A 71,735-nucleotide genomic window follows, 5' to 3' on the forward strand; every position below is an offset into this window, starting at 1 on the left:
CCTTGGATGTCTGCATCATATAAATCTAATAAGACAGAGTGAAAAATATTGGATTTATTTTTACAAGTTAACGATGACCTTCTGACCTTCTGAATGGATTCACTTCGCACGGTTCCCCTTAAGGCCTTTAGGGGGCTGACTAACTCATAAAAATAAATCCAATATTTTCCCCTCAGCCATGTCATAGCCAATGTAGGAATTCAGATGATGGGGCAAGGGAGGTGGGTTTTCATTTCGTCTGACCTCTCGTTATAAGAGGCGCCGAGCCCACGGCCCTGGCGAGGCCTCCAGCTTCCAGCCCCCCTGTAACCTGTGTACAAAGGAATGGAAAACAAGGCCCCCACACCCGGGCCAAGCCCAGGGCAGGGCACTGCAGGGACGTGGTGGCCAGGTGAGGGGTCCTGGTGCATCTGGGGAGACACACCTGCTTCCTGGACTGAGGGAAAGGGCGGTACCCTCCCGCTGTTTTGGGGGGGGGCTGGGGAGCGGGTTCATAATGAGAAGAAAACCCCCACCTTTGAAGATGGGTCTTCACGGTGAGAGGGAACCCGACCTTGGGAAGAGTCTGGGTTGGGCCTTCCTTTGGCCGGAAATGCCACCTGGATTGGAGCCTCCACCCTTGTCACCAGCAGGGACCTTGTCCCTTAATCAAATATGTCCTGATGACCACCGCACGCCAGGGGCTTCATGGATGTGGGGTGAACAGAACCAGAGTGCGGGCTAACACAGATTTAGGCAATCACCAAATAAACATAGTAATCCACGCGTTAGCACCCACTGAGATAAGCCCCATGGAGAAGACGTCCGAGTCTGTGGCAGCCAATAACGGCAAGACCCTGACTATGGTGGGAAGTCCCAGGGGACTTCCCTGAGGAAGTGGCATTGAGCTACGAGGGCAGGGAGTGAAGGGTAGAGGGAGAGGCACCAGCATTCACGGGGCAGGTCGGGTCTCCGAAGCAGCGCTGAGGCGGCCTGTACTTAGGGTTCCCACCTACAGCCGGGGAGGGCAGGGCAGCGGGCAGCCCGGGGCGGAGGGAGAAGCTGGGCTGTGGCCCAGTGTCCATCCAGGCCTTGGCCCAAACCCCAAAAGCCGCGAGGCTGGGACGGCCCCTCGGACCAGTCTTGAATGGGGATGAGGGTGCCAGGTCTTTGTACCCCCTTGGCTCCTCGTCACTGAGGGTAGGCCACTCTGGGGCCTTGGCCATGCCTGAAGAGGGCTGACAGCTGAGGGCTCTCTGCCCCCCGCAGTGCCGGTGGCTGGGGACTCGGTCCTGCAGTTACGAGGAGGGATCTGGGGGGCACATCACAGCGTCCACCACAGTGTACGAAGCTCATGCAGCGGAAGATTCCGGGCTTTCTGGCAAGTGACAAGAGGCCACTGGGACGGAGACTGAGAAGGGCCTGGAGGAAGTGGGACTGGAACACGCAGGTCTGAAGGTCCCCCCGCTACGCCAGCTTCGGGAGACTGGCCAGGGGCCCCACGGCGCCTGGCGCTGTGCCCGCTGCAGAGCCCGTGCTGTTGACCAGTACCGTGTGCCGAGGGGGATGCAGAAGAAGAAGCAAGAGAAAGATCCCAGCCCTGGAGCAGCTTCCGGTCTCACGGAGCTGACAAACGCGCCCTCGGGCACCGAGGACCGGGTGGCCGTCTGCGCTCGCCGTCTCCCCTCTCGCTCTTACACCTGTTCCAGTTGGACCAGTTCACCCTCACCAAGGGCCCAATGAGGTGCACGTAGCTCGTCATAAGTCTCGGTCTTCGACTCCCTTGACCTACCACGCGTCACCGCTTCCTCCACGGCACACCTGCCTCGTGGGCATCCAGGACCCGCCACGCCCGGGCCTCGTCCTGTCTCCTGCGTCGCCCCTTCTCAGCATCCTTGGCTGGCTCTTCCCCTTCTCCCTAACCTCTTCATCCCAGACGACCCCCAGGCTCAATCCCTGGGCCTCTTCTCTTCTCTACCCGCATCCACTCCCTGGGTGACCGAACCCCTGACTTTACATACCATCTACGTGCTGATGACTCGCCCATTTGTAATTTCTGCCCAAATCACTCTCCTAGACTCCAGACCCATCTATCCGAGAACCTTACCATCCAGATGTCTAAGAAGCCCTAACAGGTCCCATACTCAACCCCCAAGCAACGTGCTTCCCCAAACCCGCTCCACCCCCTGCTTCCCCGTCTCCATGGCCGGCCGCTTCATCCTTCCAGTTGCTCAGGCCATGAGCGCGTAGAGTCAGCCTCCATCTCCTGGTCTCGTTCCCCACTTCCGACTCATCAGCAAATCATGTTGGCTCTCTCCTCCAAATATATTCGCCAACGATCTTACCGTCTCCCCTGCGGCCGTCCTCGTCTGAGCCCTGGTCCCCTCTCGCCCTGATAACCACGTGACAACAGTAGCCTTCTGATGGCCCTCTCCGCTCTGCCTTTGCCTCCTCCCCGCAAACGGTCTGTTCTCATCCATCGAGTCACGGTTCTCTGTGTAGACAGTTGCTCTGGTTTTGCTCAGAGTAAAAGCTGAAGTTACAGGCGGCCTGCGAGGCCCAGCGTAACGGTCCCCATTTCCTCTCTGACCTCTTCTCGCCACGTGGCCTTCCTCGTGGTTCCTCAGAATACCAGGCTCACTCCTACCACAGGGCCTTTGCACCTCCGTGCAAGCTGCCTGGCACTCTCTGCACCCGTGGTGCCTCTTGGATTATGCACCTGCCTTCCTCAAGGGGTCCTTCCAATCTCACGGTCCCTGTGAGGCTGACCCCGACCACCACGCGTACGTAACACTGCAACGTGCCCCTCCCCCAGCTCTCCCGGTCTCTCGGACCCTGCTCACTTTCGTTTGATCGCTTTTGTACATACGTTATTAAGTTCTCATTTTCTGTCTTCGCTGTCTGCGCCAGGGGATGATTGAGCCTTGAGATGGGGCCACAGCCCTGGCTGACACCTAAGTACAGTCTTGTGAGAGATGCTGAGCTAGAAGACCTAGCGAGTCATCCAGGATTCCCTGTCTTGACATGATCAGTGCTTGTTTTAACTCACTAGGTTTGGGGTAGCTTGTTACACGGCAATAGATAGCTACTACATCCTGGTTCTTTGACTATACTTAAACTAGAGGATCGTACATGCTCAGGCTCCATCCTGCTTAATGCCACATGCCCTCCAAGGACCCTGGTGCTTTGTCACAGGAGGCACCAGCTCCTGAGCCTAGCCTCACAGACTAGGCAGAGCCCAGCATCGCTGATGCCGTGTGTGTCTCTGTCACTTGGAGTCACCTCCACGTCCTCCTTGTACCTGTTTGTTTTTTTCTGCCAACTCCACTCCGGACTGGGGGAGCATTGGGTGTTTATTTGATCCCCTGCAAAGGAATGTTTATTTCTCCTTCGGACTAATTTTCCCCATTCGCCTCATCTCCCCCGAGGTAACTGACGGCCTGGTGTGCTCTTCTCCCGGGGGAGACCCGTTGCTGTCCCCTCTGTGTGCTCTTTTTTGGGTGCAGCAGTGGCTGTTTCTCTCCAAGAAGGCACAGGAAAGCCATCTGGGGGTGGGAGGTGGGGAGGCGGTATAAAGTGTCAGCACTTTATACCAGCCTTAGGAATTGTCAGCTGTACATAGGGGGCTGCCGAGATGGGGTGCCTATGAAAGCATCCCTCACACCACTTTGGGTCACTCCCAAAGTCTGGGCCCCAGCCATCAGTAGAGGCCCCACCTGCCTGCCCAAGAAGTAAGCAAGACACTCCATCCTTTACTCCCCAAGGGCCCCTCTGGACTTTCCTTCAAAACTGGGGCTCCATTTACAATCTACCCCTTTTCACAGTAGCAGAGACCCGTGATGATTTGGGGGAGGACGTGGCTAAACTCCCCAGCGCTATCTTATATGGATAATGCTCGATCCGAGCCTCAGGGGGACCCCCCGAGGTCCCGATGAGCGAGGTCACTCGGTATTCACCCAGCCACCGATTTGGATGTTTTACCCTTTGATCCCATCTGCTCTCAGACATTTTTCCGGACTGACGACGTTTACATTAGGGTCTGTCACCCTCCAGAAGCCCCTTGACTTCTGGGCCTTTCCTGCATCTTCACCTTTTTTGGAAGCTTAAGTTTTCTTTTAAATGTCTATCCTTTTTTCTAATTATAAAAAGAAAACACTTTTCATTTTTGGTTTTGGGAAATCTTTAAATAATTCAAGTGTGTCTAAGCAATAGAAATGAAACTCGGTGTCTCTCCTAGGGTAGATCACTAGAATGGCACTGGCACCCATCGGGGGCGGAGACGAATGAGGGTTTCTGGGAGGGCAGCGTGGTGGGGCGGGCGGCTCCCGGCTGCCGCTCTTTGCCAGCTGTGTGACCTCGGGTAGGTTACGGGTCCTCTCTGAGCTCCACCCAGAAGGTTTGGGGAGATTTAAATAAAATAACGGAGATAAGCCCTGGGAAACAGTACTTGGAAGAGAGTGAGCACCCTGAAAATATTAATGGGCAACAAACTGAGCCCATACGCAGCCCACAAATAGTTGTCTTCAGTGTATCCAGCTCAACGAAGGGTCCCCTCGCCACCCCAAAACCCAGGCATCGTCCTCGATGCGTCTTTGTCCCTTACTCCCCAAAGTCAGTGAGCGGCAGGTCATACCTATTCCACTGCTTCCCCGTCTGTCTCACGTTTGTCCCTCGGAGCCCCCTCCATCCAGCTGTACCCCACAGCATTATGGAGCCCTGGTACGTTGCGGCTGGGGATGTCAAATGTCACAGCCCCCTTGGGAACTGTTGACAGTTCCTCGGCAAGTTAAACATACAGTTCCCATAAGACCCAGCAATTCCGCTTGTAGGCATACAAAAGTATTGAGCGTAGGCGTTCATCCCAACCTCGACACAAATAGCTACTCTATTCACAACAGCCAAAAGGTGGAAACAACTCGAGTGTCCGTCAGAGGGTGAATGGATAAATATAATGTGGCACATCCATGCAGTGGAATATTACTCAGCCGTGACAAGGAGCGGGGGCTTGATACGGGCCACAACATGGACGAAGCTTCCCAATATGTTAGGTAGAAGAAGCCAGACTCAAAAGGCCACATATGATATGATCCCGTTTATACGAAAAGTCCAAAATTGGTAAATCCGTAGAGACCGAAGCTGATTAGTGGTTGCCGGGGCTGAGGGGGAGGGTAACGGGGAGCGACTGCTTAAGGGGTTACTGTTTGGGGTGATGAAAAAGCTCTGGAATTAGCTGGTGGTGATGGTCACACAACCATGCGAGGGTACCTCATGTCACTAAATCGTGTGCTTAAAAATCATTAAGAGGGTAAGTTTTATATTATGGATATTTTACCACAGTAAAAAAATTATGTGCTCTCTGAGAAACTGCTTTTCATTCCACCTGCCCATCCTTGCCCAGTAATCACCATTCTACTCTCTGCTTCCGTGAGTTTGACTATTCTAATTTCCGCACATGAATGAGTTCATACGGTATTTATCTTTCTGTGTCTGGCTTATTCCACTTAGCACAACGCCCTCTAGGTTCATTCATGTTGTGGCAAAGGGCAGTCTTGCCTTCCTTTTTAAGGCTGAATAATATCCCACTGTATGTATATATGAAAAAAAATTTTTTTTTTTGGCTCAAGGGTAAAAGTTTCAGTTTTGCAAGATAAATGATCTGGAGGTCTAATACACAGCCTGGTAATGATAGTTAATGCTGTATTATCCACCTGAAATTTGCTCAATGGATAGATCTTAATTAAATCTTCTCAACATACACAAATGGTAACTAAGTAGAGGTGATAGATATGTTATTTAGCTTAATTGTGATCTTTTCATAATGTACATACATATCGTAATAACAAGTGGTACACCTTAAACATATACAATTTTTATATATCAAAGATATATCAGTAAAATCTCAAAAATGATGCATTATTTCTTGAAATTCAAATTTAACTAGGCATCCTGTGTTCTACTGGGCCACCCTGTCCCCGGCACGCTGTGGCTCTTTGTGGGAGCTCTGGTGTCTTCTTGCAGGAGGTCCCCTCCTTGCCAGGACAGGCTGTCTTCTCCTGCGTCCCGCCTCCCTTCACCTGCAGCCTGTGTGGGACGGGGTGTCTGCCTGGGACTCGGCCCAGACGATTCCCTTCTGCTGTTGCCTCTCAGTCAGCAGTGACCTTGTCACCCGGTGCCCTGGGCTTTGCCTGCAGGGAAAACCCCAGCATGGCCCAGAACCACATGCAGTGTTTTTTTGGACCAGTTAAGTGGCTCATCTTGATCTGGGGAAGTTGGGGGAATTTTGAACTTCCCGAAGCCACTGGTTTCCCCTCCATCCTGATCTTTAACGTCAGCAAGCCTCCTAGCCGAGGCTCCTCCGACCGCGTTTGCCTTCCAGAGCACAAATTAAAGCGATGCCACCAAGGGCATTAATGTTCTTAGCAGAATCAACAGGGAGAGCTGCAGGCGTTCCCTGTTTAATATGACAAGTGACTAAGCAAAGGCACTGCCCCACCAGCCAGGCCTGGTCTGAATACCAAAGAGCCAGCCCAGAGGGGGTGGGAGGAAGAAGGGGGTGGAGCCTCAAGCTGTCAGTTACCTGTATCGCCAGGCTCCTGAGCTGGCCCTGTGGGGCTGTGGGACAGAAGGTAAAGGTCAGGAATTCTTGGCAAATATTTGGAGGGCTATTCTCACGTCCGATGGGTTTGGACACCCGGCAATCAATCCTCTACTGGAAGCCGCCCAGTAATCCCTGAGCAAATGCCTGGCCTAACTGGTAACTCCACTGCTGAGCCAGCCCATCTCCCCCGAGACGGTCAGGAGGGAGAGGTGAGGCCAGCACCCCAGCTCGCGGCTTGAATGGGAGCGCAACGCCAGTGAATGCTTTAGCGTGAGACCCGCGGAATCGGGGTGCACCATCTTTTGTGAGCTATAAAAACATCTATGGAGCACGTGCTGTATACCAGGCTCTGAGCCACATGGGCTTCAGAGATGAAAGGCCGGGGCCCTGTCAGGAGCCCAGAGTCCAATGCAGGAGGGGTCTGTAGGCTCTCTGAGGACGGGCAGCAACTTGGGCTTTGCTCACTGTTGATGCCCAGCGGTTAACATGGTGAATGAATGAACGAAAGAATGAATGAATGTCTCGTAATGCAATACAATCCTCCACCTTATCACATGAGACCCAAGGATGGCTTCGTAAAGATAAACTTAGAGAGGAGCCAGAGGGTCTCGTGAGGCATCCGAGGTCTGATAACTCCAAGGTTTCAAGATGGTCAGTTTCTAAACGTGTGGGTGGCGATTAAATACTTGAAATGGATAAAATCATCTGGAACAGTGGTTTCTAACCAGGAGTGATTTTGCCCCCGGGAGACATCTGGCAATGGCTGGATATATTCTTGGTTGTTACCATCGGCAAGTAGCGGGAAACTGCTACTGGCCTCTAGTGGGTAGAGGCCAGAGATGCTGGTCAACACCCTCCAATGCGCAGGACGATCCCCACGGCAAAGATTTATCAAGGCCAAAATATCAGTCATACCAGATATCTAAACCCTGGTCTAGAGCAACGATGGAGAGGAAGAAGAGAGTCTCATGAGGGTGCCGAGAAGCTCCGACATTTCAGGTAGAGCAGGTAGATGATGGGGGAGGGATCGGTGGAGAAGGAAGAGATGCTCAGGAGAGCAGGGGAGACAAGATGAGCGGAAAGCGGCGGCCCCCCCGTTAGGACGCAGCGGCTGGGGACGAGGACATCGTTTTTGCGCCTTTTCAGTTGAGATCTTTTCCATTTTCATTCTCTTCCCCAAGTGGGACCTGTGGGCACCCCAGATTTCAAGCGCCTGGACTGCAGACTTGCCCCCGAGGCAGGCGGTGAGGCAGAGGGTGAAGGGCACAGGCTCCGCCCCTTGCCAGCCATTCTCACCTGAACACGGGGCTCCGTCCTCCTAAGGCCCCGTTTCTTCATCCGGACGGTGGGTTTGTGACGGTGATCGGGTGAGAAGATGAATCTCACACAAAGTGTCATTTGTCACCTTGTGGCAGGTTTGCTTATAAGCCGGTCTTAGATTTTTATTCAGTCTCCTCTCGTCTTTGTCAAAATCCTACTGACAACAGGAGTGGTTTTGGGGTGAGGTCTCTGGCTCCTTCCTTACCTTGCAGATGAAGTTTGGCTAGTTGTCTTCTGCGCCACTGTTATGCCCTATTTGTGAAACCTGCCCTCCCCTCCCCCACTTCCCTCCTTACCATCCCTCACCCCTAGCTTTCTCCTCCCCCTCATTCTTTGCTACTTTGCCTTAGAGATGGCCCCGTTGGTAAGACATGATCCCCTGTGACACAGTTGAGCTCTTTTTTTTTTCCTTTTTTTATCCTAGGAAGCAGGATAAAAGGCACCAGATTTGAAAACCTTTGAGGACCAAGGCATACCAAACCTTTTCAAACTTTCTCATTGACATTACCCAGCAAAGTAGAATAAGCTCAAACCATCCTTCACCCAGAACTCCCAGGGGGCAAGGCTTAGGCGATATACTCCAGGAAAACATTTTCTTTCAAATTCTCTGTTTCATCTGAAAAATTTAATAAATTTAAATTCTAGTTCATAATATATCACTGTTGATTTTAATATACTAGTAAAATTTTATATTCTTTTCTAGCTGAGTGACGGGATATGCCCCTGCCCCCTAACCCATTAGTTTCCTAAGGCACTGAGATGCACCATCGTACAACCCCAAGAGGGCCGCAGTATCTCAGCTTGAGGTCAAGTTCAGCTTGACCTCCATAAACACCCACATGCTCTCCTTGGGTACCTTTTGGACATTTGGAAGATTCCTAACGAGGAAGGGGATGACGAGCGAATAAGGGCATAAAGCCACGGAGAGCATAATTCTGGAAGAAAGAGTTGTCCTGGGCAATGAGAAGATTCCAGAATTCTCTACAGCTCCAAAGCTCCAAATTCGATTTTGTTTTTCCGGCCTGCAGAATTTTTCTAACTAGAGTTTGGGTAGTTAGCAGACAGGGTCTCCAACTGATTTGAGATGCCTGTTGAAAGCACTTGATATCATTTCTGTTTGGTAACGGTTTGGGCCTCACAGGTATTGAAGCTGGAGGGGTACGTCCGCCTACTGCAAAGCCATCCCTTACAGACTATGTCAGCAGACACCGCCAAGCAAACTGGCCGTCAGGGCCTCCCAAGAATGATGCTGGGAGAAACAGCATGTCAATGACAGTGTGGTCTTCTTTGTCTCCTGAGAAAGAAGTCATCCCCCGGTTGCTCAGGCATGGATGGACTTGATTCTTCTCTGACGCATCGCACGCATTGCAGTTAAGTTTGCAGAGATTCCATAGACTGCAGCTTCCTCCAAGAAAGACACCATCTGCTTATTTTTTGCTTAGACGAACAAAATGGCTCAGCGTTTCCATACATAATTAAAATTCTGGTGTCTTTCAGATCCTAACAGTGGGTAATTAACATTGTTCCTTGTCAGCTGGGACATTCCTCGGGAGGACGCTCTCTCAGCCCAGCCGTTTTTATTTTGGGCCACGTCTCTTGGACAATCAGGGCTAATGGAATCACCCCCATCTCATCGAAAATGAATGAAAGAACACGGAACGTCGCTAGCCCGGTTTGCAATCGACTCAGAAAGGCTGCTGCTCAAACAAGGCTGCGTGAGATCAGAACCTCACCCTGCGTGGAGGATGGCAGTCTGACAGTCCAATTTAGAAGCGTCGCTTAAAATCTTAATCAGCGCATTGAAATTAACGGAGGCGAGTTTCGACACCATGTTTGTTGTGTATGGTTATCATTTTTAATAAACGTTAAAATGCTTTTACAGGTGTGGGAAAAGGCACATCTCTGCGACGCTGCCCTCCCAGGTTTGTACTCTGGATCAAGAAAAACAAAATGTCATCGTCGAGAATGAAGACGTAACGTATTCATCAGAGCTTGCCTTCCTTTTATTTTGTGGTTCTCTGAAAGCTACCTGCAATCCTAAGCCGGAGCCCATCTTCCCTGCGCAAGTGATGTCTTGATTGACACATCTCCAAATAAGCTTGCCAATAGCTTTATGTATTAGCCTCAGAATAATTCAGATGTCAAATTACGGCTCGCAGACTCCCTGACTCCTCTCGAGCTCCAGAATGGATTTTTTTAAAATATTTGGGAGAAAATATTAAGTTTTGTTCGGGTTGGGTCAAAGTGCATATCATTGAGTAATAAAGAGCCACCGAGGGTGTTTGCTCAGTGTGGGTTGCGTTTGATTTTATTTGTGCGACAGCTGCAGGTCAGGCCGAGCCCTGGCGAGCGGTGTGGAGCTTGCGAAGCCTGCAGCTTTCGGCATCGTGGCAGTTGGCCGTGGGTTTCCTTTGGACAGAACAGGAAACGAGAAAGGAAAGAAAGAGAGAAACGCAAGGCATTTCCTCTCTGTGCAGGACTCCTGGCTGCTGACATCTCTAAGTCAGCAGCTTTAATTGCGCCTCATTGAAGCAGGGAGGGAAGAGATCTCAGTTACCTGTTTTCATCAGCGCCGACTCAGCCCGGATTCCCGTCCTGCAAACCACGCAGAAGCATGTCTCGCAAACGACAAGGCAAAGCGGTGCTCGCGGGCGGATAATGACCACTTTTCATAATATTTGTTGGATGCTCTGGAACGTGTGGCTGCGAACACTCTCATTATTACCGGCTGTTTTTGCAGCTGTAAATATTTAACCAAGAGTGCTACCGGCTTTGTGGAAAGACTCGCTAATTACACCTGCTTCTCTCTGTAATTACAGATGGTCGTAAAATTCCACGATAATGACACAACTGTGTCTTCCTCATGTGAGGGGTAAAATTTATACCAAGAAGGCACCTGAATTTCCATAAGCGATTAGTCTACACGTTTACATCGCTGTGTTTTCCTGTGATTTTATTGAAATGAAAGATAATGAATTAAATCCAATTACGGCGAGCAGACAGCGAGCAACTTGATGTTCATTTTGAACCGCAGTCCCATTTCAGAAGCGAAGTAAGGGAGGGAACTCTGCGGCTGCTTACTGCACTTGAAGCTTCCTGATAAATTAGAAATATCTGCCTGACAGCACCGACCCTCACGAACAGCCCTTATTGGAGATGGGGGTTCTCTTGACAAAATGCTTCTCGAAAAGGTGCATATTTCTAGTCTGATGAATGTAAAGTGCTGCTCTTGGCTTGTAGCCTGATTATTGGTGGAACGGCTCTATAAAAAATAATCCTCCCCGAGACAATAATCCATAGTTCACGGGGTTCGTTGAGGAGAGGGAGGAACAGAGCCTCGGAATTCAGGAAATAACAGACAAATAATATCCTAATCTTTGCTTGAAAACGTGGGCATATTCCTACTCCTTTGGAAACCTCGGCTTTCCAGGAGACATAAGAGACGTATCCCTTATCTAGGCTATAAAAAAAGATTCACCTGCTGTCACCAGGAAAGCGTTCAAATACGCAAAGCCAGTTCCTGACAGAACAGCGCGGTGCGTTCCCGACACGCCCCAAGTGCACGTGCCTCCACGTCTTCATCGCTTTCCTTCCCTTCTCGCTCCCTCACGGTCTTTTCTTTCCACCCCTCTTCTCCCTCTGTATAAACGCGAACATCTCAAAATGTCAGAAGCGGAAACGTGACCCATCCTCGAACGGCACAGGAGACGATTATGCTCCCATTTCCGCGTCATTTCGGTGGCAGACGCGATGGCCAGGGTCGCAGGCTCCCCAGAGCAGATCTAACCCTGATGATGAATTTACTTATTTGTTTAGTGGTCATGACTATTCCTAGTAGCACTTTAGTAAATATGAGGGTGATGGTGTCATTATACCAGGCTGGGAGAGGATAATCAGTGACAGCCCTGTCACCGGGCGCCGGGACCGGCAGCTGCTGACAGGTCGTGCTGCCCAGCCCAGCCCAGCCCAGCCCAGCCGGGAAACTGTTCTGTTCGATTTCCTCTCAGTGGCCGGGCTGGAGTGTGGCTGCCTAATGGTCTGCTGTCGATACAGTAAAAATGCTAACCGCCTTTACATCTAATCCATTCCGAGAGGGCTCTTTACATAAATGGCCTATTCCATTCCTTCATTTTCAGAAAAGCCAATCAAATAAGATTGAACCACACCGGCTCCCGGTACAGTGTTTCTAAGTGTGTTTTTTAAAAAAGCACAATGATTAATTTTGAGACACAGCATTTTGTGTTGTCTCTCCCTGTTTTTTTCCTTGCCCTTTTTTTTTGAGGGCTCTGAAAATCGATGCCATGCTTCACTACCATCCATCTTTATATAGTAATAAATTAAGTGGGAGGTATTGATATTTTTGACTGAGCTTTTAAAATTTACATACTAATGACCATTATACCCTTGTGACTGTGGACTTGCGCTGCTGTTTACTGCTCGTGACTCGAGAAAGAGCCGTTTGAGTTTCGCCTGCTTGTGCCGAAGTTGCTGAGCGTCCCTGCCACCTCCAGCCCTGTCTCAGGTGAGGTCCCTCGAAAGCCCCGTCCGAGCTGGGGGAGAGCTCGGCGAAGCCGTGTCCCTGCTCTTCTCGCTCTCCTGAAGAAGTGTGTAAGGACCGCACCAAGGACAAGCCCGATAACCTCAGGCTTGGCGATGAGTGTGGTAGAGCTGAACTAGGGTGACGTGGAAACATTTCGCGATGGTGAGCAATGGGCCCCGCCAATCTTCGCTCCGCGAGGATGTCCTGGAGGTCCTTTGGCTTTGCCAGATGTTAACCCTGTCGGTGCCGAATTAAGGGAAGAGAGGAGGTTTGGGGGAAAGGCCAGGGCCCTGGGCAGCAGAGGATGGCGGAAATGGCTGTTTACCAACTGGTACCAAATAGCCCAATACGTAATACTGGGGCGGACTGGGTGAATTTCAGCTCTGGATACGAGCACCCCACCTCCACATTTAGGAATCTCGGGGAGATCGCGCAGGTATTATGTGCCCTTCTTGTTCCTTAAGAAAAAATATCTAGAATTTTGAAACCGCGACATCGAGTGCCTTGCTTACCCCGTGCTTCCCATCTGTTTCGGATACACTCTGAGTTTGGGCGGAATGTAGACAACGCCACCTTCTTTTCTCTCCCTGGCCTTCTCCGTCCCTCAGCGCAGGTCAGGGCATCGTCTCGGGACTGGCCGAGAGTGTTTGTTCTGGAGCAGGGACAAAGCCCTCGCAGACAGGTAGTTAGAGGCAAGGTTGGTGCCGCCATGTCATTTTATTTCATGAAACCGAATCTCTCTGGATAATCTGAGTGCCACCCATGGAGGGCTGGTCAGGAAAAACACCAACGAACTAGCACGAAGGCCTCGACTTCATTCGGCACTATTTTGGGGTGGAGGGGTGGGATTGGCCTTGAAGCTAACAACAGTTTATTCGCAGAGATTAATTTGTCAGTGATATTGATTGTCGCAGGCCTGTTCCATTCTATTTAAGATTGCACAAGGCCCAGAAGGCAGCGCTCGTGCGTGGTTTTTCCCTCTAGAATGTCCAGGATTTTGAGGGGGGCACGTCCGGGGGGAACCCAGCCTCAAGTTCTGTCACACTAGATTCCGCTGGGCCCATCCCTGGGGCAAAGGGAGTGGATTTTGTTTACGTTTCTGCAAGGCAACTCCAAATTATTTGTTTATATACTGGGGTCTTTTTTCTCCCTCCTACAGTGGGTCACCCAGCCACCCAGCGGTCCAGGCGCCTAGCATGTAGGGGAGCTGGTGGTGCTTTCCAGGCTCAACCCTGAACTCATTCTGCAGGATTATCCAAATATTAAGGCTGCTGACAGTTGGCCTTCACCGGTTTCCTGCAGCACGGAGATGGCCAGTTACATCCAACTGTCCAGGAAGTGCCTTTGCAAGAAAGGACAGGACAGCCGAGACGTGCGGAAGAACATTCGCTTTCGGCAGAGAATCGGCTTTCCGGGCGGTTCGGGAGCCCAGAGCATCCCTGCGCCGCACCCCGCACCCGGACGCGCCTTGTCGGGCTCTGTCTTCCCCCTCGCCCTTCTTTACTTCGACCGTTTTCAAAATAAAAGAGTTTCCTCCCACCATGCTTGGGAGGCAAATTCTTGAACGGTGTAATAGAAAATGTTAGACAATATTCCTTACCGGAGCTATTGACATTTTGGATAGTTGTGGCCCTTTGATTTTTCTCAACACACGCGGATCGAGCTGGGCCGCCTTATCGGACAGGAAGTCCTGATGAAAGGCTTCCCTTTATCTTTCTTTGTGTTTTCTCCCCTCTGTTTGTTCGTGGCTTTCTCTCTGAATATAACCCTGCTTTTCTTAAGCTGTCCGGGGAGTCGTGATTGCCTTACTAAATATTTCATGCTGCAGAGCACCCCATACCTGCCAACCGTCTCCTATTGGTTGTCAAGAAATAAAGGGTTCGTTCTTCGGAGGCGGGGCGGGGCGGGAGGGAAGGATCGCGGGTTTTTCTATTGTTTTTATTTTCGAGTTTCTCCCAGGCACCAAACGCACGGACCGGGAACCGCGGCCGGTCCAGGAGGGGCGTCGGGCCTTTTATTCGCCCGAGATCGCGGCTGGCCGTTTATTTATTTATCTATCGGCGGCTCATTTATTTATTTGCCGCGCGCTCTCCTCTATGATTTCCACCACTTGTTTCCTTGCAGTTCTCTCTTCCTATTTTGTTCAAAAGGGAAAAGTTCAAAGCGGCTCTGGCAGCCGAGGGAGAAGCCTGCTGAATACTCACCCTCCAGCGCCCGCCTGCGCTGACCTTGACAGAGGAACCATAAACGGTTCCGTTGCGAACCCGCATGTGTGTTTTGTTAGACCAGGTCGGGAGGGGTCAGGGCTCACCTGAGGCCAGCAGGGCCCTGGCCGACCTGCCCGAGCTGCGGGGTAATGCATTTTTAAAAGGGACGTTCTCGCCTCTGAAGGGGCCTAATATGGTCTCTGTTTAAAAAGCTGTCAGAATCCCAAGCACACACTCCATAAAATATAAATAAGTACTTACTGTTTGCAGATGTTGCTTGTTTTTCATAATGTTTGTATTTGAAGTCTCAAATCCTCACTTCCTGTCAGGCTCCCTCATGCCTCTCTCCTCCCGTTGCCAAAGGAACAAGGGGAGACTTCAGATCGCGATTTCTCAATGAAGACACTTTCTGTCAAATCTGTCAGCATCCCTGGCACAATTAGCATCCTCTCTCTCTCTCTCTCTCTCTCTCTCTCTCTCTCTCTCTCTCTCTCTCTCTCTCTCTCTTTCTCTCTCTCCCCCCACTGAGGTTTATTTCTCCCCACAGCTTTACCTGGGCCTATTGAGCCACCTCTTTTGTTAGCAGCATTTGGAAGAGGCTTAAATCTCAGGAAACCTCAGCGTGATTTTTGAGGCCCTGCAAAGCGATGCTGTAACTCAAGAGCCCTGTAATCTGCATATTTCGGTTAATTGGAAGGAACCAAGAAAGGGGCGATGGGGAAGCACGGTCATCACTGTTCCTGGGGAAATTTGCAGATGGGGCCTCGTATGTCTTTGCCATGTCCATCTCGAGAGTCCTGCGGGTAAATTCACGGGCAGGTGTCTGATTAATTTTCACGTGCGTTTGGTGGCATCTGGGTTGTTTGGCCCCTGAATCTGACCCCACGATCCCTCAGTGATTCCCCTCACTTCCCCACTGTGCTGCGAGAGTCCCCCCCAGTTCCAGACCCGGTGAGGACCTGGGGGGCAGCGCAGGCTCCTTCTCTGTGTCGGGTGTAAGGACTTCTGCCCTCTGTCTCCCTTCTTAGTTCCTGCCTACTGCCCCAGCGCCGATGGTGGGTGACAGGGGGCACTGGGCACATCTTTTTGTGGACTGGGCATGAAGAGGACTGTGGAAGTCGGTATTTGTTCCTCAGCCCTCCCACGATTTGCCTGGACATTTTGATAAACCATTCTCTGCACACACACCCCGCCCCCGCCACCACCACGTCGACTTAGAAAGCAACGCTCGAGCGCTTCCTGAGAAGCCTGTGGACTGGCTGAAATCGGCAGTGTAGGCTTGTGTTGTTTTATTTACTTAATTCTTTACTCTTTAAGCAGTCCTCTGGTGAAAGAGCCATCACAGTCCTTGTTTTTCAACCCCTTCCTGTCTTAGAAAGCAGTGGTTCGAGAGGCCCCCGCTCGGGGTCCCTACTATGCCTACTACGCTTAGGACCCAGTCTGAAGCCAGCTATCATCAACGTCCTCAAGAACCGAAAGCCGACTGCCTGTAGCCCTGAGTGACAGCTGAGAATCAAAGACTTCCTTCACCCACTTTAGCCAGAGTCAGGACAATGCTATTCACTTGCAATTCCCTGTAATATTTATTATTTTAAGGAAGGAAGGAAGGAAAAGGAAGGGGAAGGAAGAAGGAAGGAAGGAAGGAAGGAAGAAGGTAAGGAAGGAAAGAAGGAAGAGACACACACCGAGCCTTTCCCAGTCTCTACTCAGTTTCGGGAGGATGGGATTATGGACACACGCCCAGGACGGCTTGACTCCTCTCTCGAATCAGGTCAGTGGAGTTTGCTTCGTCTTTAAAGTACACCAACCATAAATCAAGATGAAAATCCTTCAGCCCCAAAGCCTCACCAATTGATACAATTTGAAAATGGGCAGCTGGAGAGGCTGGGGAGAAAGCTGACATGATGACTTTTATAATAGCAGAACGTTTAAGGTTATAGAAATAAAAGGAGGAGGAGGGGATCGGACGGGCTGATCTCTGCCCGCGGGCTCTCTCAGCTCACTGGAAGCTCCGGCAATTATTTCTGCTCTGGCTTTCCCCTCCCTTTTTTCCAGCAGTCTGTTTGAAATGAAGCAGAACCGGGCATGGCAGGCTTATCAGTGTCGTTAGCTGACAGGGCGATTGGGACACCTGCTTTTACTTGCTGCCATTGCAGGCCCTAATGCCACGGAGAATGTTGCTCGGGCCCTTATAATGTGTAAAGATTCATTTATTTCACCTTTTGAACCTGCCTGACCCCCCGGGCTTGTGTTGGGGAGGGGGTGGAGGGCTGGAGAGGGTTTTTCTTTTCCTGGTACTTAGAAGTAGCTGGCAATTAGGGGTCTGGCCCTGGGGCTGTTGCTATGATAGAAGCTTTAAAGAGAGGTGGGGGCTCAGCCAGGGAGGCGCTGGGAGCCAGGCAGGGCTCAGCCCGCCGACGGGGACTGGGGGATGGTGCTGAGCAGAAGTCCCCTTGCGCGTCCCCCGTGAGGAGCTGTTTTGATACCTAGGCACCCTGACCTTTAGTGACCCCACCCCACGTCACACCACGCCTATCGACGGCACCCACCTCTCACTTTCCCTGTGATTGTGGAAAACACTTTAAAAAATCATTTTGCCTTTGAAATGATTTGGCTCCAGGTACTTCGTTTCATTTGCGATGGCTGAGATTTCTTGACACTCATCACGTGTGCCGAGGAATTCCTGCAAAGGGGGAACATAGCTACCTTTCAAGCTGTTTTCCAATATAATGGAATGTTTGTGGATACTAAATTTAGCCATTAATGAAGTTGATAAACTATTAAGTTTTGCAGACGTTTTTAATTAAACACCTATTCGCTTCAATACATATATGTGTGTGTGTGTGTGTGTGTGTGTGTGTAGATATATATATCTATATATATATATATAGATATATATATATATATAGATATACATCCTAAATATTTTAATAGCCTCTGAAAAGGAAAGGCTGGTAGCCTCAAATCTGGTGATCCAGGTGACTACTGATACTTTTTTCCCCTTCCTTTTTCTTTCTTTCTTTCTTTTTTTTTTCTTATTTTCCTTTGGTATGGGTTTGACGTATACATTTTTCTTTTCCGGAAGTCTTCGTTTAGGATCTTCATTTCCTAGGATTAAAAATGCAGCTTTTGTCGGTGGACATTACTCTCTTTTAGGACTTTGATTCTGGTACTTTCTATTTTGTATCCTACAACTAGTACTAGAGAGAATGTGGCATATTCTCCATCCTTTCCCTGGAAATCCGGGGTATTTGCTTCCTTCGTTTCTTGATTTTTCCTTCTTGCTGAGAGGCTGGCTGTGTGCCTGTATCATTCATGTCTCATCGGCACAGGGTGAGTCGTTTCCTGGGAAGCCGTAGCTCAGCTCTGCAGAACTCAGGCTGAGTTTTCTAACCCAGGGCATCACATCACTGCTCTAGGGGTTGGGGGGCTCTTGAAACTTGAAAGAGTCTTCCAGAAAACATCTGTCCCTCAAACAAAAAATGGACTCCTTTGCTATCGCCCAAAACATAATTTCAGAGGTTCAGCGTCTTTTTGTGAGCGCATGGATTTCCAATGGTTCTGTTTTCTACACTTGGTAGCCGAGCATTTCTGGCTTTGTGATAAGATTTGTTTAATTTTTAAAAGCACAAATTCCAACTGGAGTTATCCATCCGCGGACTTCAGTCTGAAACCCTTTCCTGGTGGAATTTTATTCTTGCAGACACTGCACAGTTCAAAGTTCACAGAGTTGAAATCTGAAGATTCTTCTTCAGTGCCGGGAAGTGAGTATAGCATCATATAGTCTGGGCATGTATGTGGCTGCGTGGTGAATTAATACTTGTCAGACCTTGTTATTGTGAAATAGGCTGTGGCAAGGTAATGACCATCATTCATTTTATTTTATTACTTTTTTTATTTGATTTCATTAAGGCTTTGGCAAAGGTTAAGGGACTAACTCGTATTTCCTGTTTACGTTTGATATCCAAAAGCCCCTTGGGGAAAAGCGATGCTAGCTGAAATTATGTAAATTAAAAAGGAAATTTGCTAAGACACTTTGACAAACTCAGAAGTGAGAACGTCTATTTTCTCACCGATTCTTGGTTCTCGCACTCGGGATTGGCGAAGGAGGTCTGGGGAGGGTGCGGGACAGGTGTGGTGCTCTCCGCAACGGGCTTTCTGATTGCAAGTGAAATGGTGGTTAGATTTTAGCGTCCATAAGCAAAAAAGCTAAGTCTGGCTTAGCAGATGATTTAGAATAGGAAGCCGACTGAATGATGAAACTTCAGGTTTTCTCAGCTTAAGAATCTCCCCTGGAGCTGTTAAAGTTCTTAACATTATGAGCCGGGGCACCCAGTGAGGCTTGTAGCGGGGGACATCCTCTAGGAGATCATTTTAAGTGAGGAGAGGGGCAGACAGTTGGTGCTGGAACAGAAGGCAGCATGGTGTATTGAGAAGTAACATAAGTTCAAATCCCACTTCCGCCACTTGCTAGGTATGTGACTGATTTTAAAATAAACGGTTTTATCTCTAATTACAAAAGCAATAGTAGAAGCCCAAAGTAGAAAACAAAAAAACGCCCTCGACTTCACGCAATCAGAAAAAAAAAATCCACTCTTAAATTTTTTTATGGCTGTCTTTCTAAATCCTCTTTCATGTACAAGCATACCTCGGAGAATCTACGAGTTTGGTACCAGACTACTGAAATAAATGAGTATCAGAATAAAGCAAGCCCGTAATCGTTTTGCTGGTGGAGGGCCTTGCCTTCAATCTGTAAAAAAACAAGACATCCGTGAAGAGCAATAAAATGAGGTATGCCTGTGTAAACATATGTATCTACCTATGGAAATAAGGTTTCACATGACATTTTGCTAACCTCTCTTTTCTCCTAATGTTCAAAATTTGGAAAAGAACGAAATTTCCAAATTTTCGTTAAACATATTTAAGACAATGATTTTAAAGTCTTTGCCTAGTAAGTTCGATGCCTGTGTTTCTTCGGGGACAGTGTCTGGAGATGTATTTTGTTCCCTTGCGTGGGCCACGTTGTCACGTTTCTTTGTATGCATTGTGATCTTTTGTTTAAAATTATATGTTTAAACAATCAGCCGCCTCTCTCAGCCTTTGTGCGCTCGTGGGTAAGACCTTTGCCACTCAGCAGGGCAAGTTCTGAACCTTGAAATCAGCCTCGCATGAAGGCTTAAGGTCTCCTCAGGGCTGTTCTGAACATATGTCTCCCCGGGACCTATGTATGTGCTTTTGTCCAATTTCTCCATACCCATGGTTGCTTTTAAGTGTCTTAATTTTCTTAGGACTCTCACGCCTGCTTATTCTTGGGCCTTAGCTGCTTTACTATATTCCTCAGTCGCTCATCTCGTGCCTCAGGAGTCTTCAGGTCTGTAGTCCCCTGGCAATTTTTATGAGTCATGCCTGCTACTTCCTGCGGCTTCCTCTCTAGCCTGAGATCCAGGTTGTGCTACATTTGTCTGTCTGAGCTCCAAGTCAGGTGATCAATCCCTCAGGTTAGCATGTTGCAAATGAGGTCCGCTCTGCTCTCTTTTATTTGGGGAAGGGAAGTGGCAGTTGGCTTGCCACTTCCTTCCTTCAAACTGTGCCATGCTATGCCAGGGACAGAGCAGGGCAAGTGAGAAGACCACGAAATTGCCGACCATTTAAATGTGGCTTCTTCTTGACTGGCCGTTTGCTGGGTTGCTTAGATCTTTGATTTCCAGAGCTCTTATAAAGTTATTTTAACCAGACTCTAGTTGTTTATTTAATGTTTCCACGAGGGGGTGGGGGGTGGGCGTGTGCCTGGAGCTTCCTACTCAGCCATCTTGCTAGCGTCACACCTGGGTAGGTATACTTTGGAGGTTCTAGATGAAATGATAGGCTTTGAGGACTGTAAGGATTCTCTATTCTTTGCATCAGCACTTACCCAAGTTTGGGACTAATTTCTCGAGATTCTATGATAAAAAGGAGGACTGAGAGAGGGTTTCTTGGTCAAACAAACTTTGGATGCACAGCAGGCCCTTCTCTTTTGTGATATTGCCTATGGACAGATACATATTAAAAGCTCCGGAAAGTCCTACAATAAAGAGAGCCATTCGATTCCATGAAAGCCAGCGTTTCCCAGACTCAACTGACCATAGAATACTTTATTTTTTCTCTGAAGGATCAATATCCTTGAGAACTTACGTTTCTGAATGAAGTGTGGAAAATGTTGATTTAAGCCTTCTGAGGGCTTGGCTTGGGCTCCTAGTTTACATGTAGCCAAACTAAAACCCAAATGTCTTGTGATGTATTCTAAATGGTTGTGGGGTCACAGCAAAGCTACAGTGGAACCCAGAACTAAAATCCTCTGAGTGCCTGTGGCAGTTCTGCCTCATTTATTTCACCTGCTTCTAGAAGCTCCAACTCCCCAGTCTTCAGAAAGGAAGAAAGTTAAGGCCAAGCAGGGCAAGACAGCAGCTCCTTTATCCATTGGCCTCTTCTGGAATATTGAAACAGATTGTCTAAGCCTGGCATCCGCGTTCTTGGTCTTATTGGAAAACGTTGCGCGATTTTCTCATTGACTTTTGCGTTTTGACACCAGAAGAAGTCTTCTCAGGCAAGCTTTTTGTTTGTTTGTTTGTTTGTTCGTACATTGGATTACCCCACGGTCTGCAAGAATCAGATTGCCTGGGTCGGTTTACGTCCTCTGCAAAGGCTCACCATCGGCTGCCAAGGTCTGTTGTTTTTTTCCACTATGGATTGTCACAGGACTGGCATATTGTATGAACCTCACTCTCCTGAACTTTGATGAGAGCTAATGACATTTTCTCTACTTGTTTGATGTATCCGTGGCTTGTCTCCTCCACTAAGGGAACAGACTTCTCAAAGATGGATCACACTGTTGGAAAAACAAAAGCCGCTCTCTGTGCTGGAAGTAGAGGGGTTCATGCTCACACAACCACGGGAAGATCTGGAGAGTGCAGGCGAGAGAAGCCCCCTACAGTCCTCAATCTGAAGCACTGGTGTGATTATTCAAGAGCTTCCTGGGAAGGCCCTGCAATTTTCAAGAACATCTGGGAAGCTCCTCCCAACCCCTTCGGTCTGTAGCACTGAAGGGAGTTATTCTTGAAGTCCTCCGGAAAATCTGCATTAAAATCACATCATCTCAGGCACTTGGCTACAACTGCCTCTAGAGAAAAATGACTTCTTCTCTTCCGCCTTGCCTGTCTTGCCTCCGTTGCTTCTCATAGATTCTGACTTGAACTTAGAACCACTCTAGGCAGCCGACTACACTTACAAACAATGTCTTCACTTCTACGTGCTCGTTTCCACCGGGTAATCGGTTACTGCCAGTTCTGTGCAAAGGGTAGTTTCCAGCTATGCTGTTGCCGTCTGCAGTCACCTCGGTGTCACCACAATCTCCTCCCAAGGATCCCTCTGCAGCACAAAGCTAAGAACTACGTTTCCCAGAACCACTCTCTCCAAATGGCACTGTCTTGACGGCCATCCTGACCGTAATATAGTACCATATCTGGGTATTATATTATTATTCACTTAATACTTTTCATCTAAGCGATCATTCTTTCATGTAAAGAAATTACTTCAGAGGAAAGTATGTCGTCGCCCTCAGCCCATCCCCCCCTTTCTCACGGCAATGCCCCCAACGCCCATTTCAACTGGAGCAGGTTGGCGTTGGCCTAAGTTACATCCTGGGGGTTCCTCCTCAGCTAAAAATGTTGATCCCGCTGTTGATCAGTAACTAGAAAGATCTGAGTACCAATCACAGTGATACATTTGGAGGTGCTTTAATGAGATTACACCAGGGGAGCTCGCTCCCAGCTTACTGTGACTAGAAGACAGATTTCAAGTGAACCAATTGAGAAATGGGGTGCCACACGGTCCGTAAAGAGGAGGAATCTGCCTTGTGTGGTATCTTCTGTAAGCAGCTCTTAGAATCTTTCGGGGGAGAGATTTTTATGAAGAAAATTCCAATCCAGCCATGAGGATTTCCCTTTCCAATGAAGCCACAGCTGTCCCAGCCTTTCTGGGTGGTAGCCGTGGCCGCTACCCTCCTCATTGGCTGAACTTGGGGAGAAGCCCTTGCAACAGGAAACCAGGAGTTATAAAGGGAGGGCGGGCAGGTGGGCAGCTTAGCGGATGGGCATCCTGAGCCTGCTGCTGTGGCCTTGGAGGGCACAGGAAGAGATCCTGGACCGCTTCTCTGTTGGGTGGAGCTTCGAGAACCCATTTGCCGTCAGGAGTGAATCGTGCGAGCGAATTCGGGCCCCAGTGAATTCGGGCCTCAGCATACTACGTTTCAGACTCCAAGGTCAAGTTGTCCAATGATTTGGGGATGTTTTTCCTCTCATCTGCTCCCTCCCCTCATCTACCTCTGAATGTGCCTTTAACCCCAGCAGTCGGGCTTCCCCCTTATTCTGGGTGCTCGTGGGCGCATTGCTGTAGGAAGAGGGACCAGACTCTGGCAGCCTCTGACGCACACAGCATGGCACCCAGACACGTCCAGATGCCACACGGTGCATCGGGGCATTGCCACCCCTCCCCCAGTAGCCATTAAGCCATGGCCGTGACAGTCATATGGGTCACATGGCATCTGGAGGGACTTTTCCTGGGTAGTTAGTGCGTCTGGGGTGTGAAGGAATCTGGGATAAGGTTTTGGGGGTGCAGCCGTGGGACAGGACTGGACACACAGACTGGCCATTTCTCTGAGGCCACCTACTCGAAACCCCAGCTTCCATCCTGGGTGGCTCGCCCTGCCCCTTGCCCAGCCCTGTGTCTGCTCCCCGTGGGGCCAGCTCTCTCCGGCAGGCCTGCAGGCGGGCCCAGCCCTCGACCACAGACAGGGACAGCGAGTTCTCCGTGGCCCCGGGAGGAGCTGCGGACGGTCAGTCAGGGCCACCGCGTGCCTCTGCACAGCCGGGGACACCATTGGAGGCCTTTCGTTCAGCTCCCATGGGAAGGGCGTCCTGGAGGTGCCGTGAGTGTGTTTTCAGAACCGAGTGACATGGAGCAGGAGGAGGGAGGTGAAGAGTGACAGGAGGAGGGATGGCCAATGAAAGGCAAGGACGGCAGCTCGGGCGACGGGGGCTTCGCCGGAGACAGTGCAGCTCCCCGTGAGATGGAAAAAAATCACACGTGTAAGCTCTTCTCTTCAGGAGGTGCCTGCGTTTGGGCCCCAGAAGCTGCTCCTCCCACAGGCATCTCGGGTGGCTCGGGGGAGGGAAGGAGCCCGTGGGACAGGCCGGAGGGAGGCGGCTGGAGCCTGAACGGAAAGCCTGGCCTGTGTCTGGGGTGGCTTTCAAAGGGAAGAAAGAAAAGGAAGAAGCCGAGGGCACCCACGTGTCCACTGACTCCGCGATGCTTGGGAGGGCCTCGAAATTTGCAGCGCGCTGCAGTCCAATTGCAAAATGACTTCTGAGGGGCTTCCAACCACATTAATTTCTGTTCATCTGCCCTGCCGGCCTCCCTACCCATCCATGCCGCCCCGGGGAGAAGGCAGATATAGGATCCGGCAGCCAGTGTGAAAGGCCCTTTTGTGCTCTGTGGCTGGAAAGGTCTCTCGTGCTGCTCGGAGCACGCGCGGAGAAGGTGATTTGTTCCTTTAATTGATAACGAGTATCAGAAAGGTCGTATTTACATTATGAGCTGGGTGGGAATCGTGTGTGTGTACTTATAGCACTAATGAAACTCAAAGTCATGTTTATCAACTCTCTGTGTAAGAACTCTGGGAGGAGGAATTCTGAAGAGACCAGCTCAAGGAACCAATGAAATCGGGAATGAAAAGAAGGGGAGGAGGAGGTGGAAGGAGAAAAATGAAATGGAAAGAGGAGAAAAGACCGAAGAGAGGCAAAAGAAAAGAAAAGAAAGAAAGAAGATGGAGATGGAGGCCAGGGGTGGAGGTGCAGAGAGATGGGGGGACAAGGGGAGCAGCAAGTGTCCCATTAGGCTGGTTCAGCGTCAGCCAGGGGCAGGGAGCTGAGCCGCTCTCATCATCATGGCGTCGTTTCTCAAATACCCTCACTGTGGCCAAAGTGAAGTGCAAACAGGACCCTGTCACTGCTGTGCTCAGAGCTGTTCGATGGCTCCTCCACTGACCTCGGGAGGTCAGCACTGATCACCGGGCCTTGGGGCATCTGGCCTCGCCTACCGTCCACCCCTGAGTTCCCCTGGCCAAGCACCACCTCCTCCCGGAAGCCTCACCTGACTCCTGACAAGCCCCGCTGTGTCATGACACCCTGGCCTTTCCCAACGCGAGTTTTCGTGCCTTGTTTGTAGTTGCCCGTTGAGTCGTCCGCTCTCCCAAGGGGCTGCAGGCCCCCCCCCCCGCGAGGGTAGGGACCAGTCTCAGTCACCATTGCATGTGTGCACATAGCCATGCCCGTACGTACATCCGTGGGCCTGGCCCTCAGTACATGTTTGTTGAATCGTATGGCACCATTTTTACCTCTTCCCGTTGAGTTCTCAGAAAAGTCTTCCTCCTTATTGCCAGCTTTTGGGGCAGAGATTTCAGGGAACAATGTATTTACTTTCTGTTGGAGGCCCAGTGCGGGGAGGGGCTGAGCCCCTTGAGCATCGTTCACCTCTGGCTCCATTTTGATGGGACGCACACCTGTAGGAGAGGTCCCCTGTTGTCTCGGGTGCTGGTGGCGAGTACCCAGGGAGAGATGGGAGACCGGAAGAGCCTGCCTCTCTCCTCTTGCTGACATCGCTCGTAACACCGGGCAAGATAGAAGAACAGGAAGCTGCTGTGGGGTGAACCTGTTGGTGAGGCCATCATAGAGAGGCCACCATTGCCAAGGCTGAACCAGAACCCCCTTCTGGGTTTGGCGTGTTTAACCTTCAAACAGTCTGATGCTTCTTGATGTCACTGACAAGGAAAGGTGAGAGTCAGCGATGTGGGGACATGGCTTCCAGCTGGTCCCCTGCCTGGGAAGCCCAGCATGGCAAGAGTGGATGGGTGATGACCAGCAGGGGAAACCCAGTAACCCAGCTTCCATCCGCATGGGAAGGTGGGAGATTATTGGTGCAGAGAGCTCTGTGTGTGCGCGCGCGTGTGCGCGTGTGTGCGTGTGTGTGAGTGACAGAGCTATGAAAACCCAGGGCTGATGGAGGAGCAATATGAGGGCTGCGGACCTTGTTTTTCAGGCAGAAGAGGGGAATTATTTTTGTTTATCTTTATAAATAATGGTATTATTTTTCACTGACAATATAAAATCTAAAAATTATTCGTGTGTGCATTCTTTCCCATAAGAGGTAGAACGCAATAGTCGTTCGTCTCACTCGGCGGCAGGAGCGGAAGGAAACGGCCCCCACGCTGGCCGTGCCCGCGACGTGGGCCGTCGGTGGCCTGCAGCCTCGCAGCCCTGCTCTGCAGGAGAGCTTGGGCGTTCCAGACCTGGCCAGGCACAGCGAGGTGGCAGAGAGGGGCGCGAGAGATTGGAGTGTCCGCGTAAGTGACCCTGTTTACTTCATCCTTTCATTGAAGGGTCAGGCGGGGCAGAAACAGCGTTGTGCGTGTTACTGCGGGCCGTTCCCTGTGCCTGTCGCGATCATTTATTCTCCATATTTATGAAACGTCTGCTACGGGCAGCACAATTCCAGGTACTGGCATTCAAGGATGTATAAAGGATACAGTCCGCTTATTACATTTTATAATATTCTAATATTGGCAAAGTGCACATCTTATATAAATTATGACAAGAACCTATTATAAACACCTCTTTGTCGTGATAACAATAACAGCTCTCATTACTTGACCTCTCACATGACCCTCGCTTTGCCTGCTTCCTCTGATTGACTCTTCACGGCTGTCTTTCATGTGGATATTTAATGTTCCCATTTTACATGCAGGACAGCCGAGGCTCCCAGAGAGAAAGTGGCCAGAGATGGGGCTGGAATGCAAAGCCAGCCCTGGACTCGACGAGAGCCCTCTGCCTACCCACCGTGTGGATTATGCGTCAGAGGGACTCCGGGTATAAACGGCGGGCCCCCTTGGGCTCTGCTGGAATTCCCAGGATTGGATGCTGGGAATTGCGAACGCGGGAATGCGCGTTGGGACCACGGAGGGCCTGGAGGGTGCATCACAGGGAAGCCCCATTCCCTGTGAGTCGCCCTGCAGTTAGTCAGTTCCTGCTTTTTGATTGAATTCTTCCCCAATGCGTGTTCGCCCTGCACTCAGGAAAGATTGCTATGCAGGGAAGGAGCATGGAAGGCAGTAATTAAACCATCTCCACCGACGCGCTTGGTCTCCGAGAACAGACTCGTTTGATTCCGCAAAGGAAATCATTGGTCTTTTAACAGAAGGCAGGAAACTTTTGATTAGCAAGTGCTAGATAAACAGGTCGATGGCTTCTCTGGCGACGTTTCCAGCTTCCTGATTGTCACTGGAAAAGGGGAGGGGGACAGACGGCGGTGGAAGCGGAGAGGGGGTCCCGGCGAGTCCCTCCGCGCCTGAACGCCTGAGGTGCTGGCCACGGGGCGGGGCTGCGGTCCTCGGATGGGGAGGCTGGACCTCCGTCCCCTGAGAGCCTTGTCCCTGGCTGGCTCCCACCCCTGACCGGGTTGGGGAGCTGCCCCTGCAGTGACATCGCTGCCCCCACGGGCCCGATGAGATTCTCCTGGCAGCCAGGCTCCTTTCCGATGGTCTCAATTTCCGTTCCCACCCGCAGCAGCCCCTCGGCTTTGCTGCTGCCTCTCTCAAGGTCAGGGGGAGTTAAGACCGGAGATTAGACTGTGTCAGCCGTGCCCGTTTGAAATATGACTCAGTGTAATCTCTTTCCACACCAGAGGAGAGTTGCCAAAATCGCACTTCAATCTCCAGCTCGCAGTGGGCTTATTGGGGTTTTAGCGGGGCTCTGGCGAGATAAGACTTTTTTTTTCTCTCTCTCTCAGGGTGCCCTTTTACAAACTTTGGTTAAGTGAGGCCATAACTTCACGGAGGCGGGTTTCCAGATGTCACAGACCTGTGCCCAGCGGACAAAGCAGGGGCTGGGCCACCCCACGGAGCAAAGGCAGCCGCCAGGGAGCCCACCGATGCTGCCAGCCCAGAAGACAGAGGTGGGCTCCCTGGCGGCTGCCTCTGCGCCGGGCCTACGGCCCTTCCGACTAGGTTTTTGGAGTTAGCCATACGTGGACTGGAATCTCCGGACATCTTTCTAAGCCTCGGAGTCTGCATCTGTAAGATGGAGACAACATGCCCACCTCTCAAGGTTATCTTGAGGCTTAGAGAGGAAGTGGGAAAAGCAAGTGGCCCTTAGTAAGTGCTCAATAAATGGGAGATTAATTCTGCTTTCCCTGATTTCGGCCCTGTGTATTCAGATACCTACCTGCTGAAGGGCGGGGGAAGAGTCAAAGGTAGCCAGAAAATTCCATGGTGTTATCTGGGACATTTGCAGCTGGGGGTTTGCAAACCCCACCCTTCCTCATAAGAGACATCGGTCTGCCCTTCAGAATCTGCGGGGCTCTGGTGCCTGACAGCGGTCCATCGACTCCTGCTCCGGGAGCCGCGTGTGAGGGCGCGCTCCTTAGCTGAGCCTCGGTCTCCTCTTCTGCAAGGTCCATCCCCTCACGGGGCTGCGACGAGATGGGAGGGGATCGCGTAGCTTCCTGCTCACCGCCCTGCACGAGGTGGGGGGGTGCTCTGTGCTGCAGCCCAGCAGCAGCGGTCCTCCTGACCCCCGTCCCCCGCGCCTCGGTCAGGACCCGGAAAGATGCTTTCTGATCACCCGATGAGGCACAGGTGGATCCAGAGTCGACTGGGATTCTTAGGGTAAGAGTCTTTCCCACGCTGGTGCATTGCTGGGTAGGGCTGGCAATTAAAGTGCTAGTGACTCGAGTTCGGCCAATGAGATTCTCCTATTGTTTGCCCCCCTCTCTGTCCTGGCCGGTGGGTGGGCACGTGACCCCAGCTCAGCCATTAAGAATCGCTCCCTCAAGGCGAAGGCTGGCTGGAGCTGGTTCCCATCCGAAGGGACGTTGGATAGGCTCTTGCTCCCCACTACCTCCCCTCGGCCCTTTTAAGCTAGTACTTTGTCTTGTCCTTTGAGTCTGGGAGCTACCCACACCTTTCCAGAGAGTTCCCCTCTGTGCTTACACCAACCAAGGTTGGTTTCTGTTGCGAAGAACCCCAACAAATCCAACCTGTCTCCCTCAGGTATCAGAGGGGGAGAGCAGAACCCAGAGTGAACGTCTCTGCTTATTCACGGTGAAGGTGGGGAGGCCAGTCCTTCCGCCCTCGTCTCCTCCCCCACCCCCCGCCCTGGTCCTACAGAGCCAGCTCATCCTCACGAAGTCGGCATGAGAAGGGGGTGCATGAGCACCGTCAGCCTGACGTCCCCAACCCTGGGTGCTCTTCAAAACGGGGTCCTCGGCTTCGCCCTCTTGTTAAGTCCCCTCCTTCTCTGAGGCCCGATCTATTGCTCACACCCTGGTGTGCAAAGCCACCTCAGCCCCTTTCCTGCCTTTGCTTGCGTCCCCTGCCCATTTCTCTTCCAGTAGCTATTTCTCAAGACTCGCCGAATGTGCAGCCACTGGGCGCTCCTTGCATGGGCTGCCCCTGATTTTGGGTAAGGGGTGGGGAGCTACCGTGGTCAAGGGGACTCAATGCGTGATTCTTCTTTCCCAAACCCGCGGGGCAAGTGAATGTGTGTGTGTGTGTGTGTGTGTGTGTGTGTGAGTGAGTGTGTGTGTGAGAGTCAGCTCCTCCCTCCCAGCCCCCACAGGGGACCCAGCCTCTCAGCCTCAAACCTCTCTCCCCTTCAGTCCAGGCAGGTCCTGAATTTTCACAGGTGCCGGGTCTATCCCGACGCAGCCGCCAAGTCCTGACTCTGGCCCAGCCTGGCGTGAAGCTTGGCGCGGAGCGGGGCTGTCTCCAGTCTGACTGCCTATGGACCGCTGATCCATTAGCTGCTTCGAATCAAATGTTCCCGACTGGCCAGCTCTGGTCACACGGCCATGAAATCGGTCAGGCCTGCCTGATGTATCTGTGGCCCGGCTCACCCCAAATCAATGCCATGTTCCTCTCAAGGGGAGGCTCCCTGTGAGAGCGCATTGATTTCTGGGCCATGAAGAGGCCGGCACCTCTGAAATGCAATGCCGAAATCTCTGTGTCCTCTCCGTGCCAGCCCAGCCAGTAATATGTCTCCCCATTTCTTTGGAGAGCACGCTGCCATTTCTAGAAGACAGTTCTGGCTAACGCTGGGGCTCCCTATGAGGAAGAAGAGAAGGCCATGGCTCTCCTCTCTAGCAAGCTGGCCGCCGAACCCCTCTATCCTGTTCAGGGTCTCTAATTCTCTGCTCCTTCCTTCTGTTTGTAAGAGATTTTTTGTTTTGTTTTGTTTTGTTTTGTTTTGCAAGTCACCAAACCTAAGTCAAACTAGCAGGAAAGGAATTATTTTGACTTAGGTAACTATACTGTCCCAGAATTCTGGGCTTCGGGCACAGCTATGTTTAGGAGCCGAAACGGTGCCCCTGAGACTGTCCCTCAGCCGCTCTTGGATCTACTCTCCTCTCTTTGGCTCCATTTTTATGGTAGCCAGATGGTGGCCACTTGGCTCCGGGCTGACCTCCTGGACCTTCAGGCATATAAGTTCAGCAAAGAGAATGTCTCCTCCCTGAGCATGCTTATGTTGATGGTTTGCCCAGATTTGGACACGAGCCCAGCCCTGAACCAACTACAGTGTCTAGAAAGACGCGATGCTCAGATTGGTCAGACTGAGGTCACACGGCTACTTACACTTGGCCCCACTCAAGCCGCACGGATGGAATGAGGGGTGGGCGGCTCCTGAAAGCAACACCAGAGGCCTGCTATGTGCCTGACCACCAAAGCTAGCTGTGGGGCCGAGGTGGCTCCCAGCTCTTTCTGATACAATTAGGGCCAGGAAAGCCTCATTCAGGTCAATCTCACTCAGTCCTTGTGGGGACGGGCAAAGCCCCGCTGACAGGGAGTAGCTGTGTCTGTGTTCTTTCCCTTCTCCCACCTGACCAAGTCCTGGCCTCGCTTTGCAAGCAGCTGACACACGTCCTGGAAAAGAACCAGGATGTAGATATAGGGTCTTGGGATAGAGATACAGCTCAGAAAAGGGAGATACCTTCTCCCGTTCCCGAGCACGGACTCCCCCGGGCTTGGCACCCAGCCCCTGCCCACAACTCAACAACCTTGGCTCTCTGGCCAAGAGAGGTGATAGTTTCTCTCATATGCGTGGGGATGGCCATTGGTCACAGAGCACTCAGGGTACCTGGCAGGAGGTTGAGGGCCCCTAAGATCTGGTGGGAAGAGCCAAGCATCTAGCGTCTGGTTACGGCCAAGGGCTCTGAAGTCAGATTTGTCCTGGGTTCACATCCTGACTCTGCCTCTTCCACACGCAAGTGTCGTAGCTTCTCTGGGCCTTGGCACCCGTGTGTGAAGGGGTAACGATGGCGATGACGATGACAAGTAACACTCAGAACCTGTTACGTGCCTGGCGCTGTGGACTGGATTGTGCCCTCTCTCCAACCACGCACATGTCGAAACGCTAACCTCCAACGTGACTGTATTTGGAGACAGGGCCTGTGAGGAGAGGATACAGGTAAAATGAGGTCATTAGGGTGGGGCCCTGATCCAATAGGGCTGGTGCCTTATCAGTAAAGAAAGAGGCACTGGAGCACTCTCTGCTGGGGAGCACAGAGGGAAGACCCTGTGAGAACCATCGAGAAGGGGGTTGTCTGCGAGCCAGGAAGAAAGGTCTCGCCAGGGACTAAACTGGCTGGCATCTCGATCTTGGACTTCACAGCCTCTGGAACCATGAGACAGTTTTGTTGTGTCAGCCACCCAGTCTGTGTGTTTCGTTATGGCAGCCTGGGCTGACTAATGCACTTGGCTTTGTTTTAAATACTCTTTCTCTTTCTATATTACCTTATCGAAACTTTATGACAATCATATGATGTAAGGTCTTGTTATTTGCATTTTACAGATCAGTTATAGGTATTTGAGGTCCAGAGAGATTAAGTCACTCGCCCAAGGTCACACAGCAACTTAGTGGCAGAGCCGGAATTTGAAGCCAGGCAGCTCGGCTCCAGAACTTAAGCTTTCACTACTAAGCTGTACCTATTCGACTGGTTTGGTGTGCAGAATAAACGAGATACCATATGCAAATGGCTTATCGTGGTGCCTGGCATATGGGAAGCGCTCCGGAAATGACTGAAATCCCTTCTTCTCCCTGCTGACCTGTGACCTGAGGTTTAGGGCTGGCTGGCATGTCCCCTGCCTGAGCTGGAGAAGCTGCATTGCAGGGTTTCCATGGCAGGCTGGGCCAAGTGGGCAGCATGCTGCCCAGCGGTCACTCCCAGCTCCCGACAGCACACCTCAAAGACCCGCCTTTGGAGGCTCCTGTTTGCCCATCTCACCCATCACCAAGCAACGCGGGGCCGTGGGAGGCCGAGTAAGCAAAGGGGAAATGAAAATGGCTTTGGAAACAAAGAGTCTCCTTGGGCGAGGTGTTTGTCTACAGGGCCCCGTGATTTTCAGGGACCTGGCAGGGCGAGGGGAGTTGGCAGCAGGATGTTGTCATCAGGGGTCAGAGGCTGATGACTCTCACCTGCTTGCAGCAGCTTCAGCCCGAGAGCACCTCCATGTTTGTGATGCTCCCGTTGGTGGCGATGGGACAGCAGGGGTAGAAGTGGTGGCGTGGCTGACGTGAGAGCTGAAGCATGCTGGGAGCAGAGGCAGAGTGGTGGCGAGCAGGGCTGGCTGCTCAGTGTAGATGCTGGGAGGCACCCGCAAGGGGTCCTGATGGAGAATTCTGGTGTGCGCCACGGAGTCGACCTTTAAGCTCTCGGGTCTCAAAAGCTCAGAAGGGAAAGGCCATTTCGGAGACCGTCTTCCATGACCTAGGGAGGCCCCAGGCCGGAGAGAGACCCTTCGAAGGCTCCCGCCTCCTTTTTCAAGGTGACCCTGGCCTTGAATGGACGCTCTGTCTCATTCTACCTGTGATGGAGGGTGGTTATTAACAAAAGTGGGACTCACTGCTGATTACCTTCCCCACCCCATTAATTTTCATTTTCCCTGACTCCTGCGAGCCGGGCTGTGGGCTGAGGCGGTGGGGACCAGAGTGTGCGTGTCGCACTGAAAGGTGCCACGGTGACTCGCTCCTGATTTCTGAGTGAGAACATCTTGCCCTTCTGCCAAGCGTTTCTCCACTCTCACTGATCAGCTAATTCTTCTCGATTCCCCCATGTAACCCGGAGTCCTTTGCTCCAGCCCCTACGCTGGGAGCATCTGGAAACCTCAGGTAGGCTAGGGGATCCATCTCACATCCGGCCAAGGGCCCCTTCTAGCAGTGAGAGCTCAGCTTGGGGAGAAAGCAGGGCAGCCCCCAGCCTGAACAGTAGCTGGCTCCCCCTTAGGGTGATCTGCTAAGCGTAAGCGATCGACAGAGGGTCTCCTGGTACAGTATTTCCGAAGGTGAAGGTTTGCCTGTGGAAGTAGCTCTCGGCACCCACATTGCATCAGGACCACCTGGTGAGCTTTTACTAACTAGAGACGCCTGGGCCCTGTTGACAGAGATTTAGTTCCAATTATTCGGGAGCGTGGCCCAGGTCATTCTAATATACAGCCAGGGCCGAGAACTGCTGATCCATGGCCTCCTCCCCTTCACACAGGTGAACGTGTGACTTATGCACCTCTCCCAGGTAATCTGTATTTAATACTGCATCTGCTCAACACAAAGGAATGAATCTCTAATGGTGAAATATAGGGAAAGCGGAAGTAGTATTTCAAGCAGAATGACCATGGTGTGCTTCTCTTTGAGAGGTGTAAATTCCTCTGCAGCTCACAAGGCAGGCCCTCGTTGCTGTCATTTGCACTGCTGCCTGTCTTTAGAGGGGGTGCCCTACTAGGCATGACACGTGTCTTTTTTTTTCTTCATTAGGGGGAGTTCTCCGCTACAGGGATGGACAGTGTCTTCGGATTCAGTAGAGCGGCCTCCTCGAAAAGGTAGGAGGAGGGTAATGCAGTTGCCTTGAGATCAGAAGCAACCCAGCCATAGCTGGGTGTTCACTGTGGGGACGCGGCTGGTGGTCCTGAATCTGGGGGTGGGGGCGGGAGAGGGGGTAAGGGCGCCGGCCCAGCCTGGGGCTCGTGGGGAGACGTCCCCGTCGTGGAAAAGCCCAGTGGGCTCATTCGAGGTTGCACGGGCCCGTGGGAACGCGGGTGTTCCACGGAAGCGTCGGCTGGGGTGTGTTCCCCGCTTTGCTTTTTTCTAAGGTTCTGGAAAGGTCTCTGGTCTTAGTTGGAGTCCCTTGTCTTTGAGGCCTCATCCTCAGTATGTGGTGGTCGTTGGCTTTGCTCCGCTTTGCTCTGCTCGCTGAGGCTACTTGCTCTCTCTCTCTGGTGGGCGACCGGGACCACGAGCCACCTCCTGGACCTGCGTGGGGTGAGCAGTGTGGGCGCCTTAGAGATTCGTGCGCTCTAGAGTTCACGGGCGGTGTGGGGCAGTTGGGCCTCCAGAGAACGCACTGGCTCCTTCTTCCTTTCAGCAGGCTGGGCCCTGGACAATAGTCCCCACTCTTAGGACCCCGTAGTGCAGACCCCTTTCCCCATGGGGGCTCTTCTCAAATGAATGGCAGTGGAGGGAAGGAGCGGAGCCCGCGGAAGGGCCCATGGACTACTGTGCGTAGGGCTTCGGAAGCTTGGGGGCGGGCCTTCTTACAGGGACCAGACACCTTGGTGGTGCGCGCCGCGTAGTATGGCTTGTGGATCTTCCGTTGGACGAGGCCTCCAAAGAGCATAGGGTTGAGCCAGCAGAAGGAAATGGCAGGAGGCGGGAGCAGGAAGGAGCAGAAGCGAAGGCCTGGCTGTGGGTGCGAGCACGGGGCCGTGCGGGCGGAGACACTGACAGCCACGTGACTGGGACCAGGACTTGGGCAGATGGGCGTCTGGGCACCAAACTTCCTTCTTGGAGTCTATTCATTTATTTATCCATGCACCAAAACTATTTCCTGAGCACCAACTGTATGCCAGGTACTACTCGAGAAGCCGTGGACGGAGCAGTGAGCAGGAAGAGGTGTCTCTGTTCTGCTGGGAAGGGCAAACAGGCCAGGTGATTTGATGGATGACGGTAGGATGGGGAGATGGGTGGGGAGGTGACATTAGGCAGGAAGTCAGGGGAGAGTCCTCTGAGGAGCTGGCATTTGAGCTGAGGCAGGTATAAGATATCTATAGTCATAAATACAGATATTTATATAGATACACATATGTATGGTATATGACATAATAATAGATTTCACATCACGTCAGAGCCCACTGTGTGAAGACACAGGAGAGGCGCAAGGCGCAGTCCAGGCCCAGGTCACAGCCTTGGCAAAGGCCCTGAGGTAAAGGGCGACCACGGTCTGAGAGTAGCCTGCGGGGGTGGGAGAGGCGGCGCCTGGCGTCACTTTCTGCAGAGCCTTGTCATCCAGGTGCGATGGGAAGACACGGGAGGGTTTGAAACGCAGATGTGTCAAGACCTGCCGTGCAATTCCTTCAAGGCCCCTCTGGTTGTCCCGTGGAGGGTGGACTGGGGCGGGCGGGGGTGGAAGCGGGGACGGTTCACGGGATGGATCAGGCCGGGACTCAAGGCGCCGCCGGCCTGGCAGTGCATGTGGGGAGAAGGGGGTGGACCTGGCATACGCGTCAGCAGGAGAGCTGCCTGAGTCTTGGGACCGTCCCCAGGAGGGAGGCTCTTCCCAATGACAGCACTTCCGGGGTCCCTGAGGGCGACTGCTTCCCCTGTGCCCCAGTGGGCCGGAGCAGGCCCAGCAGCTCAGGGACTGCCTTTGTCCCCAGTCTGCTCTGGTGTCTGTGATTAAATTGATCTGCATGTAATTGACGCCGCTTCTCGCCAACCTGCAAACCGTATCAATGGGGCTGCATTGTCTTCCACGGCACAACCCACAACCGCCCAACAAAATCCTCCTCCGGTCCCCTCAGCCGAGGTGGGGAGGCGGGGCAGCCAGTAGTGACAACGAAATTCTCTCGGCCCCTGTAATTTTGACGATTCCCAAAGAGTGTCAGCCAGGGTTTCAAGACAACACGTGTTCCCAGAAAATCACCCTGCCTCGCAGACATCCGGGCATTATCCTGTTCACATCACAAACAGATAAACATTCGCTCCTCGCCATGGCCACTTAGTCCTGCCGGAAACTAGAAAAGCTCGCCCGCTCACTGCAGTCGGCCTCTGTCGAGTCGGAAATGCTTATGATAATCGGGACGCGGCATAAATGCGAAGTTGCGGAGTGCGCAAATAACCGTTTATGAGGTTTTTAAAAGAGAAGCGTGTTTGGTTCCGAGAGGCGGATTCTCTCCAGTGGAACTCGCTTTTGCCTTCGCGTGATATGGATGTAATTTAAAGTATCCCTGAGTGTTCTCCTTGTGCTGTTTATTTAAGGTATTTATATAAGAATAAACTCTGTCGAGATGAAGCAGCGTGGATTGAGAGGGGCTCGCCGAGGCCAGAGTGATATTGATTACCATCGCAGAAGACTGCGGTGTCAGGTCACCTTCCCACCATTGATTGTTGATCGCTCTATAAGGTCCCCTTCTCCAGGCCTCCCGCCCCTCCCTTCTGCCAATCACAGACACATTAATTGTGGGAACAAATTTAATCATCGCTCACTCGCAGTCCTGTTGCGATTCCAAGTCATTTTTCACACACAGTAAAATTGTGGTCAGGCTGTGGAAAGGGAATCGTGAGAGAAGCAGGCTACTGCTTCCCATCATTTAATGAGTAAAGCTGGAAGCCTACTTAATTCTCTTTGATTAAGCTACAGCTCTGTCTGGGTGTTGGGCTGGGCAGAAGAATGCAGGATTGACTCTTTGAACTGCTAGGAAAATTCTCCTGTCGGTCAATAACAGGCAGTCCTCTACCCTCTGGGGGTGTGATGGCCGAAAATAAAACAGCCTCGCAGATTAGCTACCTGCCTACTTACCCAGGACTAATAACAGCAGGGGCCAGGCCAGCAATTACCTCTGTGGTTGGTGTTAATTTCATAGTCTCTGGAGTCTGTTTGGAAAAAAACAAACAGACTAACTAAACACTTTCAGAGTGCAAAGATTTTAATCTTGCCAGCGTAGATAGCTAAGTGAATCCTTAACTAACTTCGCAAAGTAGAATCTTAAATCCTTACCCATTTTTCTTAACGTAAAGGAGACAGCACCAACATTCTATTGCCAGTAGTCATTTATTTCATAAGAACTTCGGTGTTAGGTGCTGGGAATACAAAGATGAACAAAACATACAGGGTTCCTGCTTTCATGAAGTCTATAGTCTAGAAAGAGCATCGCTTTTTAAAAAACATTTTATTGTGATAAGAATACAGTAATATAAGCACTACCCTCAACAAATTTTACTGTTATTGTTGAGCAGAGGTACAAGGTTGCAAGCAGCTGTTAAATAAGAGGTTTCTCAACCGAAACTTTATGCCTGTTGATTAACAATTCCTCCTGTCCCTCTTCAGCCCCTCGTAACTACCATTCTAGTTTTTTATTTTAGGAATTTGACTATTTCAGATGCCTCATGTAAGTGGAATCATCTTTTTCTGGATCGGGTTTATTTCACTTAGCACCACGTCCTTAATGTCCACTCATAATCGATGCATGTTGCAGAATTTTTTTCTTTTAAAAGGCTGCATAGCATTCCATTGTGTGTATATGCTACGTTTTCTTCATCCATCCATTTGGCAATGGACGTTTAGGTTGTTTCCACATCTTAGCTATTGTGAACGGTGCTGCAGGGGATGTAGGGGTGTACAGACGGCCAACAGGTATCTGAAAAAAAAATACTCTTTGTCACTAGTCATCAGGGAAATGCAAACCCAACGCACAGTGAGATATCACCGGACACATATCAGGCTAGCTTTATCAGAAACAAAAACAAAACAAAACAAAACAAAAGACAGCAAGTGCTGATGAGGATGTGGAGAAAATGGAACGCTCGAGCGCTGCTGAGAGGGACGCGCACGTCGTGCAGCCGCGACGGAAAATAACATGGAGGTCCCTCATACAATGAAAGATAAAACTACGGAATGATCCAGCAAGTCCCACTCCCGGAAATACATCCAAAAGAACTGAAATCGGGATCTGGGACAGAGATTGGGACGTCCACGTCCAGAGCCGTGGTTTTCAAGCTTGAGCGTGTTTCGGAATTAGCTGGAGGGGTTGCGAGCGTATCGGCTACTGGGCTCCACTCCTTCTCCACAGCAGTCTGGGGTGGGGCTCTAAAGTTAGCATTTGTAACAAGTCCCCAGGTGCTGCTGCAGCTGTCCAGGGAACCCCGCTCTGAGGTCTTGCCCTGGTTTCAGAGCAGTGGACGTCCAGTCTAGGTGCACATTAAGATCGCCTATTGAAAACTTTTGAAAAAACTCCAGTGCCTGGGGGCCCACGGCCAGTGATGCCGACTGAACTGGTCTGAGCTGGGGTCTGGGCAGGGCTGTTTTTTTGTTTTGTTTTTTTTTTAAAGAGCGCCCCAGGTGATTCTGTGCAATAGGCTTCAAAAACACTTTTCTTACTCTACATGTGAAGAGTAGAGGGTGGCAGCCTTGAGCACAGCAGCTAAGAGTGTGGCGGATGCCGTTTGGCACTGGGGTGCCATTCCTAGCGCTGGTGAGTTAGTCACTTCACGTGTCCGTGTCTCCATGTCCCCATCCGTAACCATAAGCATACCCGATTTGTAGAGCGAAGGAAGTGACGTATGTGCCTGGCATCCAGCAAGCCCTCACTGCGTGCCAGCTTTCAGTATTGTTTTCAAAACAGCGCGCACAGCGGGGCTCTGACAATTTTAATTTCATTACTCGATATACTTCCAGTTAAATGCCTCGCCTGTTAAGATACCAGCAGAGATGTAGTTGATTTGTCTTTCTTAAACTTGCCATTCGCCCTGATGCTGTCTAGGAGGATCTCGGCCACCTTCTGTCTCTCCTTTCATTCAAGAAGGTCCTGGTGCTTCGCCAACAGCCCTAACTTCTTAGCAAAAGCGCCTTGTTTGCAGCTGTGGGAGCATTCGTCATCCAGTGTAACTAAGCAAAACACCCCGCCCCGGGACGTGCCTAACGCACGAGCTGGGGAGGCAGTGCCAGGAGTGCAAAAACGTCCCGAACACGACTCCTCAAATAAGCCACAGGCACGTAGGGACAGCCATCGGAAGCCAGAGGACCCATTTTTAGAAATTTGATTGGCTGTTCTTTCCATTGCTTTCTCATGGCCTGCCATGGTTTGCGTGGTGCAAATTTAAAAAAAAAAAAGCCATTCACTTTAGGGTGGGGTGGGGAGAGGATGAGGGGGCATGAGGGGACCCAGGCTGGTCTAAGGGTGGTTTGCGTGGGTTTGGGGCTCACAGAGGGGGAGCCAGGGAAGACATGTGCGCCCTTGCATTGGCCTCGCTGGACCTCACATATGCTAACTTCATACATGGCACGGGCCGAGGCCAGAAATCCCAACTGGTCTCGGGGTGAGGGACAGGGGGGTGGGGAAGGGCCCGGGGAATCAGGGCGGTGGGTCCAGGACCCGTTACCCAGAAATCTCTTATATAACAGCCCAGAATGCCTTGTACTTCGGTTACCTGGGAGACATGGCATCCTCTTTGGGGTCATCCACAGATTGAGGCCGTGTAGCCTAGCAGTGCAGAATGCCAACCCTGCGATCAGAAACGACCCTGGCTTGGTCCTCCCTGCCCCCTCTTGCTAGGTGTGTGACCTTGGCCAAGTGCTTCATGGAGGTGACTTTGTTCCTCATCTGTAGAGTGGGCGTAGCCAGAATACAGGGTTGTCACAAAGATTGAATGAGATCATGTTTGTAAAGTGCTTATATCACCTGGTATGTGGTAACTGCTACCCTCCCTCCATCCATCAGCTATTTATTTATTCAGCCCTAGTACAGAGAGGCTGCATAAACAACAATAAACAATGATAAATAAACAAGAGGTGAGAAGTAGCACTACATGCTAGGCTGATGATCCACATGGGGTGCCGTGAAGGAGAGACGGGGGCCCACATTTGACTGGGGTGCAAGATGAGGTCTTCGTGAGGACGGGATATTTCGGCTGAGATATTTATCATGAAGATGCAGCCATGTAAATATCTGGAGCAAGAGCATTCCGGGCCGGGGACCAGTGCATGCAAAGGCCCTGGGTCTGGAACGTAGAGCAGAGGACAGGCGGAAATGCCACACGGTGGACCAGGGGGACGGTGGAAGGGGATGAAATGGTGGGGGGAGGCAGGAACCAGGTCACGTGGGGCCTCGTGGCCTCTGGGAGGACTTGGACGTTCTTCCGAGTGCCGTGGGAAACCCCGCGAGGGTTCGAATAGGTGAAAGCATGACTTCGTTCGATTTCTACTTAAAGACGATTCCTGAGGCTGCCGTGGGACAGCGGACTGAAGGGGTGAAAGCAGAAGCAGGGAGACCGGCCAGAGGGCCCCCGCCATCTCGCAGGGGGAGATAATGGCATCTCAGCTGCCCTCCCCTTTCAGCCGGCCCGCCCTCCCTTGGGATGGGAGGGAGCTCAAAGCCTCCAGTCCAACCCCCCTAGCACCGTCTCCGGCCTCAGCCCCCCGGCTGCGCATCCCCTGCCTCAGCGAAGCAAGCTGAGATACAGCTGGAGGAGAGACCCACCCCCATTCGCAGGGCTCCGAAGCGCCCCCGTTTTTGCAGGGAAGTGGGACACTGGCCTTCAGCGGCCCTGGCTAGGAAGTGGCTCCCCGAGCGGGCGGCTTTTCCTGAACGGGGCCGGCGCTGGGTGGGTTCCAGGGGTTTTTTTCGGGATCACTTCCGCTCTTGGATGAAGCGCAGCGCCGACATGTGCAGAGAACATGCGTGCCGTGCCTGCCGCCGGACGCCCGCCAGCCCGTAGGAAGTTGCTTGGGATCTTGATCCCCATCTTGCTGGGTCCATCTGGTTTGGATCCCAGACGCGCCTGAGCCTGGACGTCTGACTGGCTCTGCCCCCTCCGGCCTTCTCGCAGGCTGAGCTCTGTGTGAAGGCCACACGCCTTTGGGGTAGAAAGGAATTAGGGGGACACGAGGGAGAAGTGTGGCCACGCAGAAAGCATCGCTCGCCCGTGCCGCTGGCACAGGCCTCCCTGGGCGGGCTGGCAGCCCTGGGTCTATCGAACCAGGTTTCTGGGTGCCCCCGATCCCCAGCCTGTCTCGTGCAATCAGAGGATTCGATTTTCCACGAAAATAAATTTCTCCTCCTTGTCTGGTGTCCCGTCTAAGCCCCCAACTTGAAGAAATCACTCCCCATTCTGTGCTTTTTTTAACCAACCTTCGTATCCCTTCGATTTTTATGGCCGACCATTTTGTACGTGAACTAAGTACTAAACAAGCATTATTACCGCTTTGCGCACTGAGCACCACAGAGGCATAAATCCCACATTAACCTCATCCTAAAGAGCTGCTGAATGCATTTTAATAAATGTCCCAAATGATTTCAGTGTCTAGTAGCCAAACGGAATAAAAAATGCACACACATTACAGGATGTTATGAACCTTTCTATCAAAAGTGATAATAAACAGACTGCTTGTTGGGCTTGGTGATTTGGTTACATTTTTAAACAGTATATTGAGAGACAAATCAAGACAGAGCTGAGATGATTATGTGATATGATCCAATGGGGCCCAGCAATTTCCAGGGGTTTGCTATGAGCAGGTAGGCATCTCTCTTGCCTTCGTGATACGTTTTCATGCTAAGTTCTCATTCTAAATGGTACCAAGAGAAACGAGCAAATTAAGAAATCTTTGCTGCACTCAAATATTTAATATAAGCAGCCAGATAAAGGCAGGGACGCACATCATTTGTCAGCTGAATAAAAATTCAGATGAGGTATTTTCCTGACGCCGTGCCAGGCACCATTAGGAAAGCATTTTATTTTCGTGTGTCAGTGACGGCACGCCGTTGGGGCCAAAATTCATCAGCCTGCAAGGTGGGACTTGAAGTTGGGCACAGCACGGGCCTTCCAACTCAAGATGCGGTGACTGTCACCAGCATGCCTGTGTGTTCCCTATATGGGGTTCCAACTAGGAAAGTCTCAGAAGTTAATTAGCCATTTCGATCATCAACCCAGAGTGGATAAAATATCTCGCCAGTGGCCATTTTGGATGTACAGATGTTTTGGTTTGGGCACATCTGCAGGCAATCACTCTGCTTTCTGGGCAGGAACGGTGTTTTATTATGGGATTCTATGTGTAAGCTTGGATAAATAGTAGAAATCGGAGTCCTTCGGTTGGAAGACTTGTTTTCTCTCCCAGAGAGCAGTGTAAATAGCAAACCAGAAACCATTCGCATATTATTGCAGCAATAATTGAACTTGCCAGCCTTCTCCCTTCTGGCTGGTCCTCGGGGGTCAGTGTAAAACTCTTGGCAAGCGAGTGGCTGCAGGGCGTCAGGCCGGGCGTGGGGTGGGGGGCAGTGGCTGGGCTTTTGCTCCCTGGCCACCAGGGGGTCTGGGCTGCATCTCGGTGCTTCCGGGCGATTTTGGAGGTAGCTCTGCCCCCACCCCTGACCAGATGTCTACCCCACCGCGTGTGAGGGATCCCGGCTGTTACGGGTTCCTCTCTCCAGCTCTGGTAATAGATATAATGATGTTACTCGGTTTTGTTTTACGTTTCCAAAACAGGCGAACCAAATCCCTGTAAACCGATCTATGGTAATGCACTTAATTTTAATCTTCAACGTTAAAAGTAAAAACTGATCACTTAAAGCAGAAACATGTGTCACTTCCCCGTAAGCTGGCACAGGACCCGGGCTCCCCCTTGCCACTTAACCGTCTTGGCACTGCCGTTGGCCTTCTCTCGATTTCGTCTGCCTCGTCACTGCTCCCCCTTTGCTTCCACCGTGTCTCCCAAGAGGCCTCCCTACTCCTCAGTGTCCTCTGTAGCTGGCCCGCACGCCCTGCCATCGCTGTTTCCCGGTATTGCGAAACTTGCCACTTTAGGCTACAGGGAGTGGACTTTGCAGAGCGTAAGTCCACCGTGGTTTGGACAAGCTGGACAAAGACATCTCAAAGTCGTGTTTGATCGTGGAAAACCACCGTCATGAATGGTCAATGATAAATGAGTGCTCCCTGACGGCCGTCACTGAATGACATGGCATTGCTAAAATGTTCATTCTCTAACCTTAACATTAAGAAGAGTCGAAGGTGGATGGACGTCTATCTCTTGTACCAGAGCTGGGCGAGGGTCGAGGGGACAGACTGCCATTGACTTCTGAGGTTGACTTTTTGGGAGCAGCTACCTATGAAACCCACCTGTAGATGAGTAAGTCCAGGTAGAGGGAAAGGTATTTGGAGTCTGGAGGCCAAAAGTGACCAGGCAGAGTGTGGAAAACGGAAATGGTGGGTACGATTGGGGCCCTCAATAGCAAGCGGGGGTCGGGACTGGAGAGGTAGCAGGACCAGGTTACGGAGGGCTTGTGTTGGGGCATTTCAGACCTTAGCCTGAGGCTGATAGAGAGTGGCATAATCCATGTGTGACTTGGATCTCTTTGACAGCTCTGTGAGCGGGACGGAAGGCACAGAGACCCGAGAAGAGCTGTTGATCCTCTTCCGTTCTGCTCACCCGTGAAGACCAGCGTCCCTGCGGGGCGTCGTGTCCTTGTGCCCCTCCTCCCCTTCTGCTCTGTGCTCTCCCATCCGATTCCTTCCTTTCTAAATGCTTCTGCATCTAAGATTTGGGTAACTCCTTTCCCCTTCCGGGATCCCAAATTCTTCATTTGGCCAACATTGGAGAGATCTCTATCCTTCAAGTGAAGCCCATCAGAGGAAAGTATTGGAGGCCAGTGTGGGACCAGACCAGTGGCATCAGAATCTCCTGGAGGACTTGTGCAAAGACAGACTTCTGGGCCCCATCCCCAGAGTTCCTGATTCAGTAGGTCTGGGCATCTCCATTTCTAGAAGTCCCTTGGTGATGCTGCTGCTGCTGCTACTGGTCCAGGGACCACACTCTGAGTAGCAGTGACAAGCCACTTGGTGTCACAGCCCCTCTTCTGCAGTGGCTGGGTTCTGGAGCCTGCGGAGGGGTGACCAGGTGGCCCTGATGGCGTAAGTGGAGATACTTTCCTAAGAGAGCTCCGGAAGTTAAATGCAGAGGAGGAGTCCTGTGGCCTGGGTCCCCGACAGCCTGCGTGTGGTTCTCAGGCTCTTGGGGGCAGAATCATTTTGGCTCTAACCGTTCATGGAGGGTCCTGTTTTTCATCCAAAAACAACACGGTGAACAAGAATTTGATTTGGCAGGGGGCGCTTTCTGTTTAAGCATACTTTCTCTTAATTTAATCACCCACGCGAGAGGTTTCCAGACGCTTGGATGTAAGTGTTTTTTGGAAATTCAGCTGATCTTCTCGGATATTTTCATTCTCGAACGTTGAGTGGGGGCCAGGGGCCTAAGAGGTGGCGCACGATGCAGACACATGGAGAGCATTCCACTGGCGACTAAAAGGGAGGCGGAAAGAGTTTTGAAAGACGCGAGAATGGACTTGGAAAGGTGCGTGTTCTAGAGGCAGACCCACCTGGGTGGAATTCCAGACCTGCCCCTCACCGGGGAGCCCGGGGCGAGTCATCGGATTCCTCTGAAGCCCGGTTTCCTCATCTGGAAAATGGAATCATCACAGCCGCCCTGCAGAGATGCCGTCCTTCTCAGAGGCGACGGCGTCCAGCATCGTGCGCGTGTCGGAACCCCAGTCGGTGCTCAGTTACTCTCATCTATTATCCTAAGGCTGCTGTTATTATTTTTCTCATGATTTTCATATTTGCCCACTCAACCCTACTCCACCTATGTTGCAGAGCGCTAAGAAAATAAGAACAATATCCGAATCATCTCTTTTTTTACCTTAAAAAAAAAATCTGGGTCATAGGCTACATCAGCTTTCTCAGCCAGGGGGCGGTTTTGATGCCGCCTTTCCAGAGGGCATTTGGTAATGCCTGGAGGTGATTTTTTCTTTTCGACCGTCACATTGGAGAGGGCTACTGGCATATAGTGGGTGGAGGCCAGGAATGTTGCTACACGTCCTACCATGCACAGGACAGTCCCCCCGTAACAAAGGGTTCCCCGGCCCAAAATGTCAATAGTGCTGATCCCGAGAAGCCCTGGGCTACTTCTTTGAGATTCTAGGATTTGAAAGACAAAAATAACCTAAGTTACTATGTATTGAGCAGTTTTTCTTTTTAACGTGCCAGACACTGAGTTTGGCGATTCACGCGTTTAATCCAGCAGCGCCCATGACGTAGGTGTTGGGATCGACCCTTTTGCAGAGGAGAAACCTGCCGTTCAAAAGACGGAGCTGGATCTGAACACGGGCCCTCGGTGGCCTCGGCCCTGTCACCCCTGCACTCACGTGCTCTTTCATTCCGTCAGCCCTCCTGGGGCTCCGCTCTGGGCCACAGGGACAGGGCGTGAGCGACATGGGCCAGGTGCCTGCTGTTGGCCTGGCCAGGTGGAGGCGACGGAGGATGAACAGGCAGCTTCGTGAGGTGGGACAACTGCCGTGATTGGCTCCTGGCACCGGGGGAAAGAATGGTGGGCAGTCTTGGCCAAGCTGAGTTTGGGGGCCATGGGGAGGGGCACCCCAGCTTATCCCTGGACAAAGCCCATTTTTGGGGACAGCAACTGTCTCGCCTGGGGAAAAAACGGACGCTTCCCTGCCCTCTTGATCCACACGTCCTGCCACTGTGGCTCTGTCCGCATGAAGGAAGGAGAATTAGAAGGACTTCTCTGCGGTCAGGCAGACCCGGGTTTCACCGCTGGGTGGCCTTGGGTCGATCGCGTGACCTCTCTTAGCCACAGCGGCCTTGTCCAGGCAAGGGTATGGACAAAATGTACACAGTGGTTATAGCGCCAGCTCACTGTGTCAGGCGTCGCTATGTGCCCGTCACCGATTCGTGCGCATAATCTCATGGGATCCTTGCAACAACCCCATGAGATTGGTACAATTATGCAGGGCCGAGACTAGGGAGAGATAAGTGAGGCGCTTGCGGCAGGCGCGAAATTTATAGGGGTGCCACGAACCTCAATAATCAAGAAAATCTTCCAGTGCAATTTTTAAAAAGTAAATGCAAAAAATTTGTGATGAACCAATTATCAAAATTTTAAACAAGACAGCATCCTGCCCTGCGCCCGTGTGACGTGGCCTCATGCGCCTCGCCCTAATCCTGGCCCTGTCTCGCCCCCAGTTTGCAGATGAAGACACTGAGGCTCAGGAAGGCTACCTCTCCTCCTGCCACATAATCCAGGGCCTTCTAATTGAGGTGTAGTGACAAGACAGGCGGCCTTCATTCCGCTCTGAATGGTCCTCTGTGGGCCTGTGTTCATTCGCCCCTCGCAGGGGACAGGAAAACAGAAAGTGAATAGCGCGGAGGCGGAGGCGGAGGCGGAGGCGGAGGCAGGGCAGCTGCTTGCGTCTGTTGTGGTCATCGTTGCTGTTTACCATGCGACCAGAACCCGCAGTGCACTTTGAAATCGAAAAGTACCCGGAGCCTCCTGGTAAACTTAGCTCTTCAGTCATCGGGGGCACCTGGCCTTACTTCAGAGAGAAATCAGATAAAGCAAAGACAAGTCCATTGTCAGTGACCCCGGATGGGAAGGCGAGGGAGAATTGGACACCAGGAAAGAGCATGTGGCTACTTGAAAGAGAGCGCCCGGGGAAGGAGGCCGGGGCAACGCATAATAATGTTTTCCCTTAGTTTTTTAATGACTTTTGCAAACACTAGTTCATCGTCTATTCACAAGATAGATGCCACGATTTCCGTCTTACTGGAGAGGAAACTTAAGCGCGGGGAAGGTGTGGCATTAACTCACAGTAGGTGGCGTGGCCAGTTTGTCTTTGGGACCTGGGGAGACCAGGACTCAGCCCCTCTCCTCCCGTTTCGGCTCCTTTTCCTGACACTTCTGTTTCATCTGCTGCACAGACCATTCCGCTCATCGCACAGAGTTTGTTTCTACTTAACTCATCAACACAGCGCTAAACTCATTACGTCTTTGATTTGGAAGGGAAGCAATAGTTCACTCGCCCCAAATCTATGGGCCACAGACACGCCCGCTTCCCCTTCCTGTGCACGTGCAAGTAATTCCTGGCACCGGCATTCGGGGCTTTGCACTCATAACCTGTGAAACGCCATTGTGCTTCTGTCGAGATTGTTATGAACGTCAGTGCTGGCATTTGCTTCCACAGTAGACGGATATTATAAAATGGCCCAGACGAATCAGTTCTCCCGGCACTCGTGGTCTCCCAGTGTGGTGTCACCCCCCTTCCTGTCGGTTGCCATCAGTTGGTGGGGTCTGTTTCTCCACTACGTTGCATCTAGGCTGGCCTTGAGCTACCTTTAACTTCCGGAATGTGGCGGAAGCGAGGCTGCATTGTTCACAGTGACCAAAAGGTGGAAACGACTCAAGGATCCATGGACAGATGCGTGGATGGATGAAACGTGGAACGTACATCAAGCGGAGCATTATTCAGCCTTGAAAGATGAAATTCTGACACGGGCTACGACGTGGATGAACATCGATGACATTATCCTGGGTGAAATAAGCTAGTCACAAAACGACAAATGCCGTGTGATTCCACTTGGAGGAGGGTCCCCGTGTAGTCAGACTCATCGAGATACGAAGCAGAATGGAAGTCGCCAAGAGCTAGTGGTGGTGGTCGTGGGGGGAAGGTGGGAAGTTATTGCTGGATGGGAACAGAGGTTCAATTTGGGAAGATGGGACAGTTCTGTAGATGGAGGGTGGTGATGGCTGCATGACGATGTGAATGCACTTCATGCCACTGAAAGATGATCGCAGTGGTAAATTTTATGTTATATTTTATCATGATAAAAAAAAAATTATTTTCAAAAATGAGGTTGGGTGAGTTTGGAGCCTGGGCCTAACCTCTTGAGATTGTTGCATGATGGCCAGGCAAAGAGACCGGTTGAGCCTTCCAGAGGGAGAGGGGCACTTAGAGGGGCACGAGTATGAGCGAGGCCATTTGGGCCCTTCCAGCCCAGCTGACCTTCCGGCTGACTTCAGATACAGAAACCAGCCCAGGCAGAAGCCTTGGAAGAACCGTCCAGCCAACTCACACAGCCGTGAGAAATAATGAAATCGTTGTTTAAAGCCAATCCATGTCTCTTTCCCTTAAGTTACCCCAATGCTCTTCTTCATTTCTCCATTCGCGTGTGGACTTAGAGAGGGTGTGCATTGTGCTATTCCATCGAACACCTGCTATTTCGTCTCAATTTTTCCTTTGAAAACACAGAACAAGATCTTCCCTTTCATTGTCAAGAGTTTCCATCCTACCAAGGTTTAGTGACTCCTGGAGGATCAGAAAATAAAATACAAGCCATAGATCTCATATCACCCAAAGGCTCGTAGGTGTCACATGAACACCTGCTAACAAGCCATGGACCCCCTCCTTCATGAACTCTCCCCAAAACCTCCATTAAGTTAAGGTGTTTTTTTCCTTTTGCCCCAGGAAGAAGCCAAGTGCCCAGGAAATCTACTGTCTACTTCCTCCAGGCTGAGCGAAACTTATCAGAGGCTTTCTTAACCGATTAAGTTAGAGTTTAGGTCAGTGAAATGTGGAACCTCACACAGGGCTGATGGAGAGAGTAGGTGGCAATCTTGACCAAAAGAATTAAAAATATAACTATCCCATGATCCCCAATGTTACTTTTAGAGATTTGTCCTAAGTAAATAATTGTAGAGCTGAGCAAAGATTTCGCTACACGGATGCACACTGTAGCATCATCATATTCGTGAAAAGTTGGGACGAACCTCAATGTTGAATAAGAGGGGAATGGTTAAATCATGTACGGTGTAGACGGAGAGGGGCTTGCTCTATGGCTGTTAAAATTATGTTGTAGAAGACTATTTTATGATACGTAAACATGCTCACAATCTGTCGTGAACCACTATATCATTAAAACAAAAAATGTAATATTTCACTTTTATGAAAAATATATAAAATATGTTATAAATATGATATATACATGCATATGATATACTGAGAAGTATATACCACAAGTGTTAAGAATAGTTACCTCTGGGAGACATCATTAAGGATGATTTTAATTTTTTTTCAAGTTGTCCATATATTCTGCATAGTTTCCAAATATTCTGTTTTCGGTAGTTATTACTTTTATATTAAGGGGAATGTAGTGAAAGGGGAGGTGACATTCAGTTAAAAATACCCATCAAACAAAATACGGGTTTTTAAATTATGGGAGAGAAGTTGGGGAAATGTCGTCTTCCTTCCCTCGCCTGGTCTTTTTAACGTGTTGTTTAGAAGCACTGAGGCCAGGTGTCCTAGTCCCTGCTGTGAGCAGAAGAGTGAGACGCTGAGGGCCTGCTCATTGTCACCAGGGAACATCTGTCCCTTCAGCTTCCCACGGATTCTTGTTTGGGGAGCTTGGCTCAAGAAACCTAAATGAGGTCTCCGTCTGGATGGCCCATACCACGGCCCGTGGAGCCAAACCTTCCCGATTGGAATCCTGGTTTTGCCTGTTGCCAGCTTTGGAACTTAGACAAGAAACAGGAAGTCCAGCCTTTCGCTTACACGATGCAGGATCAGCCGCCATCTTGCCCTCACTGGTCCAGCAGTCGGTCAAAGAGTCGAAGCCAGAAGCTTCCAGGGCACCTTTGATTGATTGATACATTTCCCCAGGAGAAAGCACAGGAAGTAGTTTCAAATCACCCAGGGCCAAGGATCGCTTCCTGGGTGAGTTAGCGGCTCACCCCTTCCTGCCCTCACCGGCGCCCCGCATTGGCTCACCGAGCATCTCTGGGCCAGGAGAGGCAGTGCCCTTGGCACACACCCAGTCAGCTTGGACTCTGTTCCGGACTCCGTGTCAGGTGCTGAAACCCCCAAATGCTTCCTGAGAAGTCAAGGCATAGAGAAATAGCCTATCTGTGCCCCACATGGAGAGGCCAGAAGGAAAGACAAATGTTTTAAACTCTCAGCCACCCAGCCTCCTGTTCCTGATATTTCCCTAACATATGCTAACATATGCTTTCCTCAAGAACTTCAAAAACCTGCTTTTAGCAGCAATGAAAATAGGACCATGCGTCCAATTCAACTCTAAGCTTCATCGTTTCCCTCTAATACCATTACCTCATGTACAGAAGAAAATGTAAATCTCAAATATGCTGGTGATTATAACCTTTCTTCCTGACAGACATTGGAATATAAATGCACATAAATTGAATTTCTTCTTTAAAGAAATCTGAATACCTTTGGAGCAGTTTAGCAAATCATGTACAGCCCTCGTGGCACCACATCAATGCTCTGTGGAAAAGTGATCTGTCTGTAGCACGACTTCTGCAGAAGAAGGATGGAGTGGGGCCGGGACATGCCAAGAAAAATAGGACGTGCTTTATTGATATGCAAAATTTATTTTATTAAACTTGCACCAAAGACAGAGACGCGGGGAGCCGGGGCTACCAGGGAAGGGTTCCAACTGTTAACTCCCTGAGTCCTGCTCGTGGCATCTGCCTGCCCAGACGGGGGAGAAGATGAAGAAGGAGGGCTAAGGGCAGATATGCAGATTTGCTTTGTTTTTGACGGCGCTCACTGGGGCTCGCTGCAGAGGCCTTGTGTTAACCATTAAATCAGAAACGGTGATAACGGTGAGTGGGAGTGTGCACCAGAGAAGGGTTCTTGGGTCCAGATGTCCCCTGGGGACAAGGAAGGACCGTCTGAACAATCTTGTGCTCACCAGCGTGCGCTGGATGGCAACGTGGCAGCTCAGGTCTCTTAACGTCTCAGGGCTGAGTCCAGGGCTTCTTGGGGATTGATTGCTGATTGTCACTGCCATATAATAATAACATAATATAATGTTTTATGTTTTTATAAAATAATAATAATAATAATAACAACAACAACAACAACAATAACATCCAGCACTCATCCCTCTGCACCCCTGGCTTCTTTGAAAGTGACCAGTGCACCTGTCTCAATGCCTCTTTGGATCTATGCCCAGCGGAGGCCTAAGGACGACTCTGAGGCTGTGGTTTGGGGCCTCGGCCCTGGCTCATCCTGGAGGTAGCCACTGTCTAGAAAGCTCTGGGATGTTAAGAAAGGAGCTGGTGGATTTCAGCCGCGTGCAAGTTTCAAGTTCAGGATGTTTTGGTGTCCTTCACCTGTAAACACGGGTCCTATATTTATAGAGGACTGCCATCCTCCAGAAGCAAACACGGTGTGTGTGACCTGCGGGCCCCCTGTCCTGCGTGAGCCACCACAAATAATGAATCGTGGTCATGTCTCCTTCTACTGTCACCTCCCGGCTCCAGGGGCCTGGAACTCCGGGTACACTTTCCTTCAGCGAGAAGCCAGCGGAGGTCCAGGTCTCTCGGGGTGCCTGGGGGAGCTATCAGGGAGCCCCTTTCTTGGGCCGCTGGCCCTAAATTGGGTCAGGTTTCTGGGCAGCTCATCTCTGATCCACCAGACCATGTGTCCCCCATACAAAACAAAGCCCGCCAGCCCCTGATCAAGGACAGGACCTCTGTGACAGTGGCAGGGTCTGTGGGGGAGCAGGAGAGGGAGATGAGGCAGAGCAGGGCCTCCAGCCACAAACTGCCCAGGCCGGACTCCTGACTCCATCACCTTGGGACTTTGAAATGACTCTCTGTCTGTGCCTCAGTGTGTTCATCAGTAAAACGGGGATAATGCTCTGAGGCCAAAGCAAATGAAATCACCGTCCGTGTATGTCAGAAACTGCCAGTTAATGGCAATTCCACATGGTTCACCCTACTGGCTCCTGGAGTCTTCGTGAGATTAATGAGCTGAAGCATATACACACTTAGAATAGTGCCGGGCACGGGTGAGAGCTCAATAAGCGTCAGCTGCAGTGTTTACTCTTACCTGTCACTCTTCTGCCCGTGGGACAATGAGAGGCTCTTTATCCTGGGGGTTGTCTGGACTCATGGGGTGTAGGGCAGAGGAGAATCCAGCTGATGCAGACTCGCCTCTCCCCTGTCCCTTCCTGTTCCGCTCACCTGCACTCAACACAGCAGCCCTGTGCACGGGCCAACTTGTGACAAACTCATTCATTCAGTTAGGGCCAAGCCTAGGGTGAAGTGAGTGAGAGAAGATTTAAGGGGGCTCCAGAAAACCCTAGTGAAGGTAAATAGTACTTTAGTGCAATGTTTTAGAACATCAGAATTGATGCAAAAAAATCCATGATGAACAAAATATCAAAATTTTAGAAAAGACAGCTCCTGACAGCAGGGGCTGGCGAAGGAGGTGAGTCAGCCAAGTGCGGGGTGGGGAAGCTGCTGGCAGCCAAAGCTGGAAGGAGAGAGGCTGGGGAGAGGCTGGGCGGGGTGGGGAGGGCAGTCTCCCCGCTTTTCCTCTTGAGACTAGTTATTGTGCCTCCTTCTTTACTATCTGTTACTTCCAGTTGGGGCTTTATTTTCCTTTTCATGAATTTGGGTAATTTATTTGTGTTCCAAAAAAACAAAACAAAACAAACCAACGACAGCAACTACAAACCTCCTGTGCTGTCGAGGCGGGGAGCGGGGCGAATGGAGCAACCGGCAGGCGCGGTCTGCCCCGTCTGACGGCGCTTGTTGCAATCACATGATTACTTGTTAGATCGAACTGTACTGATTTGTGGGGCATCCATCTCTCTGCCGGTCTCCGTTCCGCAGGGTTCCGTGCCAGCAGGTTGTCAGAGAAACTCATTCTGCTCGGAGAGAGAACGAACAGGGAGAGCGCATTCGCAGGTGTGGGGGCCCAGAGCAGCCTTCTCTCCTCCACCTCTGTCCCTGGGCAGAGCTCAAAGTCTGAACGCAGGCGTCTCTGTTCACGATAACGATCATGACTTTGAGTGCTCGGGAGGTGATGCCAAGGAATGTGGCAGACCCGTCAGAGTGGCACCCCTGCCTCTAGCCTCCATGGGAGCCCTCTCTGGGAGGCTGATGTCCGTGAGGTCCCCGAGACTTCCTAGAGATGGGGGTGACTGGAGAGGCCCACCGCACATTGTGGAGCTGGCAGACTAGGGAGAGAGAGAGAGATGGAGAAAGGAGTTTGTATTCTTAGTACAATGAGGATATTTACCGGGGGAATTGCTTCTGCTTTCTTAATCGATGGTTTGTCCATGTCTTCGACACGTTTATGTTGACTACCCATAATGGACCAGACGCCGTCCTAGGCACTGCACTGGGGGTCTCGCAGTGAGTCCGCGTTCTCGTGGAGTTGACATTTCATGTGGGAAGAGAAAGACAGAAGGCCAGGGGGAAGTAATGCAGGCCAAGGAGGAAACGAAGCAGGTGACAGGCGCTGGGTGTCAGGACATCAGGGCAGGGCTTTGTTCTCTGGTGGCGTCTGAGCAGAGATCTGGGTAAAGTGAGGCAAGAATGCGGCTCTCTGAGGGGACAGAAGTCCAGGGACAGGGAGTGGTACGTGCAAAGGGCCTGAAGCACGAGTGTGTTTGGTGTGTTCCGGGAACAGGGGAGAGGCCAGTGTGACTTTAATGGAGTGAGCAAGAGGGAGAGAAGTCAGCGAACGGAATCAGAGAAGCGTCTGTAGGGCCCGATGGGCTATGTAAGAACTTGGGTTGTTTTTTTTTAAAAAATCATGAGTTTATTGAGTCAGGTTTTGCATGTCACACCCTTTCAAGTGTACAACTCGATGCTTTTTAAAGTAAACTTACCACATCGTGCAACCATGGCTCTAAATCTGTTTTAGAGCATTTTCATCACCCAAAATGATCCCTCAGGCGCATTTACCCTTAATCCCCATTTCCCTTCGCCCCTCGGAAACCACTGTCTGCATTCTGCTGTCTTTACAGCTTGGCCTTTTTGGATATTCCGCGTAAGTGGAATCATACAATATGTGGTCTCATCTGTCTGGCTTCATTCACTGAGTGTGATGTTTTTGAGATCTGCGCATGTCATAGCTCTTTATCCATAGCTCATTCCTTTTTATTGCTAAATGGTATTCCAGCTCGGATTGTATTTCGAGCAATGACAGGACTCCATTGGGGGGTCCGGAGCCTCGGAGAGACTCATGGTGACGTGTCTGCGTTCATCCTGAGGACGTGTGGTTCCTGGCAGGGCGAGCCCACGGCTTTGCTACGCGTGGGGATGAGTCCGCTTCGACCACTAATGGCTTATTGGCCTTGGATGGGTCATTTCACCTTTCAAGTCTTAATGTTCTCGTTTCTTTTTTTATTATTAAGTTTTTATTGTGGTAAAATATACATAATAGAATGGATCATTTTAAGCATTTTTAAGTGTACGGTTCACGGGCATTAAGTACATTTATGTTGTTGTGCAGCCGTCACCATCCACGTCCAGAACTTCTCACCTTCCCAAACCGGAACTCTGGCCCCATTAAACATAAACCTCCATTCCTTCTACCCCTGGCCATCACCCTTCCACTTCCTGTCTCCATAGATTTTACTGCTCTAGGGACCTCCTATAATTGGAGTCCGACAGTATTTGTCTTTCTGTATCTGGCTTATTTCATTTACCATCATGTTTTCAAGATTCATCCACGTTGTTGCATGTGTCAGAATGTCATTCCTTTTTAAAGCTGACTAATATTCCATGCATTGTGCTTGTTTTTAATAATCTTTCCTAAATGTACATAGAGCTCGCATTTGTTTTGACGTTAGTATTAGAAGTTTCTTGGGTCTTTATTTAGAAGGTCGGCGATGATTTTATGATCAGAAATATGCACCAGGAGCTTAACATTGGTTTGTGTCCATTAGCCGCTGGTGAAATGGGTTTTGTTACATGTCGATTCATTTAAAGTTATAGTTTCCGAGAACCTGTGGATGATGTTAAGGTGAGGACTTAGCGCAGTACAGCTCTTTAAAATCTTTTCATCCACTGATGGACATTTGGGTTGTTCCCACCTTTTCGCCATAATGAATAATGCTGCCGTGAACGTGGGTGTACACACTGTTTTCAGAATGGGGGTGATAACAGTTACCCAGCTGACACAACTGTTCTGAGGATTAAATTAAATGATTCACATGAAGCACTTGGCACAGGGCCTGGCACACGGAAAGTGCCAAATAAACACCATTCAATAAAGACCCATTAACAATAGAGCAGCCGTGATTAATGATGATCTGAGGCCAAGCATTTGATAGAGAAATTTCACAGGACTGCAGACTCAAAGGGAGGGCAAAGGGAGTCTTCTTTTCTTTTCTTTTTTTTTAAAAGTATAAATACGGTTTTAATGATAGAAGTAAAGTGACCCTAATTTTTAAAATTTTGAAAATTGAGAAAATTCCACCCATGATCCTGCCTCTTTAACTGGGTTTCAATGTCCTTCTACTTCAGACGAATTAGACAGACTGCATTTCAGTAGAACAGAGGGAAGCTGGAAGGGCCTGAGTTGGGGGCCTGGCCAGGAGGTGGGGAAGGAACCCCCACAGAAGACTCTTCTTCCAGAAGAATTATGTTGGTGTTTTGCTTTCAAAAACCCGGGGCCTGGCTCGTTCAGCCAAACTGAGATGCATTTTTTGGCTTCGGCACTGAAGGAGAGAGGAATCAAGAAAAGGAAATATCATTTCCTTAACTACCAGGTATTAATATCCTGTTTAATTTAATTTCGGCTTTCTGCGCTGGTGAGTGCTTTTCCTTCTAACATACAGTGTCAGCCTGGCAGGGAGCTTCTGACAGTATCAAAAGAGGATTTAGCTCTGAGCCCTTGCCATGAAAGCATCTCTATCTGCGCCCAGTGCAGGCTTTCAGAAGAGAGCATTGTGTCCTGTGAAGATGGTAATTGAGTGAATGAGGCCTGGCACCTGGGCCTGCACGGAGCACTGATAAGGACATAAAGACAGGCTTAAAGGGCCTGCTTGCCAGAGGCAGAGAGGCTGGTGTATTCCTGGGAGGAGGGAAGCCCGGCCGGCCCCTCGGAGAGCTGAGTGCTCAGCCCTGCAGAGAGAGGGGCCTGGGCAGAGCAGAGGCTGGAGCCTCCTGCACCTCAGCACAGTGCGGGGCAGTCAGGTGGAGCTGGCCCAGCTGGCTAATATGCCCTTTATTTCTTGATAAATACACGGTATTCTTATTTGGCCCACCCCCATCTAGCAAGCTGGACAAAGATCCAGCCTCAGTCGTCTGGACTTGTGGATGTTTAGTCTCGTCTTAAAGGGAAATGTGGGCAGTGGAAGCCTGGACCAGGATCCCTGTGAGTCTAAATGGTTAATTTCCCTAGTGGTTCTAATGTGCATCCACATGTTCTTGGTCAGGCCTCAGAGCCCCGAACTGGACTGCCCATCTCTGAGGGCTGTGGGCTGTTCACAGCACCCCTTTTCACCTTCGAGGGAGACAAACTCTTTCTGGTCCCTCCTCTGTGAAATGAAGATAGTTTAACAGATAAATGACCACAGAGTTATTGCCTCCCATCCATCCATCCATCATCATCCATCCATCATCCATCCATTCAGCATCCATCCATTCCATCCATTTTGTCCATCCATCTCACATCCACCATTCATTCATTCCATTCATCATCATTTTCCATTCCTTCATTCATCCATTCATTCTGAATCTATCCATCATTCATCCATCCATCCATCCATCCATCCATCCATCCATCCATCCATCCATCTTACTTTGGAGAAACTGTTATGCTTCAGGCACTTGTGGATGCCATCTTTAAATGGGCTTTTACTGATGAGAGCTTTGAATAAGAAATTGAAGTTTGAATCCCTAACTAGCTGTGTGACCTTGGCTAAGTCACCACTTTAGAGTTTGCCAGAATTAGGACCTGTACTAGTCAGGGGCAGACTAAATAGTTAAACCATTGCTTCCAAATTTCAGTGGCTAACATCATAAATTACTTCTTATTCATGATCCAAAATAGATGTTCTTGGTTGATGGACAGCTTTCCTCCATGCAGTGACTCAGGGACCCAGGTCCCTTCCATATTGAAACTCCTCTAGGCCATGGAGTCTTTTCCATTCTGCTGGTACATGAGGAAAAAGAGAAATGAGGATTAGCCATGGGAGGCCTGCAAGTGCTGCATATCACTTCTGCTCGCATTCTGTCGGCCAGAACTCAATCCTATGGCCACAGCTACCCGGAAGGGTGGTTGTGTGTACAGGAAGACGAGGAGAACGTGGACACCAGGAGTACCTGTGGTCTCTGCCACTGTGCCTCCAGATGGTTTCTGATCATAAAGAAACAGGAAAATGTTAGGTGCCAAGAGAAAGAGGTGGGTCAAAGACTTCCAGATGTCTTTTATTCCCCCAGCAGAAAGCTGAGTGTTATCTGCATGACCTCTGGCTGCTGCCAAAGAGGGAGGCTCTTCGACTGTCCAGACAGCCTGGACGTCAGGGCTGGTGTACTCAGGAGTGGCTAGCAGAGGAGTTTTGTTGGCATCTGAACCCAGAACCTTTCAAATATGACCAGGATCCTGTTCCAAAGTGGAGGCGAGAAGACCACGCTCTGACCTCTTTAAATATTTGACTCTGGGAGGAAATCAAAGGCCCACAGTATCATCTGATCATAATCTTGTTTCATCTGGAATTCTGATGGACCAGAGTATACCCACTCTTTTCTAGAAATATATATATAAGTATATATTTCAAAATCATCACCATCATCATTGATAACATTTACTGAGCACTTATGATGAGGTTTCCCTGAAGGTCTTTCTTATGGCCGCTTAAACTCCGTGTCTCAGTTTTCTCATCCATAAAGTGGGGATACCAGTCACTGTCCTGCCTTTTGGGGCAGCTTCATTGAAAGGACCATATCAGAGAATGGGTTCGAGAGGCCTTGCCCGAGTATTCGATGCCACAGATGAGCAGCATCATGGCTTTGCGTGTGCTGTTATCTGTTCGTAGGCCTTTTCTGCGCATGACCTGAGGATTGCTACAAAGCACGAAGTGAGTTATTCGGCAAAGGGAGGGCTTATGACAGAATGTGGTGTTCAGATGAAGTCCTTGACTTTGGAATATTAACCTCGGGAGGCTAGGGAGAATGGGAAGCCCAGAGCCTTCCCCTCGGTCCCTGGCAGCCTGTCAGCTGTGCGTGTTTTTCCAGCTTGAGGAGAGACGCGCCTCACGGCCACACTCCAGATGTTTCCAGCCCTGCAGAGCCGGCACCGTCTAAAGTGAGCTGTCACGCAGCAGCTCTTCGGGTTACAGTCTCCCGTGAGTTCTCTTTAACTGGCTGGGTTTCATGGCAGGGAACGTGAAAGAGACACAAGTGTTTTTGTTTTCTCTCTTTAAAAAAATACAGAAACCGTAGTCTGTTTTACATCTGCATCTGACTGCAGTCAAGCAAGAGCGAGTGGAATGGGGTGGTGGGCAAGTCAGACTCAGGAAGAGGCGCGTGCCCCTCAGCTGACAGCACACCTGTGCAGGTGTGACAGACAGCTCACCGCAAAGGGTCTCGGGAAGACGCGAGGCCCCTCCAGTTGGGGCTTGGGGAGAGGGGTGTGTGTATTTTTCAGTGAGGCTGGATCTTTCCTCTTGGAGCATTTCTGGTTCTGTCTAGGTTCTCTGGAAACAGTTAGAAGAAACAGCTGGATGTTTGAGGGAAAATGTCTAATGTGCTTACCATCTTTATAAAGCTGGTTCACATTTAGAGAAAGGACTGATTTGAACTGATTCTTCCCAAACCATCTCTATTCTCCCGATGCAAAGAGCTTTCCCGAAACTTCCAAATGTTTATAGGGCAGAGTGAACAAGCGAGAGGTCATAAAGTGCAGCTGCCATTTAAATACGAGCATCTAAGGCTCAGGCAACTGATTATTGATAGGTGTTGACTGCCACTTTCAAAGTCCGCAGCCGGCCTGCCTTAAATAACGAAATAGTCCCAAACAGTCCTGAAGAGGTTTCTGGGATTAGATCACAGCCTGGCAAAAGCAGAGAAAGTCTGGAAAAGTCCTAGGAGGATTGAAAATTATTTTCCTTTTGTTCAATCAGATCAAGCAGCTGATGCAAGCTTTGGACCAAATTAAACCTTTCGATAACTCATAATTTTTAATTACAATCAGCTGGAGGAATTCTCATTTGCACCTGGCTCAGAAGAACATTCTCGAGGATGTTTTGAAAGTCCCACCAAGAGCAAAGGCTGGTTAAGCAAATTACTGCCATTGTTCTTTAAGAAAAGCAGGATTTGTTCTATTTTACCTGCGGGGAGCTCAGCAGGGGAGCTGGCAGACAGAAAAGGGCCTTTCTTAGTCTACTTGGGCTGCTCTGACAGAATACCATCCACTGGGTGGTTTAAACAACAGACACTTATTTCTCGCAGTTCTCGAGGTGGGAAAGTTCAAGATCAAGGTGCCAGCCGATTCGGTGCCTGGCGAGAGCCCTCCTCCTGGCTGGCATATGGTCTTCTTGCACAGCAAAGAAAGACGGCCCTTTTCCTCTTGAGTATCTTCTTCTTAGGGCACTAATCCCATCATGAGGGTCCCACCCCCATGACCTCCTGAAGGCCCCACCTCCAGATGCTATCACCTTGAGAGTCAGGGCTTCGACATATAAATTTTGGGGGACACAGCTCATTCCACAGCACCAATTTACCTCTCGAGACCATCACAACATTTAGCAAACCAAAATATAAATGCCCCCTGAAACTATGTCTGCTAGGAATGTTTCTGTGTTAAGAAGCACGAAGGAGATAAATGTCCTAATCATGGATGCAGATAACACTGTCACCCAGGAGCTGTCACCCAGGAGGTCTTGCTCCACGCCTAGCCCTTCATGCTGTGAGCCAGACGACGTCGGCACAGGCAGATCTGGAACAAAGGAAAATCCCAAAGGACCAGCACCGTCTGTGGGATTCTCTCTGTCTCTTCCGCAAAAGATGGGTTTCATCCTTCGGAGCTCAGTGCTGGGGATAAACTTGGCTGCACAGGTAGGATCTTTAAGAGGAGTGCTCATGCCAGGTGATTCTCTCAGCTTCTGAAATCTCAGCCTTTTACTTGGCCATATTTTCAAAAGAGAAGACAGCTAATGGGGGTAAAGTCCCTTACATTAAAAATATCCTTAACGGCACCAAACCACTTAAGGTGGCAGCAGACCAATTATTAATTAGATGAATGGCCTTTTATAAATCCCTCTGCAGCCTCCAGACAACTGATGGGTTTATGGTCCAGGCATCAGGGGATGCGGTTCTTCCGTGTTTATAATTACCCACAGTTGCTGGCAGTTTGAGGGTCATTGGCCCCAAAACAGCCGCCCTGTGGACAGGCGGTCCTGTGCTACCATAAGGGTGATGCGAGAGAGCCGAAATGGGAGAGAATGGTTCGTTCTATTGCCCTTCTTAGCTGTTTGATCTTGGCAGAGTCCCTAGAAGTTTTTTCCTCGTTTCTTCATCGGAATGTGTGCATCCAATTGATACTTCTAGTTTTTACCTGCCTAGCCTCCATTCCCCTCTCTTTTGATAACAGCACCTTTGTTTCCCTTGAGAAACCACCTCTTCCCACTTATTTTGGGGGAACTGGCTCTGCTCTTGGCTAGGGATGGTCACGTGACCCAGATCTGTCCAATCAGAGCAGCTCATCCTTCCAGCCCCCAGTGATTGGTTCCCATGTAGCCAGAAGCAAAGCAACACAATTCACTGGCTCCATGTACCCAACAATTATTCCAGATTCGACATGCTTTACTCTGGTGCTCAGCTTTGTTCATGTCTGTGAATGTTTATACGTTGGAAGTTTTGAAGGTTGGTAAGTTTCTGTGATTCTTTAAAAAATATTAAGAAGACTGGAAAAGGAACCCGTTGCTCTTATAACAAAGTACAGAAAATAGAGCTACCTAGGATCTTAGCTAGTGTGGCTGAGAAATACCAATTTAATGGGGACACCCATAGGCCTGTATTGGTCAAGGATAAAATACAGCGCATGCTGCTTACTGGCTTAAAACACGGGTTGGTTTCCATCTGTGTTTTATCCCGCTGACAGTGGGTAGGAGAGGACTCTCTACCAAAGTCATTCAGAGTTCGGGTTTTTTCCACCTGGTAGCTCTGCCACTGCCTGCACCTGCCACCCCAGCCCCCAGATCTTTGTGTTCTGACAGCAAGCAGAGGCGAGAGAAGATGTGGAGTATAGAGCTAAGGCTGATACGTCAGGCCAGGCAGTGGTGCAAATCAGCTCTGCCCACATCCCATTGGCCAGAACTCAGTCACATGGCCACCCTAACCTCAAGGGAGCCTGGGAAATGTGGTCTAGCTGGGTGCCCAGGTAGAAAAGAAAAAAATGTAGGTAGACAGCAGCCAGCTAGCTTCTGTCACGCCCTAGTATGACAATTACAACTTAGTGGTTCGGCTGACAGTGTGTTATGTTTTTGTGAATACGGACATTGCAGGTGCGCTTTCTTTACGGGGGACTGAGTATGAAACAAAAACCCCAAACCAGAAAACCTCAGTCAGCCATTTCTCAGACTTTCTGGCTCCATGAGATCTAAAATAATTAGACATCACAGGCTTCTTGGTCCTCACCTAGTGTCACATTTGTCCTAAGTGATTTATTTGACATTGGGTAACAGAGTTGAAGGTTCCAGCATTGCCCTAACTATCTGTTCTGTTGTTTATGTCTGTCTAGAGATGTAGTTCCCAAGACAGCTGGAGTTTCATATATGTCCAGTCATCTTAAGGTTCCATTCTAGTTTGATGGGTGACATTATGCGTGTTCATGAGAAAATCATTCCAAGGGCTACAAATGAGTCCTTTAGTAATACTCAGGAGTCATAATGTCTGTGACATAATGAACCTTCCTAAATTACAACCTACACTAATTAGATCACTTATTGCTGCATTCCAGGCCCTGAAACAATTTGCTTAAAGTGATAGTTACCTCTAATGAAAAGATACGTAACGGGAAATGTCAGCAACCTTTTAAATCCTCCATGACTTATCAGGACGACCGGCGCAAAGTGCTCAGAGTGAAGCAGCGTCTTTTGTCACCATTTCCTCCTAAATTAGGCGAGTATTTTATCCCTTGGAAAAGGGGAGAATTCCCGGGAGTAGTAAGAAGATGAAGGGAGGGCTAGCTGCATCCTCAGCCCTTTTTCTACCCTGCCCCACCCCAGTACTCGCTGTACTGAAACGCTCTGAGAATCTTGCCTAGAATGATCTGTGGTTATCAGCTACTTATTGGGTGGGCTTTCCTTGAATGCTTGGGGTCCCTGACTGCCTGGCAGGAGTGAGGTTCCTGTCTCTCCCCAAGCCCATCCTGATGGGGGCATATTCATAGTCACCTTCCTGATGAGGCTGGAGTAGATGCTCCAATAGTGGGGGCCACTGAGAAACGGGGTCTGGAGAGGACTGGTTATATGGATACTAGGTTAGCAGTCAGGCCCTCAGCGGGAAATAGGGACGTGCAAGGAGGCTTTCAAAAGGCGGTGTTTGCAAAGATGCGGGCAGGATGCAGAGAAGTGCCCCAGCTCTCTCTCATCCTTCCTCTCTGCCTCCCTCCCTCTGTCCTGTTGTGGGGTCCCTGTTGGCCCAAGTCTCCTGTAAGCTGGGGGTGGGGGAATGCTTAGTCCTGACCATTCGTATCAGCCTGCTGGGTCACAGAGCAGGGAGAGGAGAGGGGTACGTGGCCTTTTGGGATGGGCACAAAGATGTCCCCACAGTCAAGTTCGACCTTGAGTCCATTCTTTGGAAAACAGTTTTCGCTGCCTGCCACAGCTCCGCGTCCTCCTTTGTCCCCTGGGGCCCTGAGCTACCACCACTCTCCTCTGGGTAGGCGAGGACCCGCACTCTGGTCAGCCTGGGGTCTCACCCGCAGTTTGGCTCTTTGAGGATCAATGGCTGCTGTCAGGGGCATCTAATGACACTGTACTGGTGCTCCCCTGCCTCCCTCCTAAACCCAGCCAGATGTGAGGCTTCCTTGAGTTTAAAGGTCCACCCTAATGACCAAAGGGTGTGTCCTTGTGAGAAAGGACGAGCCCATCAGCGAAACAGGTGAAAAACCAAACGCATTCAGAAAATGGGATCTTTCTGCCATGCTCCTCATTCTTGAAAAAAATGTGGACTGAAAGGAACTTATTCATCGCCTGGACCTACTGATTACAGAGAGCTTGTTTGGAAGAACAGGGGGCGCCTGGCACATAGTAGGTGCTAAACACTCAGGGGAATCTGAGTGTTAGGGCCTAAAAGATAGTTCTCTGAGTCTGGGGTTCTTGTTAAAAGCTTCCTTGATAGCATCCCTTGGAGAAAGAACAGAATTCATGTTTTAACTAAAAACGATTTATTTGCCTTCAGACTTGAGGGTCAGTAATAATTGTGAGAATAGCAATAGCCCTCTCTAATGCATTAGGTAATTTGTTTTCCCATTGGATTCTCAGAACAGCTCCATGAAGTAGTGAGAGCAGAGGGAACAAGCCCCGAGGGCATAAGGCACCCGCCCAAGGCAGCGCAGCTTGGTGTTGCTGGAGCCCGTGGTGTAAGCCAGCTCTTCTTGACACCAAAGGCAGTGTTCTTTCTCCAACATCCCGGCTTTGCAGGCCCAGCAGGAGTTGCGGGGGAAGAAAAATCCAGAAGAATTATGAGATATTATTCCTGCTTTCAAGGAGCTAAAGGTCCAGGGAGGAGTTGCAGGTGCTATAGGATTCAGATGTCAGAGTGTGGTGTGTGTGTGTGTGTGTGTGTGTGTGTGTGTGTATGTGAGGTATGTATGTGTGCATGTATGTGTGTGTGGTGTGTGTGTGTATGTGCAGTTTTATGTGGTAGAAAAAAGGTGTGTGTGTGGTGTGTGTGTATGTGTGTGTGGTGCGTGTGTGGTGTGTGGTATGTGTGTGTGTGTGGCAGGGTGCAGGCTGTTCTCTTTTTTAATCCCATCCTGTGATGCCACTCAAGATTCAAAGTCCCGGGGAAGAGCCTGATTGGCTGAGCTGCAGTCATGTACCCACCCACTGCACAGGGGAGGGCAGGGCATCTTGATGGACAGTCTCACCAAGACTTACCGCAGCAAGGGAAAGGTAACTTGCCCAAAGGAGATCAAGTTGATGTAGTTAAAAGCAGATGGAATTTATGATGGGAGCTTGAAAAATCCGCAAATGTCCACTGCACAAAAGACATTGTCACATTTCTAGATTTTTACCCTCACCCTCTACATCCCCACGAAGTAGGTAAAACAGGTGGCATCATATTCATGGCAGAAGAGGGAAAGCAGAAGCCAAGAGAAGGAAGTGACTTTCCCAGGTAAGTCAGAGCATCCGCCTCACTCTTGTGCCATCGCCTGCCCCACCCTTGCCATTCTTCAGGCCACACGGCCTGTGTGTGCTTGCTCAGGCCACCCAGGGCCTGCCTGGCAAGGGAGGGGCTGGGGTGAGCCCTAGACAACCAGGAACATGCCCCGCCCGCCTCAGGCTGCAGGCAGAGTGGGCCATCATGGGTTAGGGCAGCGAGAAAGTGCCTTTTTCTAATAGTTTCTTGCCAGGGATTGGCAGGCAGCGACGCCCACCCTAACTCCCTGGAAAATATAGGTCTCAGCCCAGCCATGATGCCTGCTGTGACTCTTACTTGCTGGAAGAAGGGTCTGGAGCATGTGGGTAAGGGTGATTGTGGGCTAGGGGCTCTGCACGATCAGGGCAGGTAGGTAAGGTCTGGTTCTAGAAACCAGGAAAAAAGCAAAGCTGGCCTTCCCCCATCCTGCAAAATTGTCAGAAGCCCTGAAATACTGGCTTCCTAAAACCTGTGGCTTGCAGCTTCCCAAGTCCCTACCCATCGGAAGCAAACAGCCTGGTGTGGGGACTTCCTGTTCTTTCTCCTAGCTGCCAGGGTGGGTCAGAGGCTAAGGGAGTTCCGTTCCAGTCCTAGTTCTGCGACTGACTCCTGTAACCTTGTGTAAATCAAAGATCTCCCTGGATTTCGTTTGTGCACCTGCAAGATGGCATTAGAAAAACACGGATAGTTACCATAACATTAATATTCATGAATAACAGTGTACTAAGTGCTTGTGGCAGGTGACAGCTACCTGTCTACCAAAAATCTGAGCTCCTCCTGACATAACAGAGAGTTCCCCCTGAGAGGGAGTGACTCAGCCAGGGACTACATTTCCCAGCCCGCCCCTTGTGTACCTGGGGGTCTATGTTCCAATAAAACTTTATTTGCAAAAACAGGTGGTGGGCTGAGTTTGGCCCATGGGCCAGAGTTAGTCTCTGGTACAGAGAATGACTGTGTATCCTTTTTCTAGATTTGCCAATTTGTAATATTTACTAATCACTAGTTTAGTAACATTCACTAATCTGTATTTGACATGTGTGGGAATGTGACAGGGTTCTGGATTTTACTGTTAAATTCTTCCAGCCAGCATTTATTGAACCCCTCTGTGTGCCTGGTGCTAAGTTCTTTTGGAATGTGTGAACGACAGAGGCCCTGGCTCCCCCCACAAACTACATCCCCGTGGGGGCGACTGCTACAGATAAGCCCACATGCCAGTAGAGCATGTGGGGAGGACTTCTAATTCAGACTAGGGGGTAAAGGAAGCCTTCTCGGAGACGATCTCTCTCTCTCTCTCTCACACACACACACACACACAATAGGGCAAAGGTTACTGCTACCTTGCCTGACATTCTGAGATATGTCCTCAGGACCTAGCATGCTGCCTCTTCTCCTTCCTGAGGCTAGAAGCAGAGGAGTCCAAAACCCCAGGAGATGGCATAGGCACAGGACAGTGAGAACCTGTGTCCCTGGACCATCACAGGAACAAAAGTTGCCTGCAGACTAGAAATATCTGCCTTGAATTGTTACGTGAGCGAAAAATAAGGTCTTTTTGTGTTAAGCTACTGACATTGTAGGAATTATTTGTTACAGCATCTAGCATGATCCTAGGAAGGTGCTTTATGCGCATCATCTCATTTAAGCCTCTCAGTAATCCTATGAAATGGGGATTTGAATCACCTTAATTTTACAGATGAGGAAGCTGAGTCTCAAGAGAGGTTAAGTGGCTTGTCCAGGGCTCACACAGCTAGTAAACTAAATAGTCTGAACTCTAACCCAGAGGCGTCTGTCTCCAAAGTCCATGCTTTTGACCAGTGTCTCCGATTCTGATCGATACAAAACCCAGCCCCGCATCCAGTCCATGCAGCCGAGCCCAGCAGAAGCAGGGGACGGTCCTGCCCTGGACTTGGATTAATGGGATGAGACAGGAGTTCCCTGGGGCAGGGCTCTGAAGGCCAGAGGCCAGACAGAAAGGGCAAGTCCTCCTGCCTTGGGCAGAGCCAGGCTTTCCAGGAGTATGGAGACTGCCGCCTGCAGAGCCGGCAGAGCCGCGTGCCCCAGACCCTGAATCCCTCCTGGGCCACAGGAGAGGGATGAGAGGCAAGCTGCAAGCGGGAGGACCCCGAATACCCCTTCTCATTCCTGCTCTCTTGAATCTGTTTTTCTACGCAGGCCAGTGAGGTACCTCTCCCTTTGTAGCCAAGATGTCCAAGGCTGACAGGCTAAAACTGCTCGTTTGCTTTTAAGTGTCAGGAGATATAAATAGTTTTAGTTTCCAGTGGTTTCTGATTGAATATCCTTTTGAAGTAATGATAGCTATAATTTAAAGCAACAGTTACCATATTTTCCTTGCTGGCTGGCCTTCTTTGAAGAACTAAGTATAAATCTGCTTAAAATCTTAAAATAGCTGTAGCTCTGTCTCAATATTCTACCAGGAGCCAGGGAGATTCGGCCTCTAATTGCCATCATCTGTAACCAATATCAGCAGCACAGCAGGCTCGTGACAAGGTGGCTGAGAGAATTGCTCTGACATGGACAGGAAGGTGGCGGCAGAGACATGGTCCCCCTTGGGGACCCTTGGCTTGGGTAGGAGTTCGGAAGAAACCCGTCCTGAAATTAGGACCAAATGGGCTCTGGGCTGTTAGGAGATTTTCAAGACCGTCTTTTCTAGGCCCTTCCAGGAGCTTGGTTGGAAATGAGAGGGGCCTCCTGGCAAAATAGAGCTCAGAAAGTTCAAGGGTGGACAAAAAGTAGGTCCTAGCCAACAAGATGCCTGGGACTCCCTCCATGTGCTTTGAAGACCTGGCGTGGCCAGTCGCCAGCGTGGAGTCACGCCCGGCGGTCCCCGCGGCACGCGCAAAGGCCTGTGAAACAGTCGAAATCTGAAAGTGGCCATAACATTTGTGAATGGATGAAATGGTTTTCATCCATTCACAAATGTTAATTCATTTAACAAACGCTTCCTGCGTCCGTACCGTGTCCAGGGCAGGGGACGAAACAGACAGCTCTCCTCACATCCACGGGGTTTGTGATGAGCACGACAGAGAGACGGCCGACCGGGGTGAGTACGAGGGAGAACAATTAAAGGCCGAGGAGAAGGGAGCGCTGAGGTTGCAATTTTAGACAGGCTTGGCCCAGAGGAGGTGGCATCGAATGGCGCTATTATTTTTGTCACAAGTTTTCAATGGAAGGTGTACTAATATGCATTTATCTAGGCATTCTCGAAAATCCTGTTGGGAAATGTTGAGAAAATGAACGATCTTATCTTGGAGTGCCAGGGCTGTGGGTGATCTGAACTTTTTCATTTCTGCACGTGCGTTATCTAAATGTCTTATGATAAAGATGCACGCGTTCTGGGGAAACGTGGCGATTGGATTTGGCAGTTCTCAAGAATTTAAACACAGAATTACCATAGGATCCATCAATTCCGCTCCTGGGTATAATACACTCCAAAAGAATTGAAAATAGATGTTCAAACAAAAGCTTGCACATGCCTGTTTACGGCAGCACAATTCACCATGGCCGAAAGGTACAAAAAACCCAGTGCCCAGCGATGCATGAATGGATAACCAACAAGCGGTATATCCATATGATGGAATATTATTTGGCCTTGAAAAGGAGTGAAGCGCTGACACCTGCTACAACACAGATGCTCCTTGAGAACATTACGCTAAGCGAACTAAGCCAGATGCAAAAGGTCACATAGTGGGCGCCTCCGTTTACTCGAAGTAGCCACAACAGGCAAATCCGTAGAGACACACAGCAGACTGGTGGTTGCCTAGGGCTGGGGGGAAGAGGGCTGGATGGCTATAATAGGGTATCCTTTGAGGATAATGAAAATATTCTGGAACCTAGGCAGTGACGATGGCTGTATGACACGGTGAACGCACTAGATGTCACTGAATCGTGCCCTTTCAAGTGGGTAAAATGGTAACTATTATTTTATAGGCGTTTTTCTAAAATAAAGAAGACGTGCTAACTGGGGGAATTACTGGAAAAACTTAGTGGCTGAATGTGCCCATGAGGGTTGCCTGAGGGGTCTTTGTCAGGTGACCAAGGGGCCAGGTGCTGGGAGAGTTGGCCGAGATCCCATTAGAAAGACTCATCACTTGCAGTAATTGGCTGAGCACCACCTAGGTGCCAGGCGGTGAGGCCACAGTACTGCACAATGACAGGCCCGCTCAGATAGAGCCTCCACCAGGAGACAGTCGCGAAGGCAGGGCTGAGGAGTGGGGGCGAAGCTGCTCGTGTGCGGGCCGAGCTGTGGACCCAGCTGCTTTTACCCTGGTCCTGACATGCTTCTCTGGGCTGAGGACACAGATATCAAAAGAGAGGCCAGACAGACGCCGTGGGAGGCCACGCCAAGTGCACGATGGGAGTTAGCTGGGAAACGAGCTGGGTGGCCCATTAAGGGATTAGCGATTTTCCACAGATGATCCACAGAGAGGGCAATCTGGACACAAATAACTGAGAAAAAGCCTGTTTTCCTAAGACCTGGGCATTCCAGTCTCCCTTAGAAGAAGTTCCCAGGCTTTCGAGGATGCTGGAAATCAAGATGTTTTACATGTGGAGGGAAGAGAGAAGGAGGGTCCCTCTGCCATTATCGGGTGCAGAGGGCAAGCCTTCCCTTCATACCTACCTCCCCGCCTTCACCTCCCCAAGAGCCCAGAAACCAGCTCCTGCAAGGCCACCTCCCATGTGTACCTCTGGGACTCTGCCCGAGCCGTGTGGCTCACGAGAACTTTCTGGGTCATGCCTAAGAGCTGAATGCTTTCATGCCAAAACACAACAGAGGAAGACCCAAGTGGCCCGAGGGGCCTGGCCTGATCCTCCTACAGCTTCTCCAGTGAGAAAAGGCAAAGGCCTGCCCCAGGCCGAGGCCCACAGATGTGGGCAGCTGCCAGCACAGCGGGGGCTTGGTCCCCACTCCAGTGCCAAGAGAAGTCGCCCTGCTCTCTCCCCAGCAACACCCAGGGGATCCCTGCGTTGGCATGCCCTGCGCCTGGTGCCTCTCCGCATTCCCTTCCACGTACGCGACCGGGCTGTCCTGGACCGGCCCGTCCTGGTCCAGCCCCTGCCCCTTCCCGCCCCCAGGCCCCCGTACTTCCTGCTCCCTCCTCCTGGAGTGCCCTCCCCAGAGCGCCACCTGTTGAAGTCCTAGCCATCCTTCACTCTCGTCTCAAGTGCCACCTCCTCTGGGGCCTCCTCCTCCCTCCAGATGTCTCTGTGCCCCTGCACACGGGGGTCCGACACTCCTCCATGGATGGCAGACGGTCTGCCTAGCACGCACTTCACCTCTGTGGACGGCAGACGGTCTGCCAGGTATGGACTTTACTTGTGCGATCCTGTGACCCCCGCGGTTTAGAGCAATGCTTGGCAATTGGACAGCCGAGGGCTCGGTGTGGACTCAACTCGAGCAAATCACTTACCTCTCCGCACCTCAGATTTCTCCAGATGGTAACAATCACCGTCCCCACCTACCACGCAGACCTTCGCTGAGGATTCAACAAGAAGACGTTAGAACCGAAGCAGGGCTGGGAATGGGATGAGACAGTGAGGTGCCTGAGCGTGAACTGTAAGGAGGCGCTCCCGGGGTTTGACAGGCAGGTCCCTCTGTCGCTCCACCCTAGACCAGGTCCTGATACAGAGGACGTGGCAGTCTGCAGAAAGGCCTGCGACAGACTGGCAGCTGCAGAGAGCAAACATTCAGAAGCGCAGGCGTAGACGACTCCTACATATGTACACCTAGACGCTGATGTACCGGCGGCACGCCACGACGCTTAAAGTGCGCGATAATTGATCCGCCAACACGCCGCGCGGATGACGGGCCGGGGTTTACTGCGCGCGATGCTTTTCACGGCGGTACGCACGACGCGCGCGCGATAATTGATCCAATACGCGCGCGATGCCTGCGGCAGGCGCGCACGCGCGCGATGGCGTAATTAATGCGACGCGGCAAAGTGAGCGCGAGCAGCGGCGCGCCAACGACGCACCGCGATGGCGCTACACGCATCACGCGCGATGGTGAAGGAGACGCGCGACGTACTTAACGCGATATTAACGGACGCCACATCACGCCGGGCGATGCACGGCACACGCCAAGACGATACGAGGTACCATAACGCCACACGCGGGCATCGATGCCGGCGGGCCACGCGCAAGATCACGTGCGATGCGGCGCACGGCGCGCGGTCGTGCGTGATGCGTCGGCGGCATGCCGCCATCACAAAAGTACGTGCGATGCGATGGCGGTCCCGTGCGCGATGCTATGCCGACGCGGCATGCGCGTGATAAATGGCGGCACGCACGCGACGCGCGAGCGCGGCACGACAGGCGTTATTTTTCTCGCCATGATCCGCGCACGCGCAGGAGTGCGGGTGGGCGTGTGTATGCGTGTGAGTGCAGGTGGGCGTGTGTATGCGTGTATATAGTGTAATCCGCATGTCCATGCACCTGTATATGTACATCTGTATAGGTACATAAAAATGCCTGCAAAAATACACTGTCGTCAGTGATTTTGGAATGAGAATGAGGGCGTTTTGCCATCATGCTCTTTAGTTTCATTTGAGTTTTTTTTTAAGAATCATTTATATTTTGTAGTTCAAGATAAAGCATTTTAAAAAGTACAAGGAAGCGATTGACTCGGGCGGAAGTTTTCCTCTACCTCCGTCTGCTCACCGGGCGATCTTGGTACGGTGTTTCCGCTGCTCCGAGCCTCTGTTCCCTCACTGTAAAAAGAGGATGATAGTAGTAGTTACCTCGCAGGGTGTTGTGAGGGTTAAACAAGATAACACCCCATCTTTCTAGTCTATGAGGTTTTCTCCTTGGGTCTGGAAACTTGCTGGCGTTTGGCGCATACTTGTTGAGCTGAAATCTCATTTCACGAGCTCACTGCTCACCGGCTGGTCGCCTTCTTGTGCTCAGTCCTGGGCGCAGTGACTATGTGGCCTTGATGTGGTGAGAACGGGGACGGCAGCTTGTGTGAAGTCCTTGGGTCAGCTTCTAAGAGAGGCTTGGTCATCTGTGCAGGAGAAGCAAGCCAGGGCTCCTCCCCAGATAGACAGGCCGGGGGAGTGTCAGGGGCCACACCATGGGCTCAGAAAGCTTGGGAACACCTGGTGACTTCTGACTTAATAAATGGATGGAACTAAACCAGGCAGGATTCTGAATCTCGAGGTTGGTAAACGTAAGTGTCTCCAGCAACCTCACCCTGGCGGCTTGCAGCTCGGCATGAGGGAAGACTAAGGCTAGGGGTTGGTTGGGTGGACATTTTTCTTTACCTCTCTGAGCCTCCATTTTCTATCTGTAAAATGGGGATAATTTCTGTCTTGTAAGATTCTGTTAAATATTAAATGCAGGGCCGACTGTAAAATACCTGACACAGAGTAGATTCCTTAAAACCTTTGTCACTTTGCTTCTCTCTTTGTGCTTGATGGCGAGGAGGGGAAAAATTGTCTATGTGCGCTCTAAGTATCCTGCCTCATTACACCGGGTCATTTCAACGCTACAAATATAAACTAGTTCATCTATTTGCCAAATATTTATTGAGCTCATACTATGTGTTGGGCACCTTGCTGGGTACCAGGGATTCAGGGGCGAGAAAGAAGACACTGGCTACTCTCCCAGATACAGCCTCTAGTGGGGAGACAGACAGTGGTCGCACCACCAACAATGAACCGCATGGTTGCAGCCGTGCTATTGCCCCAACGGAAAAGAATGATGCACTGTGAGAACCACCACAGAGGGTTCTGGGGGCTCAGAGGAGACCCCTTAAAAGAGGTGGATTTGAACTAAGAGCTGGGGAAAGCGTTGGCATTAGCCGAGGGTGTGCTGGATACCTCCGGGCCAGGGGACCACCGTGTACTGAGGAATCGGAAGACGACTGACAAGCCAGAACAGAGACAGCGTGGGATTGAGGGACAAGTAAGATCAGGCCGGAGCAGAGAACAGTAAGATCCTCTAGGTGTTGGATCTTCCACCCACGGGCACAAAG

This window comes from Pteropus medius, unplaced genomic scaffold (genome assembly GCF_902729225.1).
Source record: "Pteropus medius unplaced genomic scaffold, Ma_sr-lr_union100, whole genome shotgun sequence".
NCBI lineage: Eukaryota > Metazoa > Chordata > Mammalia > Chiroptera > Pteropodidae > Pteropus > Pteropus medius.